Genomic DNA, 51,824 nt, shown 5'->3' with positions numbered 1-51,824 from the left:
TTGTGAAGTTGTCACAGTTCATCATCGCAGGAGCAGCCAAGTTCTTCTTCTGATACTTCTATTGTGTTCGTTTGCGCCATTGGTTTTATTGTCCCCTCAAAGATGCCGAGTAGGGGTTTATTTTCAACGTAGCGAAGGCCACACAAACAGGGCCAATCAATTGTTTCTCCACAAGTTTATACGCTTATAAAAAGGATAGGTCGCGAGGTGGCTCTGCTATGCATTTCCTAAATTATCGATAATTTCGATATGTATATTGCACGAAATGCCACGTTTTGTGTTGAGCACCTAATAAAGACTTTGGCCCCTATTATGAGTTGCATTCGATTTTCGATCTTCGCTGGCTATCGAAGATCGAAGATCGAAAGTGAAATTCGTATTATTATTTTCGTTGAGTATCGAATTTTCTGTCGAACAGAATTTTGCTTTCGTTGGTGTAGCGAAATGTTAAAAAATTTTAAAAATGTATGATTTTGCATTTGTTTTCTTACTTTTTGGCGGCTAGATACTAATTTAAGCAATTTATATTAATTTCAAGCAGTTCTAACGTCGTGAATAGTAAACACAAGCTCGAAAGTCTGGTTTTACATATGAAAGAAAATCCCTATACGCTGTTGGCACGATCTCTGGAAACAAAATCATGGAGCTGTTTACAGTTTTAATATATTTTAAATAGATTTGGATCACAAAATTTCTTAAATATATTGTATGTCAAAATATATTCGAAAGACCAAACTTAAACTCTCACGTTTTCTGCTCTTCACCAGTTTTTTAAGCCCTCGTCCTCTGACGAATCGTTCAACCAAAACTCCGTTGTGCTAATTAAATTTTTTTTACCACGCTTTTATAAACTCACTTTTTTTATTTCATTTTAATTAAATTTAAAATTTTAATTTAATTAAAGTACAAAACCGCGTAACGTCATTCTGCAAAACCGCGTAACCGACGTTGGCTGCCAAAAATTGGATTTGCTCACACAAACTATTGGCTTAATCCTTATCCATTCGTCCTGAAATATACTAGCCAGAAATGCGATTGCTTGATAAAAAAGAGAACCATTTTGAAATATGAATGTTTTTACCCTCTAGAAAATAATTTATGCAACCTCACATACGCGGTTTTGCATTATCTTGATACGCGGTTTTGCATTTTGTTGATACGCGGTTTTGTACTTTAAACGACGATATGTACACATGTATAAGCACTCTATTTAGTTTGCTCGATCTGTAAACAAAGCTTCTCAGCGGTGAAAAATATACTATTGTGAACAACCTAAACAAGCGAAATTCACGATAGCGCTATTCTTCATCGAATGAGCGCCATAATACCAAATGAAAATTCGTTCGATTAGCACTTTCGACCACAGCCGAAGATCGAATGCAACTGCCTTAATGATTTATATTTTTTTACAAAAACCCAACAATTATTTAAGCGTTCGCACTCATTTTCACCTCTGGACATCAACGAAGGCTTTACCCGGAGTATTTGAATTTCACGAAATATTAATGAATGGGCATAAAGGGACGTGTAAGAATTATACTTTAGACATCCTCAACATCAACTTTCCCCTATGAAAGTGGCGAAAATCTCAATTTAAAAAACTGATACTCGTACGAGTCCCACACGCGTGCCCCGTACAAACAGTTTCATTATTGAAACTTTTGTTGTTAATTAGAGGGACTCCAAACCACCATATTAAAAGCATTTGTTAATGTCAGAAAACAATTTCATTTACGTATTTTTTCCTTTATTTGGGCACAAAGCTTCCAAAAATATAACTTTTATTAAACTTTTAAAACGGTACAAAACATTTAGCCAATTTAATTAATTTTAACCAAAAAGGAGGTCTTAAATAGCTCATGATATTTAAAATTCCTGTTTAAATTAGATTACGCGTTCAACAAGTAAACTCAATTTCCATTAGTAAAATATTAAAAAGTCTACTAAGCTAAATCAGTTAATAAATACAATTGGGGTATTCACAACGGTGTCGTAAGTGTCGTATTGTTGTATGTCGTAAACTTTAAACGCCGAAAAAATATATTAAGGGGGTTCGTAAAGTACCATAAAAGTCATATTATGCATTTGTGCATATGTGTTAAAAAATAGTTGGTTATGGTTTCAAGTTCTCTAAACATTTATTTAAGCTTTTAAAGTTTACGACATACAACAATACGACACTTACGACACCGTTGTGAATCCCTCAAATGCAATTAGTGTGGGTTAATCACTTTGGAATGCGAATACAATGACGTATTCAATACACAATAGGACATTGCATTGTTTTGCTCTTATTTTAAGTGTCTAAGCAAATTTATTCAAAGGGATCAATTTCTAAATTGATTGTAGTTTGGAACTGCCGAACTCAATTGTGAGGGTATGTTCTACGTCTATTTAAAACTACATTTTAATTGAAACGAACATATTATAAGCTCACACGAATATCTACAAACATACATATCTCCTTAAATAAGTAACAATTTTACTTATGTACATATATATGTGTTTTTATATACAATTGGGTCTGTGTACATTAAGGCACAAGCCACATTCCTGAAAAGTTGTGCACAAATTTTGTTTCAATATATAATGTTTAATGTCCTAATACAGCATAAATTATATTTAACAATCTAAATATATGCATACATATGCAGCTTTTGCTTTAATTTGTGTACATTATCATTTCTAATAAGCATGATAGTATACATCCATACATCCGCAACGTGTTCTGTGATAAAGAACAAATTAAGTAAATTTTAGTGTAGCCCATGGTGACTTTCACAATCGTTTAAAACTAAGTCACCTTAAGTAGATATACACTTATACATTAAACCAATCAAATAGATGTCATTGAGAGAAACTCAATAAATGTATAAAGATATTTTGTAAATTTTTTGCGTTTTATAACAAATTTCAGTAAAATTCTTCACGAAATTCGCGATTTGCGCCACGACATAGCCAAGGTACTTATATAGATCATGAGAGCTCGCCGATTGGTGCATTTTGCAACCACAAATCGTGTATGAAATTGTACAAGTTGTCACTAACAGCAACCTGGAATGAAATTAAAAAAAAAAAAAATATTTACTTATTGTATAAAATTATACTTGTTGGGAGATTAAGTTGCAAACCAAGCTTAATTTTAAATTACCAACTTTAGGTCACAGAGCAATTACTCTGTGTTCGAATGGGCGACACTTTTTTCGCTATGCGTACAATGGTTTTCTAATTATTTTAATTTTAGCGATATATATATCGTTTTAAGTACAAAACCGCGTACCAACAAAATGTAGAACCGCGTATCAAGATAATGCAAAACCGCGTATGTGAGGTTGCTGAAATTATTTTCTAGAGAGTAAAAACACTCATATTTCAAAATGGTTCTCTTTTTTCTAAAGCAATCATATTTCTGGCTAGTATATTTCAGGACGAATTGATAAGGATTGAGTCACGAGCTTGTGTGAGAAAATCCAATTTTTGGCAAAAATTGTCAGTTACGCGGTTTTGCAGAAGTACGATATATATCGTCGTTTAAAGTACAAAACCGCGTATCGTCATTCTGCGAATCCGCGTAACTGACATTGGCTGCCAAAACTTGGATATGCTCACACAAACTCTTGGCTGAATCCTTATCCATTCGTCCTGAAATATACCAGCCAGAAATGCGATTGCTTTATAAAAAAGAGGACCATTTTGAAATATGAGTGTTTTTACTCTCTATAAAATAATTTATGCAACCTCACATACGCGGTTTTACATTATCTTGATACGCGGTTTTGCATTTTGTTGATACGCGGTTTTGCATTTTGTTGATACGCGGTATTGTACTTTAAACGACGATATACAAAATTTATATTTAGGCGCAGTACTTATGACAACAGTTATGCGATGAATTTCGCCATTGCGTGGGTACAGAACTAGTAATCTCCCTTCAAATGGTTTCTTTGCATATTTGGTGAAACGAAGTTCATGTGATATATCTTGTTCGATTCAAGATCATAATATGAGTAAAGCAATGTCTTCTTGCAGTCTTCAAGCCAACAGATTTCAATTTTAAATATCTCGAAATCCATAGCTGACCTAAAGAATATGATTTGCACCACTAGTTTCGGGGTAATCGAAGTAGGTTTTCCCGTCCGGTAGCCAGAGTTGGGGGTAGGTAGTGCACTAAATTTTGAATGCAAAAAACTAGTGCTAGTGCTATTTTATTTCACTGTAACTAAATTTGTTGGTAGTGAATAAATTCGCATTACACTCGAATAGTGCTACATATATTTAAACAGTCACTGCATACATATAAGCTGCAGATAAAAATATTTTCACTAAACTTTCAAAATCATCAAGCAAAAAGCCCCACAATAAACTTTTTTCAAAAGTTTACCATATTGTTCTAGATTTTAGTGCATATGCTATATATCTAGTTAAATTCGCAATTATTTTAAATCTTACCTTGTAGGGCGTTGGATTTAGTGTGCGTTTGTGATCATTCCGCAATGTTTTAAGAGAAATTTGTACCTTCTCCCGAACTTGTTCCAGCGTAGGCAGCTGTTGCGTTATTTTACCGTCCTTCCAAAAGACTTTGTACAATAACTCAACATGTGAGGGAATTACGTAGGCACGCTTCGATTCTTGAAACGGATGGCGGCATAAAACCTTTTGACCAATACTTGGGGGTGGTTCCGTAACCTTTTGCAACAAATCTATCAAAGCATGGCCATCGGCGCTGTACAGTCTGTAAAAGAAAAAATATTTTAATAGTCTCGTCAAGAAGTTATAAACTTTTTTTGCAGAATTTGACGTGGTACAATAAAGGTTCTTCTTCTTGATGTATTGTGGAACGATTTTTCGTCATCCATTGTCAAATTTGATTTGGAAACAAACCGGTTTAGGCGGCCGCCGCTGTGGTATAGTGGTAGGCAGTGCGCGCTTCCACTCCGAAGGGCCTGGGTTCAAACCCTGGTCAAAGCAACATCGCAAAAAATATAGGAAAAGGGTTTTTTCTTAACAGCAATGGCAGGCAATGGCAAACATGTTCAATAAATGACTATAAATCATATTACGGTCAAGCTGCAGGGATGGTATTTTTAGCGATTGTAGTCAAAAGTTCAAGCCATAATTTAAGCTTAAGTAGAAGGCTCTATAAAGACTGAATAAGAAGAAATATACGGTCCTGTTTTGTTTTCCACCTTAAATAATTAAAAAAAAAGTATTATGTTCGAAATGCAACCGTGGACGCCAGCTGGCTATGAAGCTTGCGAATTTCTGCAAATTCCTGTTCGCGCACTTTGAAAGTTTGATACCTTATTCTCTGAATTTTGTTACTGGCAATTATTACTGGCTTTTCCAAACGAACACAACTACTATCAGCTCATTGTCAAAAAATTTGGCATTTCCTCTTATCTATTACTAGCCAATGCCCGCTTGCTCCGCGGCGCCTAATAAGATCTTTTGCGTTGGCCAATACAAAACTAGCGTTTAAAAGCAAAAGCGGTCTATAAAGTAAACATTTTTAGTTTAAATTGAAACGAATAAAGAGCAGAATCCTCCTCACACATAGGCCAATAATAGTAGCGCTGTGATACCATACTAATCCCTTTCGATGTCATGATGTCTTATTTCCACCTGTGAGATCTCTGCCAAGCGTGCGTAATATTCTTCAATGATCTTGCAGCTTCAACATTGGTCTGATGTACCATGTAAGCCAATAAAAGTCCTTATAAGGAAACTAAAGAACACAGATGAGCGTTTTCAGTTATAGAAGGGCCAAGAATCCTCGCCCCCCACAGGATGAAAAGTTTTCCCGTACATTGACTAAATGAGTCGTGTGATCTCTTAAATATCGTTCAAATAGAGCCATTGATATACCTACCGTGTTCCTTTTTTTACGAACGTGGTCGAATCTTTCCTTGTCAATTGCCATTTTTACAATTTACCTTAATATTTATGAACTGGTTTATTTGAGTCTTACTGCTGTACTAAAGCCGCCCCGAGCATTTTCCTCAATCGGAGGTAGGTGCAAGATCGCATTTAGGGTGTATGAGGTCGTCAGGCAAAGGTGCACTTACACAATGTTGCGGTCTTTACATGCATACTTAAACGAACCCTCCCTTTAGCCATATGAAGAGTAAATTCGTCTAAGATGAATATAGGGCCAAAGCAGACAAAACCCCGTGTGGGTTTTTATATATTTCGGCTGCAGCGCAATCCATTAGGTCCCTTTCCTGCAAAACCACTGCCTGTCATGAAATGAATACGCATTATGAATTTCAATCAGATTTTATAAAATATAGCTGGTCGTTTTTAGGAAACGAATTTTTCATCATACAGGTAGCTCACTTTGCGAATTTGAACGAAATCGGTTAATAAATACGACTTTTATAAGTAACTCTACTCCATCACCACCAGCGCATTGTCTAGTAGGCTATAATAGGACCATATATGCAAGGTATAACCTCCGACAATTTGACTCGAATTAACATTAACAAAATCGGTTCATAATAGGGCTTTTATCGGGTCCGTTTTTCGCAAATGCGCTTTTCATCATGCAGGTAGCTTATACTTTGAATTTGAACGAAATCGGTTCATAAATACGACTTTTATAAATAACTCTACTCCCGCGCCACCTAGCGGCTCTAATTTTGGTAAACATATTTTGGAGTTAAGGAATCTCTTTTGGATTAAATCAGACTACTTCGGACTTTTTCTGACTATTTCTACATTTTGTACATATCGTTAGCTTAATATAGAATATAGAAAGGCCCTATCTGAAATTTTTGTTTCTTTACGGAGTGGTGAAAAAACTTCCTACAAAATCAAGTCGTTTTGCTGTGAGTTTCTTTAAAAAGCTGCTTTTATTTAAGAATGTAACTAATTTTATGCTATAGTAAGTATTTTTAAAATCCAGTAGGTGCTTGGTGGGTTATCGGCAGACTTTTGTACAATACTGGATTTGAAAAGAAAATTAGTAAGGGTCTTTCTATATTAAGGTAACGATATACATACTGTAATAATCCATTCTTGATAAAAAATGTGAGAATTTTGAAATATGCTGGATTTCTCACCAGGCCCGGACTTTCAAAGGGGCCCACATTTTTCCGAAAATAAAAAATTATAATTCTTTCCAAATGTATAATTTGATTGTTTAATATTCACACACAGTTATTAGAAATTCTAACAAATGTTAAAGCGTATTTGTACCCCCGGACCCGTTGTAAGTTAAGAATATTAACGAAAACGGAGATGGAGAAGATGAAAATAAAAGAGGAGGGGTGAAATAACTTTTATCAGACAACGTAAAAATAAACGTTGAGAAATAACTCTTTTTGGTGACGGAAAACATATTTCTCCTGCATAACAGTTATAAGGCAACGTTAAAAGTCTGTGGTTATGGAACAACGTTTTACCGATAAAACTTATAACTGTTATGTCCCTGTTTCAAATAACAGGAAGCTTTTAATTGCACCTTTTACATATAGAGTAAATACATAAATACTCTCAAACCTATGTATGTATGTTGGCATGTACCTGAAAGCATTTTTGTGTCCCGGCATGGTCACCTTTTCGACATCTTGACTTAATTTCATACGCGGCTGTCCATTTATTTCTACTAGCTTGTAAACACAACCCAGGGCTGGCTGGCGTTGACAAGTCACTAAAAATTAAATAATATTTTTTTTGTTTCATTACTTTAAGTTCTCCTATATTTTCATATAATAACAACTTACCTAAATGTGTACCGATTCCGAAACAATCGATTTTATGGCCCTGCTCATTCAAGCTAAGAATTGTATCTTCATTAATATCATTCGACGCTACAATTGTCAATTTATTGAACCATGGCACTTTGAAACGTTCAGCAACCTTTTCGAATGTTTCACGCGCCAAACAGGATAAATAGGCCAAATCGCCGGAATCGATACGAATACCAACCGCATGATAGCCTAAATCGTTGAGTGCTAATGCAACAGCAGAGAAATTCAAAAGTCCGCTTCTGTAGTTGGCAATCAGATTTCGTAAAGAGAAAATATAAAATTACGAATATAAAAGCTCAAGTTAAGTGCAATATAGAAGCAAACGCTTTTACTGTTTAAAAAATAAAATTATAAGTGCCTACATACAGTGTGTATCCAGTTTATAAGACCGTTAAAAAACTAGCCAAAATGTTTAATGGGGTTAACGCACACAAAGATTTGATAGAAAACAGACGATCATATTCAGATAATCAATTTAAATACAGATTTATGATTATTTTAGAAAATTAACTTGCATTCAAGTTTTTATATATATTTACATAAGTAGTCAATGCTGGCCATTTGAATAGAGAAAATGCAATCCAAATTTCAAATTCGAATTCATAATGTCATTTAGTTTTGTGTCTATTCAGTTATAATTTCTAATAAATAATTTTTATTAATTACTAAATAATCATATCTAGATATTTTTATTGATACCGCTATAGATATTAAAATCGATCGTTGGCGCTACGATGGGATATCTTTGGAGTTGCCATACAAATTTTAAATTTATATTCATATGTACATGGAATTAATATTTATTTGTGGCTTCTCACTGCATCATATAGTAAAAGGCTGAACTTTCATTGCCATTTACAAATGTTACCCTTCTACAAAGCAAAATGCTTCATGTTAAGAAAACTATGTTTCTATTTTGAAAATCTTAATGATCTAAAAAATCGATTTGAGAACATCTTAACGGTCTAAAAACTATAAATTTCGTTTTTATGTATATCTAACCTTAAATAACTTCAATAAATGTGCTTCTAACTAAAATGTATCAATTAAATAGTCGAAAATCTAAGTATGTATGTATAAGCGAATGTGCTTCAACATATAAATTTTGCTGCTTCTAATTGTAAATCGTTGATAATAAACGATGCTACATACATTTCTGTATTCCTATTGCGATTATCGAATTTATTTGCACTTAATCTGATTTGTATGTATGTAAGTATGTGCGTTTCGGGTAGAAGAAATTATGTTTTAGTATGAAGTTCTGATAAAAGAAAACAGCAAAATTCGAACACAACAAATTAATAATACAAAGTTTCGAAGTTAATAAAATGCACAGAAACACACAAGCCATGCAGTGTCCTCTCTCGGAAACAATTTTTTTCTATTGTGAATAGGACTAGTGCAAATATTAGAGTTACATACATAAAAACAGTTGAATGAAAACAATAAATGTATTATTTCTATGAAATAGACATGTATTTTTGATGTTATATAGGTATGTACCTTTCTAGTCCATAATTATGTAAGTTCCACATATTTTTTTAATGTGTGTATATATAAATGTATATAATTGGATTTTTTAAGTACACTTAATATTATAAACAATATTTCATTACATTGATAAACAATATCATCCACATAACTACTACATACATCCCTTATGAACACACATGTAAATGTCCACAGACAACACGTATGTATGTAGTACATGTATACTTAATATACATAAATATTGAAAACCCATTTGTACGTTTAGTGAATTTTTTGTATGGGGAATGTATATGAGAAATGAAGAAATTGTTTTTTTTTCAAATTATACTACACAAATTTGTGGATTTCGTTTTACATACCTCTGCCAAAATAGTGCCGGGAAGTCATTTTTATTGAGGCTCGGGTTTTCGCCTTTTAGTAAATATATTTCATTCATATAAAGTAAAATATTAGGTTTTTACGATCACGTCTGATGCAGGTTAGCTATGCATGCGCCAAAAATGAATTACAAATGTTGAAATGTTATTGACGATATACTTGAAATGAAAACTTAAAATTAAAAAAGCGAGATGTCAGTGCTTGTACAATAGAATGGTCGAAAAATGCATGAAAAAAATCAGCTTATTAGAATCTACCTGCTGTCCCCTGCCAGAATTATGTAAAATGATAAACAAAAAGCCCGTATTTTTTCAATTAGAAATCTGTTAATATTTGATGGTGCCGCTGGCGCGTTGAAGTTTCCGTTGTATTTTTTTGTACAATTGCTATGAAACGTTGAAAGCCGATATTTTTTTGATCGAATAAAAATATTTGCTTTCAGAAATCTTCAAAACACAAAATTATGATGCATATTTAACATCTAAATTGTACTTTTTTTTCATAACCGATAATCTTGTCTCTGATATACAAAATTGAATTATTTTATGCGTTCGTAGTCACATCACTCACGAACAGCTCAAAGGATTTGTTAATTTTTTTTTATTATTTCTGTTGCTTGAAAAAGCACTTTGCTTTTGCTTTAAAATCTCTTGGAGAAATAACGAGCATTTTTTTCTGGAGTGCTGCAAACTGATTTAAGAAATTTTGATAGAAGAAAATTTATTTTCCATTTCTTGTGCGTTATTTTATATGAATTTTTCATTTTTTTAAGAGCTGGAAACAGCCCTTTAAAATACACAGTGCAACAAATTTGAAAAAGTTGGAGGTGATGGGAGTCGGACCAAAAGCATTTGACTAAGCTGGTCAATGAATGGTCAAATGAAGAAGTACCAAAGGATTTGCAAAATTGGTTACCATTTCTTTTTTATCTCAATTTGTAATTTCGTGTTTTCAGGTATAATTTCTTGAAAAAAAGTAATAAAAACACATTTTCCAAAGATAAAGGAGAAGGGATGGGAGGAATTTATTAGTTTTATTATATAGGTATGTACGTATGTATATATGTACATATGTATATGTTTGTAGGTATGAAATTTGTGAGCAAACCAAAAAAATCATTGTACTTGTTTATTTTTGAACCCTGAATTCACGAATTTAAATCGATGTAAAAAGCAAATTGGGACCAACTTTTTAAAATGCTTTGGATGGTATTTATTCATATTTTAATTTCTATTAATGAATGCAATTGGGCTCATTCCCATCACTTTTTGAGTGATCAAAATAAAAAAAATATGTTCTTTAGTTCTGGGGGTTGGCTGAAAAAAAAAGTTTGGACCACCATAATGTACATACATATGTAGATACTATGAATGTGTGAATGTGTACGATAGCAAAAAAATATGCGAGCCTATTATAATAGCTATAAAATTTTCCATTTAAGTTAGACGATTCGTTTCAAGGACAATTAATCGGTTAAATTTATTTAAAAGAAAAAAATATATAATAAGAGGGAGAAGAAAATAAAGGGCGTTTCGAAGAGCGAAAAGCAAATCATTCGGATGCGAATACTTGGCTCTATGAACTTTCATTAATCCGTGTCGCGTTTCGAATCGCATTGAGTTTCCAATCGCAATACAGATTAGAACCCTGGTTAATTTTATTTAAAAAAATATCAATATCTAGGCGACAGAAGAAAGCAGTTTAACGAAAATGGGGTAAGAAATAATCGGGTTATACAAGTATCATAAAATTTGCATTCAGAAACATTTTTAAATTGTTTAAAAAATGTATCATTTTAAAAACATTGGGTTAATTTTTATTTGATTTTAGCATACATATGTATGTACCCACGGACACCTGAAATTTACATTTGTCTTATTTAATACTATACACTTCTCTATCGCTATTCCACGGTACATGTGTATGCTTTTTTAACATAAATGAGCAAAAATAAGAATGCATATGAGATATTATAACGAATGCATACACATGAATCTGAGTATTTATGTACATACATATATTTATGTGTAAATTTGCCTTGCAGTGTTGAATATAAAAAAAAAAATTTAAATTTAATGATACTGATATGGCATGAGAAAGATTAAAAAAAAAAATCCTTCGGTAACATTTCTAAATTCAATCAAGTGTTAGAGCTAATGTATGTTCATATCTATGTATACGCAGCAAAGCACATACAGTGAAACCCGCTTAAGCACCCCCCCCCGCATTAGTACCTAACCCGCTTAAGTAACCAACATTTTTGGGCAATGTGAAATTTGAATGTAATCGGAAGAAAATACCTCTCTTAAAACCTCCCCGCTTATTTACACAGCCCGCCTAAGTACCTAAATTTTTCATACCCCGTTTACCATTTTACTTATAGTTTTCCCCTCTTAAGTACTCTTTTAAGATTTCTTAAAATATTTACACATTCTGAAATTCAGTGACAGCGCTACTCACCTTCGACAAAAAATCAAAAAAATAAACGGTAATTTTTAGTCAGTTGAAACTTGCCATTATTACACTAAAATTTAGTTTGAAATTTTGATGAATTTTTGTGTTTTTCAAAATCTTAAGCTTCGGTTTATATGATAAGGGAATTAACTGTATTTAATTGAACAATCTTAAAATTTATTAAAAAATAAACTGAAAGGGCAAACAATATTATTCTGAATTCGGTCCAAAATTAGATGTCCAACACTGTTTGTAAGAATATATAAATATATATAATCAATGAAATTTAAAAAAAATTTAATTCCTGTAACAATTACATACTTTGCTTTATCATTTTTTCTAATAAAGTTTTTTTTGTTTGTTTATCTGTTTAAATAATGCTACGATCTTGGTTTTAAGTTTCGTATTCTTGATTAAACGTTCATGTTCTAATCAAAGATTTACATATCAATACAAGTTAAAAAGAAGGTGTAACTACATCAATAATTATGTTCGCTTAAGTACCTGCATCGAGGTACTTAAGCGGGTTCTTTTAAGTACCCAACCTGCTGACATTTTTCGTGAGGTACTTAAGCAGGTTTTACTGTAATTAGAAACATTTACGTCTCTGGCATACAAAAAATGCACCAGAATACATCGCACGTTTAATAATATAACGAAGTATATAAAAATTTCAATTTTGTGGGAAAACGCAATCAAAGTTTTATCATTCATACAGTTAGTATACAAAATGACAGATGGAGACACATATCTTCACCATATTTGGGAAATTTGGTTATCTGTTAGACTGAACATATTCTACTTATTTATATTACATTTTGAGTTACATGTCTATATTATTAAACATGCGGCATATACATACCTATTTCGCTGGCTTAAAGTGAAAAGTTGCTAAGTACATACATATGTAGATGTGTATGTATCTTTTTTAAAATTTTAGAGAAGAGAAAAAACTTTCCAGTAGAGATGTGCCGTATAGAAATTATAAATCACTTCCCATTTAGAAACCAGTTGAATCATATAAAAAATACTAAACTCTAGGGAAAGCTTTTGGCAATGCGTTGAGGAAACAGCCAACGACAATGGTTCCAATTTTCGCAGTGATGTGATAGGCAGCGATTATTCAAGAAAAAGTCAGAAAAAGCAATGGAAGAGAAGAAGTTATCATCTAAAATGTGTATTTTCAAAACTACAACGAAACAATTTAGAATTTTTACCATACAAATTATAAAGCTTCGAAGTATTCAGCCAACAAAGCAAAATGAAACATTTTTAAAATAAAATCGAAAACTTTAACTCGCAAAGTGTAAATGGAAAACTTTAAAAAACAAGTGTACTGGCATTTCTATTCAAAAAAATATTTATTTCCAAAATAGAAATTAAAATGGAGCAACTATTAAAAAATTCAAGCTAGAGCACCTGCTCCCTCAGCTTATAGGTAAGTGCTATTAATAAGACTTATGTATAACTATGTAGTTAATAAGTTAGTTATTTACAGAAGCTGGAATTGAATATCGGCATCTCATCTTTTTAAATGAAAGGGACATTGCTGATGCAATAAAAAATATAGGGGACCGAGCCGAATTTCGAGTTAAACTGCTCGAATGGAAGAAATCTTTGGTAAGAGTTTCTTATACAAAAAATTATACATATGTACATATGTATGTTCGTTAATTTTGAGCTCCAGGCCGGTTGTTAAATAAAACATATATTTTGGCGGTTTTATTTATTACATTTATTGCTGTCGATATTTCGCCTTCAATCTGAAGGCATCTTCAGGACTGAAAAACACCAAATGCATACATATTTACGTCAAATTACAAAAAACTTACATCAAAAACGCAACTTACATTATTGAGTTTTTCCAATCGACTAATTCTATGTGCAGAAAAATATTAACAAACAAGCTCAAAGAACACTTAAACATAAACAAGAGAATTTAAGCAAGTCGAAATACCGTAAATGTAAACAAAAAATATACAAACAACAATACATGAAGTGGTGGACAGTAGGACGGAGAGAATCTGTATGTAGAAAAGCACGGCATAGCATTGTTATTGTCGGACGAAGTACTGGTGGTCAAAAAAAACTAATTATTTTATAATATTCATATTTGGTTTTGTATTTAATTATAGAATCTAACCAGCGAGACGCAGAAGGAACAGGATATCTTTGGAGGAAAGGTGAGTAAACAGGATTTACAAAAATGTATCCTCTGGTTTTTGAAAGTTTGTTTTGGTCATGCATTTCTTATATTTTTAGACGCTATCTGAACTGTTGGCCCAAACGGATACTGGTTGTTCCATACAAAGTTATTATAGAGAGCATAAATGTCTCACAAATATTAAACGAGACAAAATTGTACAAATTATTTTGGAACATACGTTTGTCAACTGTAAGCAGCTGACACCAAACGATTTTGATTGCATTTTAAAAGAAATTTTAAACGTTTTCCCAGAGGAAAGAAAAGTGTCCGTAAGTGCAACTTATATGTATATGTACAGTCAGTCAATAAAGTTTAGGTACAGCGAATTTTTTGCAATATGGGCAACTATTTTTTAAATATTTTATTTTTCGCTAATTTTGTATAAAAATATAGTTAATTCTACAACGAAAACCCCGAAAATCAGAGCTCCAAACCTTGCTCCAAATTAACTAAAATTCTTGAAATTTTCATTCAAATATTGCACTTTTTTATTTACACTCTTTGGTGAATCTAATAAAGTGCAAGTCTGATGTAGCTAGGAATTACCATTGATTTTTGGCATTTTTTTTTGTTGACGGTGTCGCTCATTTTCTCCATATAAAATAATTTTCGAAAATTTTGTTTATTTGGAAAAAATGAGCGACACCTTCAACAAAAAAATTTACCAAAAATCAATGGTAAGTCCCAGCTTCCTGACTTGCACTTTGTTAAACTAAAATTTAATGGGCTAAAAACTGCATACTCAACGTTTTTCTAAAAAGTGTAAATAAAAAGTGCAATATTTGAATGAAAATTTCCATAATTTTCTTTAATTTGGCACAAGGTTTGGAGCTCTGGTTTTTGGGGTTTTTGTTGTAGAATTAACCATATTTTTATACAAAATTTGCGAAAAATAAAATATTTAATAAACAGTTGCCCGTATTGTAAAAAACTCTCTGTACCTAAACTTTATTGATTGGCTGTATATGCATTAAAAATTTAAATTATTTGAGTACTATACAGGATTTTTATTATATACCTCGGCGTGGTAAAAAATCTCCAAGTGGTCGACTGTTTACCAAGTATACTAATACAAAGTACCGAAAAAGAAAATTAGATGAAACGCAAAGTCTTGAAATAGCTTCTCAAAGAGAAAGATCCCCGGAACTTCCAGAAAATATAACAAATTTAAAATCCGAACTTTACTGGCCGCTTGCTGCTTGGGATACCGTTTGCGATAGATGGTCTCGCACATATCAGTTGCGTCAAAAGGATTTGGAGAAATTCGATAACTATGCGTTCTTGGCAGAGTGGCCCCTTCTGAAAGATGCACGGGCACCAGACTTGGTAATGTTTTTAAAATAATGGTTAATTCTACAACATAACTCCATAAATCAGAGCTCTAAACCTTGTGCAAAATAAAGGAAAAGTCTCACTCTTTAGTAAAAGTTTAGCACGCAGTTTTTAGCCCCCTCAATTTTAGTTTAGCAAAAAATAAAATATTTAATAAACAGTTTCCTGTATTGCAAGAAACTCTCTGCACTTAAACTTTATTAATTGACTGTGCATGAATTATAAGTTATCTTTCTTCTTCAGATCAACATAGATTTTGAAATTAAACATCCGGGCAAACAAAATAAGCTAAAAGAAAAGTGGGAATCTTTCAAAGATGTCTTGACAAGATATTACTATACAAAATCTATCAATCCCCTTTCTAAAGAATTACTAAAAGAAGCAGAAGAGTCTGGAAATATTGGTAGGTATATAAATTCATATCTATGTGCACTTCAGAGTAAAACAATTCAAAAGTCTAATTATTTTTCTTCTTTTTCATCAGATCAACAAAATTATGTCTTGCTACAGCTATTAAACACTGTGATTCCATTAAAAGGTTTTGGTGGTAAATCTTTTTCAATACTGGATGCGAACCAATTCTTTGTCGTTCCAATAGCTAACATCAGCAATATCTATGTAAAAATCGAAGAGTTAGAAGCGAAATGCTTAAGCCTCAAGACATCTTTGCAGCCGTTGATCATAGCCTAAGGGTTCGACAGTGAGAAACGTTTTTATGTTTACTTTGACAAAGTGTTTTTAAAGTTTGAATCATTTCTTAGCGCTTTTGATTGTACGTTCAAGCTTTTCCAAAGTCTTAATTTAAAATATCCAGATCCTTGCGTTTTGGCTTGGACATTTGTACAAATATTTATTTATGATATAATTACTCCTAATGACGCCCGATCAGCGTCTCTAAGCTTACTTTTGAACTACTTTTCCGATAAGCTTTAAATATAGAAAATGTTTTTGTGTTTTAAGTGTGACAATACTTTTGTCACGACAGATTTGTATATAACACATCTAAAAAACGTTCATATTCTTAATAACGCGGATGCATATTGCATGCGTCCAAAACAAGTGTAATAAGTTATTCTCTCGGTTTGCTACATTTAAGCGTCATCTGGAAAGTCATGATATTAATAGTTTAATTCCAAAACGCTCAAAAGTAATTAACATCTTGCAAAACAAAAAAACGTAAACATTGATTAGGGGCATAGACATAGAATATGTGAGACAGTTTATGCTCCAAACTCTGAAGAAAGTAGCTTTTGCATAGACATAAAAGACGCATTACTTGAATTTTAAACTACTTTGTATGCAAAAAATAGTATTTCCAGAAAAGACGCAGCTTTTGTATTGCAAAAGCTATTAGCAATTCTTAAAATTATTTATAATTGTTTAACTAATATTAGCAGTGTACAACCTGAACTAATGTCATTATTGAACTGCTTGGATAGCGCTTTTAAAGACATTGAAACTGAGCCTAAGTTAGTAAAAAATTTAGAAAAAAAATTTCTTTTTAAACATTCACATGAACTTGTGATAAACAACGAAATAACTGAACAAATCATTCGAGGAAATCCCACCTTGCATGCTAAAAAAAGAAAAGTGTATGTCATGCCACTTTTATTTCAGTTGAGGAGGTTTTTTGAGCTTCCTAATGTATTACAAGAAACCGAAGCAAATACAATCTCTTTGTTAGAAAACACAAAAATTTCGAATGTGATTAATGGTGAAACTATGCAGAAAACTTTAACCAACAAACAAAATTTCGACATAATTATACCTTTTAATGTTTACTTCGACGATTTTCAAATAAATAACCCTCTAGGAACCCACCCATATTCTATTTGTGCTTGTTACTACAGTTTTCCAACAATTCCTCAATTTCTACAGTCAAAGTTAAATTTTATTTTTCCTGCTGGATTTTTTTCGTCGAAATTTTTTAAATCTTATGGCTACGAAATTTGTTTAAGAAATTTAGTTGAACAGTTCAAAATTCTAGAAGCTGGTATTGTTATTAATTCAAAGAAGGTTTCATTTGTCTTAGGCTTAGTAGTCGGTGATAATCTTGCTGTCAATTCTGTCTTGGGTTATGGTACAATCCTTTAGCTCAAATAGATTTTGTAGATGTTGTAGGCAGACTAAACATGAAACCAAGAAAAGTAAAATAGAAAGGAAAGGAATATACGCACTGTCGATAATTATGATCGAGATTGTAAAGAAATTAGTATTTTGACTGGCATAAAATCAAAATGTATGTTAATTCGCTGCAATCCTTTCATTTCGTTGAAAATATTTCTTTCGACATAATGCACGACTTGTTTGAGGGCGTCTGTTCATACGATATATGCCAAGTTCTGTTGTCCCTAATCAAAGAAAAGGTATTAACCCTAGAAACAATCAATTCCAAAAAACGACTTTTCCCTTATGGAGAAATGGAATTATCCAATATGTCAGCTAATATCACAATCGGATGTCTTCAAAAAAATAAATTAAAAATTACGGCCAGTGAAATGATTTGCTTCGCCACGTATTTACCACTAATGATTGGTGACCTCATTCCACCAGGAAATAGATTTTGGGATCTCGTCATTGTGCTGTCAAAAATAGTTGATCTCTTATTAGTTGATCAGGGCATGAATCACGTATGACGACAATCGTCTGAACGATATCGTGTCGAGATTGTGTTGCTTCACGAAAACCAAAAATTGTTTGATCGTTTGTGCGATATTGTCAACTCGATTCTAGTTTTGCTTCACGTAACAGTGACAGTGACAGTTTTGTCAGTATCGTTTGGACGACTATCGTTTTAAAGTTACGTGATTCATGCCCAGTTTGAAGAAGAAGACATACACACTTTGACCACCTTAATAGAAAGCCATCATACAATATATATTGATTTGTACGGGGACTTAAAACCTAAGCATCATTTTATGGTGCATTATCCAAGAGCTATTAGACAATGTGGCCCGTTGAAATTTATGTGGGCAATGCGTTATGAGGCTAAGCATAAGGAAATGAAAATATATACTCACTCTATTACGTCGCGCCTAAATATAGAAAAAACAATTTCTATTAAAAGTGCATATAAATTTGCGTCATGTCTAGTTCAGCATTCTAAGGGTTTACCCAAACCTTTTGATCCAGACGAGTTCAAAATAACGGATATAACCAACCATTTTCTGCATCGAATTTTAGCCCATGTTTTATATAACCTTAATTTAAAAACCGTGGTATTGGCTCATACTATAGTTTATAAAAATACGAAATACAAACAAAAAAACTACTTAGGAATCTTAGAAAAACATGTTATTACCTTTTTTAAAATAATTTTTTTCATACTGTGCGAAAATGAAGTTTTAGTCATATGTAGTAAACTGAGAGAGAGCTCGTTCGATGAACATTTTGTATCTTACGAATTAAAACATATAAAAGAAGATACATTGGAGGTGTTTAATATAAATAAATTCACTTCAAAACCAATGGAAATTTTTTACATTAACAATGGAAAATCTTATCTTAAATATAAACCTATTTAATTTGTGTTAATTGTTTAGTATTTAATGTTAAATGCATATGTACATACATCTTTGAAAAAATAAAATTATAAATTATAAACTAATATCTGTTTTCAACTTTTTTACAAAAAAAAAGTAGTACATACTTACATCGAAAACATACCTGATAATTGTATACTTCCATGTATTAAAGAACTTTTAGGATTTAATTTCAAAAAGCGAGTTTTGTAAAAGTTATCAAAATAACATAAAAAAAAAATACTTATTTTTAAACTTCAAACGAACATGTTAGAATCTCACTTGAATATGTTTATTGTCATAAAACAATCTAGCGTTTTAAAAATCATTTTAAAAATTCACATTTTAAAATATCAAACGATTATTTTGGAATTCAATTTGAGTACGCTCACTGTGAAATATCAAACGAAGGTTTTAGAAAGTGTCCCGAAAATGTGCGTGTCGAAAACTAAAATAAAAAGTTTGAAACCTGATATCAAAAATTTCCATTCTCATAACTAAAACAAATATTGTAGGTGCAAAACCTGGGTCAAAACGTTTTTAAAAGTAAAACGTTCTATACAAATTTCAAAACGAAAATTTCTCTGTGTGGGATTCTCAGGGCATGTGAAGAGGTGCCGGGAGTCATGTGGCGACTCTCCACATGCCCGGCATTGGTTGGGCACATCCTCGTTGATTCTGCTCAGGTAGCTGTTGAGCCTGCTGCAATAGCCAGAGCGAAGTTGGGCTATTGTTGTGCGGGTCTCCCGAGGCAGACAAAGTTCTGTCCCGTCCACGTCCGGTGGTTGTGTGCCTAGAACGGCATTCACAGGGCGGGAGTCTACATAACTTGAGACTGATTCCCTGTGAATGCCGTTGAGGGCCTGTCGGTAGGTTGTCGGGTCCAGAGGTTGTTTAATATACCTCTGGACTTCGTCTGTCAGTTCGTAAAGATGCCTCCTGACGTGCCGTGGCGCGGGCTCTTCCGCGAGCAGTTGCCCGCTGGGATGGCCACGTCTGTAGCTCCCAGCGAGGAACTGCTTGCAAAGCATTAAGTTATGCTCCTTTACCGGGAGCATCTGGGCCTCGTCATGAAGGTGATGTAGAGGCGTCATCAGGAGGCATCCTGTCGCGGTACGTAATGCCGTGTTTTGGCAGGTCTGCAGCTTCATCCACTGCGTCTTGCTAGTCCCCGGCGACCATACGGGCGCTGCGTAGTTCAGAACCGGTCGGCCAATTGCCTTGTATGTTGCCAACAACGTTTCTTTATCTTTGCCCCAAGTGCTGCCGGCCAGCGACTTGAGGACATTGTTGCGGCTCTGTACTTTGTTGACAATTGCGGTTGTATGCGCCGAGAAGGAGAGCAGACTGTCGAAGGTAACTCCGAGAATTTTCGGGTTATTCACCGTCGGTATTGTTACGTCATCGACGTGAATACCCAGTGGCAGTCTGACCTCCTTCGTCCAGGTGGTGAAAAGGGTTGCCGAGGATTTCGCAGGGGATAGGGCTAGGCTCCTTGCAGTGAAGAAGCGAGAAAGTTCGGAGAGGTAACCGTTTACTTTTGAGCACAAGTCATCAATTCCATTCCCAGACGCCATGATCGAACAATCGTCAGCATATGACACTATATTAACACCCTCTGGTGGCTGAGGAAGCTTTGATATGTAATAATTAAACAGTAGCGGGAACAGGACACCACCCTGTGGTACCCCCTGTTTAATTTTACGTGGCTTGCTGGTTTTGTCTCTGAAGATTACTGACGAGTGTCGACCACTCAGGTAATTCGCCGACCACCGTTTGAGTCCCTGTGGGAGTGAGGAGGCCTCTATACCTTCTAGTAGCGTTGAATGACTGACAGTGTCGAACGCCTTGGACAGGTCCAACGCTACTAGAATAGTTCTCTCACAGGGGCGGTTTCGGTTTAGGCCACGAGTTATCTGAGTGTTTATGGCGTTAAGTGCTGTTGTTGTACTATGCACTTTACGGAACCCATGTTGATGCTTCGCTGGGGTCAGGTGGTTCGTGAAGTACGGGAGCAGCAGGGCCTCAAGTGTCTTCGCTATCGGGCGATAAGACTCTCCTTTGTTGTCTGGTTTCCCCGGTTTGAGCAGTGGGACCACTCTCCCCATTTTCCAGATATCTGGAATGACGAGAGTGGCCATTGACAGGTTGAGGACCTCCGTTAGGTACGCTACTCCCGCAGGACCCAAATTTTTCAGCATCAACATGCATATTCCGTCGGGTCCAATGGCTTTGGAGGCTTTCGCATCCCGATGGCTACCCTTACCTCACCGTTGGTGAAAACAAGAGGCGCACTAGGTTTTGGCATTTTGTGCAACCTTCTGGTCACTCGACGTTTGGCTTTATCCACCGGAGGATGCAGAATGAGCTGCCGGCTGAAATAGCCCGCGCATCTCTCCGGGTCCGACGAAGCGTGGTCACCAAAGTCTATCTCGACTCTGTCGTCGCGCTTCGTCGGGTTGGACAACGACCTCACGGTTGACCAAAGCTTGCTCACACCAGAGGCGAGGTTGCAGGTCTTCAGATGCTCATCCCAGCGGGAGTTGTCGTAAATGGTGGTTTAATATTGGCAAATTTTCGATATGCCACAACAAAATCGATAACAATAAAAAGTGTTGCCACATCGAAATTAAAGCTCTAATTCCATAACTTAATTATCACGCGCTTGGACGAATTTAAATGAAGCGCACAAAAAAATTTACTTGAAGGGGGAAAAATCGCAAACACGATTTCCTAAATTTTTACGCGCAAATATCCAAAATAAGACCGCCGAATTGGTGCCAAATCGCGCAATCTGGACACTCTGCCCGGCTTTTCCCGGAGTCAGTTTTTCAAGTATTTGTCAAAACTTTACCTTTCCAAGTGTATTTTTTTAGGGCCGTTTTCTCAAGTAGGTTTTAAATTGTTTTTGTCTGCCCTTTATACGCAAATTTTGTTCTGAAAAAATTTGTTTGATGGGCAGATAAATTTTAAAACCTACATGAGAAAACAACACTTAGACATTTGCTTGAACAATAATTATCTGGATGTCCCAAAGTTACGTCAAAATAAAACTCCATACGAATCGGAATGGACTACTTTAATGACGAGTCTGTATATATTTCTTTGAGTTACCTAATTTTTTTTTCTACATGGAACTTAGTAAATTAGTTTCTTTCAGGAAACGATGCATTTTAACTTGTTTCCTACATTAAGAAGTTTTTTTTTCATATGTGGGCATAGCAACTTTTCACTCTTAGCTACATACATTTATGTATCTTGTTTCCTACATTAATATGTATATTTTTTTTCATAAGTGGGCATAGCAACTTTTCACTCTTAGCTACATATGTATGTACATTTTTAAAAAATCTTGTAGTGTTTAATAAACCTAAAATGATTTACCTGAATGACTTCTCGACATATTTTGACAGATACGCGTTTGGAGGTGATGAAGATAAAGATTGGTTCAACATAGAAATATGACACTCAATCGGTGGTTGTTGGGAAGTTTTGTTTCGAATGGTGACGTTAGCTTTACGGCTTGAACTCAATGGTGAACTTGCCTCAGCAAATGATCTTCGAATCGTAGTAGTATTTTGACTTTCTTTTTTGACTTGAAAGTTCTTAGAAGCACCATATCCATTAGCCGCCGCCTGAAGATTTTGGCCATTTAATTTAGTTAATTTGTTTGGCGTTTTGTAATCTTTTGCGCTGTCTTCACTATTTGATTTCGTAGGTTGAACTTTGCTGTTAAATACATTTGGTTATATTTGCATTCGTTTGTTGCAAACTAATTAAGCTACACACAGAAATACATACATAGCGGGACAAAACAAAATTACGTCAAACACATATGAAAGTATGTATGTATGTACATAGCCATGTACATATACATACATGCATACGTATGTATGAAGTGTTTTAAGAGTGCATATATGAATGCACGCGTGCAACTTATAATGAATGAACTGCTGTTTTTTTTTTGAGTGAGTATATGTGACACACTCGAGATAGTATCTTACAAAACTAAAGTACAAAATATTATCAATTAAATATAGATAAACAACAAAATTAGGAAAAAATTGTCGTTCCGAGAGAATCTGCCTAGAAGCGAAATACCTCTTAACATCATACGTATCGACTAGCGCCATAAATCCATCGGGAAACGCTATTGCATAGGACACCATGGCGGCCAACTCGCCTTCGCTCGACTCTTCTTGTGACACATCGAGTACATTTGCCAACGCCTGACGATGTCGCACTGCATGATCCAGTAGGTCACCGGTAATGCCTGTGTGTTCAAACATATTTGCCCATATTTTAAAAACTGGCCGTGTTTACTAATTACAAACTCGGCACTTAAACATACCTGTCGTCTTATGCCGTAACAAACGTGTCTTTAACTCGCCAATACCAGAAAATGAAGTTATGTAAGCGTGCGCATGAGTGCCCTTGACTGGTATGTTGAAAAGTTTTCCTGCCAGCACATTGGAGGTACCATCGAAACCACCTTGATTACAAATATTAACATTTATTGAGAAAGCATAAAAAAAGTTTAAATATTCTCAGTCTGATAAAGTCCCAGCATATTTTATTATTATTATTTTTGAAAAACAGGATAACATACAAGTGTGTATATTAATAATAAACCACCAACTCTTTTTTATTTTTGTTTGCTTTTGCGAACCTAATGCTCGTATCTATACTATGTTTTGCAGTATTATCCTTTTTTTCGGTTCCCAAAATGGAAACTGCTGTTTTTGTTTCGAAATACTGCACTTTTACGATTTTTTTTTTTCATTTTTCAATGCACAGAAGGAGTATAAATTTATAAGTCGTTGATACAGAACGATATCTAAAGTGCATATACATACATACAGTAACGTGAAAAAATAGCGACACAACATTTTCACCAATTTTGACAATCTTTCTTTTCTTTTAGTAATGTTTATTATTTTTTTTATTATGTATTGTTAACTATATAATACCATATAAATCCACTTTTCGAACTTTGTAGAAAAAATTAAAAAATTTCACAACAATAACAAACTTTTTATTAATAATTTTTAGAATTTGTACCCCATTAATTTCTAGTACAATAAAGTGCAAATTTCGGCATGATCTACACCTTTGTGATAAACTTTAAAGTTTGGCTGAAAAATTCAAAAAAAACCAATTTGACATTGAATAAATTGTTTTTCAGTTATGGGATCGATGGTGACTTTCCACCAGTGTTGGGAAAATGTTAATCTGATTAACGATTAAAACGTTAATCGGGATTGACGATTAAAATTAATTAATCGTAATCAACTGTGCGATTAATGATTAAATTTTTTTAATCGTTAATCCAATTAATGGAAAATACGAATTTCAAACCAAAAACCAGTTATAGTAATTATTTTTTGTTTTACGCTTATAAAAAGCACATAATATAAAAAAATATAATTATTGTTATTAGTAATATATGAACTGGGAACTTTTACAACCCAGCACAGATGTGCAGAAGGATATTAAAACCTAGTTTGTTAAACGTCTCTTGGAATAGATCTTAATGAAAATGCACACCATATTGTTTAGGAAAACCGACTTTGCCATACCCGATTAACTGGCCTTGTGTGCACAGGAAAATTCCATCATAAATTAATTAAACACCAAACCGACTTAATCAAATTAAGGGTTAATGATTAAAAATTTATTTTTTTAATCGCGGTTACGATTAACTATTTAATCAGATTAAAATTGATCATGATTAACTGTAATCGGATTGAATTTAATCGAATTAACTAATTGATTAAAAAATGTATCGATTAGTGCCAACACTGTTTGAAGACGTAGATTTAGATCAGTTACGAAAGCAAACGATTTCGAAAAAGGTTAAGGTTTGACTTTACAAAGGCGCATATTATACGAACTATGAAATCCTGGAAAATATTTATAGCAGAAAAGGTTAGCTTCAAGTACACTTAATTTCTTCGATTCCGTTCATATTCATTTTGTTTTTCTGGATTATGTTCTTTGGACGAAAACTATGAAATTAAGATACGATGAGGCGCACAATTTAAATACAGGCAAGGCCTATTTCATGGTATGGAAATCCAGTTACATCCATCAATTCAGGGTTGGTTTCTTATTTTAGGCAGAAGAAGTATAGTACTTCCTTTTAGACTTTCCTTACCGTTATTTTGGACACTTTAATGTTCCCAACAGCTGTCAATGATCTGAAAATTTATGTTTAATTTGTTCACCATTTACTGCTATAAATTCAACGTTCTGGTAAAAAAAAAGGGTTTTTCTAATAGCGGTTGCCCCTCGGCAGGCAAAGGCAACCCTCCGAGTGTATTTCAGCTATGAAAAACAGCTTCTCATAAAAATACAATCGCCGTTTGGAGTCGGCGTAAAACTGTAGGACCTGCCCTTTTGTGTGACAACATTCAGGCGCACGCCACAAACCGGAGGAAAAGCTCGGTCAAACACTAACGTATGGTGTAAGCGCCAATCTATTATAATTAATTCTACGCATTCAAACTACCTTGCGCATTCTTATCAAAAATATTAGTTTCAGCACAAAAACGCTTAACTTTTCACTTAAAGTACATAAGTAAAGGAATATACATACATACATATGTGCACCGCATTTCTTCATTAAGGAATGTGTGTTTTTGTGTGAAAATTTTCGCTTCAAAATTAACAGTTGCCTCAGCGTAAAAGTGTTGCAATAGCATTTGAATTTCTGGTATTATTGTGCAAGCTAATCCTTCTCGGCTTGTTTACGTCAGGCCTAAAAGAATGGGTTGGCACGGAATGGTACATGAATACACCTAACAACCTTACCTTAACAAATACCATTTCCACGCGCATACATAAATGTTTTTGAAGGAAATCCCCAGACACTTTTCGCTTTTTATTGCCTTGAGCATTGTTCTAAAACAATAATTGTTCACACACACTCCGTTCTTACATGCATATGTATGCATGCATGTATATGCATATGTATATACTATACATAAAATTACATCCTTATGTATGCATGAAATCATGATACCTCTGTATAAATGTATATGAAAGTATATATGTACGTACAATATGTATAACTATCCTTTGTATAGTGTATGCATAAGAAAGTGTTACTTCATGTCTGACTCATGCCCTGTCAAAGAGTAACACATTAAAGTGATTGCATGCAAACACATCATAAAGTAGCTGGCAAAAAAACTTTTACACAGAGCAAATGGTTTGAGCATTTAAATCAATGAGGCACTCGCATAGATGGCGAATCCACAGAATAGTATTTTTAATTGATTATAAGCAATAAGCATGCGATGCTTTAATATGTAAAAAGTTGCCAACAAATTTTCACTTTCGAACCATTTCGATGCAAAACATTTGGAGGCAAAAATAAATCCTAAACACTATCCGTGGTCTATGTATTAACCTTCGATCTCATATTTGTTTATTACATTTCTACGAAATTACCTGTGTAGGAATATTTTGAAGCTGATAGCCCACCATCGGGTCCTTGAGCGCGTCGTAAGCCGAATTCCAACAGTTTAACATGTTTGCCTGCCACCATGCGATAACGTGCCGCATTCGTTGCCATTAAACTGAAATTAAATAGCGCACGATTAAATATATTTGTACAGTATGTAACTTGTAAGGCAAATATATAAATAAATACAATACCTGGCATAATTTACCAACGTCAACAAAGTTGTCTCTAGTAACTGCACAATTATCAACGGGCCTTCCACTTTGATAATAGGTACTCTATGTCATAAAATACAAAACATCAACAAACATATGTAAATGCATACATACATATGTCGATAAAAATATAAAATACATGGTATGGCAAATACTTATATGCTGTTACTAAAATTTCCGCACTTGTATAAGCCCATAAATATGAATTTACGTATACTTGTTATTTGCAAGTACATACGTCTTATTCAGCGTTTAAAAGATAAGCGCCTTTAAGGCTGATGACATCGTCACCATCAACGCGAAAGATCTTTTTGACTAGATTGAAATTTTAAGGAGACACAAAAAGCTGTTTAAATTTGCATAGAAAATGCTTACAGAACTGATCTAATAATGTTAACAAATCTCGTAATTTTAGAGATATAGCTTTGACTTTTTGTACAGAGGTGTATCCTCCAGCATATATATATTTAAAAGCCGCATTTTCGAGAAAAAGTTTCAAAATCTCTTGGGTCTGTTATATGTACAGAAAATTAATATTATATATGTACGCATATTTATGTCCCATTAGTTTTTGGAATACTTTTACAATTATAATAATTTTAGCAGCAAAAATTTAATTTCGTTAGCAAAAGCTTTGTTTTTGTGTGTAGTGGAAAATTCCATCTATGAATATTGCTTAGAAGAAGATGAAAAAGTAAACCTATGAACTTGAAATTGATTCGTAACTATAACCATAAAGGCTATGACCACAGGTTTCGATCAGATCGCAAATGTGATGAAGAAGACTTAATCTGAATTATATCAGCTAAAATGTACCGTAAAATAAAAATCTTAAAATACTAGTCATAGTTTAGGACAGCTCTCAAGAAAAACGAAATGTATATAAAATGACGCACAAGAAATGGAAAAGAAATTTTCTTCTAGCACAATTTGTTTAACCAGTTTGCAGCTCCCAAGAAAAATACTCGTATTTTTATATCATGACAATTTACAGCAAAAGCAAAGTACTTTTTGGATTATTGGTCCATTATTGTAAACAAAGTAAAAGTCGATTTTGATCATTAAAATCATATTTCGAAATAAACGACACTTCAACTTTGTGAATGTTAAGAGCAAGGCGAATTTATATAAGGTGGTGTTGCTAGAACAGCTGATTTGATTCGCCTCAGTAAACAAATGATGAGTGAGTGAGAAATTGAGGGTTTGGAAATTTTCTGTCCCTTTCCTTGAGTGAAGAATAGCTGCAATTTGACCTTTATTTACCGAAAGCAAAACCAAAATAAATGTAAGTTTTTGTTTTGGAACTACCGCTTTTATGAACTCGCCTTGGTAAGGAGTGAGTATGCTTTTAAAATTTTATAATCAAATTTGGCTTTTTAGTCAATCTTTGCATATTTATAAGTTAATCACTTCTTAAAATGGCCTCTATATACATACATACATACATATGTGATTTGAATTCAAAATTACCTTTTAACAAATCTTGCTTTATCTTACGACTCTACATTTTCATTCCACACTTAATTTATATCAGCTGCAGTCAGATAAAAATGCTAATTAAAAAATATTTTACCTGGGGAATGCTACTGTGCCCTCATCAATGGCATATAAAGTAACATCTTTTGCTGTTAAACTAGCTAAGTAGTTAAAAAAGTCATTCTCTACTCCCTCGGGTAATGTTTGCCTGAGGTATTCAATATCTGAGAGAGAAATAATACGGAAAATAATTTCTCATTTATGCAATAGCAAAGAAAATACATATCGTTACCTTAATATAGAAGGGCCCTATCTAATATTTTTATTTCTTCACATAGTAGTTTTAAAAGCTAATCAAAAGTACACTTTTTTAGTTGCGAATTTATTTCAAACGCTTTTTTTATTAAAGGTTGTATGTAATTTAATTTTGATAGAATTGTTTTTAATTCTATTAGAAGGTTAAGAAGTAATCAGCCGACTTCTAAATAAAGCTGGATTCCGAAAGAAAATGAGTTAGGGCCTTTCTATATTAAGGTAACGATATATACATTGTCTACAACTTACCGCTATCTGAATAGTGAAAGCTGTCTAAAAATTTTAGGCATTCCTCCAATCCAGCAAAAATGGTAAACTCTCCATGAAACGGATTCGTGCGAAAAAACAAATCAAATACAGCTTGGTCCTCAGTTTTACCAGACTTCCAGTAAGCATATGCCATTGTTATTTGGTACAAATCTGAAAAAGTGTATAACATTATATTTACATACATACATACATATGTATGTAAATATACATACATATACTAGACTGTCCCAAGAATATATGGGAAAAATTTTTGCAAATTGTGATATGCATACTCTCCGTATTTGTGCTTTTTAGCCGTAGGGAGGAGGATAGTCTAATATATACTATATTGTAAGTAGTATGTTAGTAATCGTGCATATCTAAATATTATGAAATTCAGAATTATATATTAGTTTTGATTATACTACATGGACCATTTCCACACAAACTGCTTACCCATTAGTAGTCCTCCCGTTTTAAATCATTTTAGGATTAAAAACAGTATTATACGATCCAAACAATAAAGCCGTTTTTTTTTGCTTTTGCGAACGGTATTTTAAGATGTACTAAACCAACTGCCAACAAAACTACTTGTCCCTGCTCAGGTTATTTGATAACACGGTGTTTTTTTTGCTCCACGAATGCCCCTATCCAATTCCTATGTATTATTATTGTTTTTTCTATTAGGGTGCTCACAGTTCTATATTATCTACTGTGTTAATTTTGCCACCTGGTAACTTTAAAACATTTTACCATGTGGTAACTTTGTTTGTTGTTGGTTCCCATACTAATTTGAGATAACACTTTTGGGTAAAATTACTCGACTTTGTCTCATGTTTATGTTTTGTGTTAAACTGGCATCTATCGCTGCTTGTACATACATACGTGAATTTCGCTTTGGGCGCAGCGCTGCTTGTACATAAGTCTCGCTTTGCGCCTGCCTGAAGCTGGCAAAGGTTCTTTTTTTTTTTGCGCTGTGCTAGCTGAGTATAAAAAAGAGAAGAGAGAATAGAGGGAAATATGTATGTGGTTTGTTGATGCTCTCTAAACACAAACGCGTGAAAGGCAAACGGTCTAGCAATGCGTGGTATTGTTGATCAACTTAATACTTTATTTAAACGTAAGGGTTGCTCACAGTTCGAGTGTGTTATCTTGTTAAAGTTACCACCTTTTAACTTTAGAAGTAAACTGTGAATACCCTATATGTATAAGTTTTCGAGATATTTGCAATTTACCGTTATTCAGCTAAAAGAAACAAAGTGGTTCCACTTAATCTTGAGTGGTATATCTTGAGTGGTCAAATGAAAATGCGCAAAGATTTTTTGTATGAAAAATTAGCAGGAAATAATGTTACTCATACGTAATGGTACCAACTATTTCATAGCTCAAAGAAGTACAGGTTAGGTTGGGTTAAGATAACGCCGCGAGCCGATTACGAAATTTCGAATGTTCAGTGTTTGCAGGGTTGCGTGATATTAAATCCTTATTGATTTAAAATCCGCTATCAATTAAGAAATATATTTGATTTGTGATTTGGTTTGTTGACCAAATAAAAAATAAAATTTATTAGTGATTTGATCTGTCAACCAAATAAGAAATAGAAATTTTTGATTTGATTTGTAGAGCGAATCAATTTCATTTATAATTTTTCATCTAAGTAATACTTTTGTTATGCAACGCAAATAAGATATGCAAGTATCTTCCAACTTCCAGTTCTACGCAAATATTCGGGATTTTTGGGAATAATTAATATTTGGGAATCTTCGGGACTACTTTGGAATTTTTGGACTATTTCGGGGGTTTCGAGACTACTTTGAGATTTTCGGGATCCTTGCGACTAATTCGGAATTTTCGAGACTTCTTCGGGATTTTCGGAATCTTCGTGACTATTACGGAATTTTCGGGAATTTTGGACTATTTCGGGGTTTTCGAGACTACTTTGGGATTTTCGGTATGCTGGGGACTAAATCGGAATTTTCAAGAATTTTTCGGGATTATTTTCAGTGTATCATATTATTAATGTGCACGCTCTCTTCTTTGTCATAAATGTTCGCACATGTATGTGTACGTATATGTCGTGTAAAGAAATGCCTAACGCTTTGCTTCCACTTATGTACGCCCACTTAGGGCCGTTTGCACCATGTCTAGTTAATTCTAACTCCCAGTTAAACATCTTTATCGACGTTATCGACACCCATCATATAACATGTGATCGATAAAGCAGTTAACGTGCTTAACTGAAGGATGTACCTCCAGTTAGCGTTAACTAGACATGGTGCAAACGGCCCTTATTCTTTTTCAGTCTTACAACAACCCACAAATTAAGACACTTAAAAATAAAGGTCCCTGCCAAAGTGTATTTGCCTAAGGGAAGTTTTAGCAGTTGATAAATAACCCACAACGGAGAGAAACACTCTTTGCTTGAGAGATGAGTGTTTGTGTCAGTGGTAAACACCATACAAGACACTTGGTGACGGTTATTTTCGATCTCTGATCAGTACACACACCACAAATTGGAGGAGAAACTCGACCAAACACTTAGCAAAAGTTTAAGTGTCAAAATAATTTCATTATTATTATTAATTTTTACTTTGCGCGTAACCTCTACGGTGATCAATTTTTGAAACAACATTTTTTAATCCTGAAATTATTAAAGAAAAAATTTAAACCTCAGATTATAGCCCGGTCAAGTTAGACATTCAGTGTTGCTGTTTAGGCGCGACTGCTAATACCGGGCGCCTGAATGTATGCTATGTATGCCTTTACAGCAGTGCTAGCCAAAAAGGGAAAAAAAGTCTTAAAATGAGAATGTTTAGTTATGTTACACAAAAATGAGAATGTGTTGATGGTGATGCACGATACTTTTAGAGCTAAACAGCATAGAAACATAAATCATAGAAAAAAAGTTGATGGCCCTAAGAAAGAGAAAAGTTGGTAAAATATTTTATGTATTTAAATATATTTTTTTTTATAATTTAAATGCATGATACAAAAAGAAGGTAGTTTCATTCCAAAATATTTGACAAAAAATAAGTTTTTGAAGTTTCATAAATTGTACAAAATTATGAGCTACCTTGCCACATTGACAGGAATCAAACAATACATCAGAGGATTTAATTGTTGTGCGTGGGAAATGTTCAGTTATTTGTGCAATGATATTTCGGAGGAAGCGGAGGGGGAAGTGTGGCACCTAAAACTCCAGTCATTAGAAAGAGCGCAGTATAAACTTGCAGATAAGTCATTCTTCGCCTCCCTGCCTTTTCTACAGACACTCGGGGCCCATTTCGAAATAGAGTAAAATTATCATTTTCACAATCCACAGTATTTTTGCGTAAAATCCATCTCCAAATTTACAAAAAAATGCAAACCGAAATCTTTGTTTTAAATTAAAGCTTAATCCTCTGACTAGCGGCATATGTCAAAATTTTTTGATTCGGGTCACGCGTTTGGACACGATAACCCAAAATCATTTCACAAATAACCGAACTGTCCTCGAATTGTCTTTTACTATGCATTTTTCTATAAATAAAAATTTTAGAAAATGAAACTGCAGTACTTTTCATCTTATGTGCATGCATATATACATATTTTTAAGCAGCACCACATCTTTATCAGAAAATTCCGAGAATCCAAAAAGTTACAAGTTGCATGGCATCATTTTAACTCAACCCCCTGTCTCTTCCACGGATAACGGTACCTCGTTTAGAGGTTTAAAAATATTTTGCATCAAAAATTTGTCATCAAACTGCATTAGCAAAAGACTTTCCCCCTTATTCTAGAACCCGAATTTTCGTATTTCGTAATTCTTAGCTACGCTACGAAAAATGAAAAATCCACATGCTGCAACCATTGCGGAAACATGTGCAGCATTGCCAGCTATCAGTTGTTTTTCGAAGATAGCTAAATGAAGGAAAACAAAGTGGAAAGGAATTAAAAAAAAACACTCATGAAGTGCTGTCAAGCATAGTAACCATGGGCGCATCTATGTCCCTGTCATCTACAAGCCAGAACTACTTCTATGCCTGAAGAACTGGTTCTCAATCCAGTTAATGCAATAACAGCTTCTTCCAAGTCATTGAAAACATGCACTTTGTTAGGTCCACCACCTGTTGCATTTGCTTCGGCCTTCAGCCGCGCTTAGGGATTATAACTCTTACTAAGTAGGATTCTCCTTTCTGTGTTGCCGGAGAAGAGGCGCTCCGCATGTCAAAGGTATACAACACTTCTACGCCATCCACAGTATTTTTGCGCAGAACCCACGTCGAAATTTGCAAAAAAGTGCATAGTTCAAACCGAATTTATTAATAAGCTAGTACTCGGAAATTGGAAACATTTATTTTAAATAAAATTTTAGTCCTTTGATTAAACGTGATGTTAAAGTTTTTGGATTCGGGTTATACGCTTGGACACAACAACCGAATATCATTGTACAAATAACTAAACCGGACCCAAGTTTCTCGATAAGGGGCAACAAAGATTCTTTTTTGCTCCTTTATATAAAGCAGTGGATAAAATTGTACGTATATGGGAAACGCAAATTTATCTGTTTAAATGAACACCGCTAGTATTTCCTGCAAACACACCTCCGACACAGAATTGTTTTCGTACAAAATTACACAAAAGACGTACTTGTTCGTTTTTAGGCATGCCATTGTAACGAATTTCGAAAGTTCGAAAATACGATTCGGATTGCAGCATACTCTTTCTACGATTCGTAGCAAAATCCGAATACGAAAGAGTTGCAGAATAGGGGTGTTTATTTTCGAACTTTTCAACGTACTTCAAACGTTTTTTTATCCTTTTTCAAGAAACAAAAATGTTGCTGCTAGTGAATCTGGTAGCATGGTTTTAGTTAAATGTCACAAACTTGTTAAAAGTCACGTGGTCGGCAACAACAACGAATGTCAATAAATGAAACTACCTTCTATTTTTGTATCATGATTTAAATGTGGATTTCTGAGCAAAAAAAGCTAACGTGTTTCGAAACTCTGAATATTAAATGAAAATTTCATTAGTGTCAAGTAGAAATTAAATAAAAATATATTTTTATTTTAAAATTATGTAAAACTTGACATTTAAGAACAATTTAAAATAACGATTAAAGAGCTGTGTCCTGCTCTCAAGAAAAACGAAAAATTCATACATACATACATACATACATATAAATTGACGCACAAGAAATGGAAATGAAATTTTCTTCTATCAAAATTTCTTAAATCAGTTTGCAGCTCTCAAGGCGCATCTATTCAAGGTGGTGTTACTTGAACAGCTGATAAGATACTTTTATACCCGAGCGCACTTGTGCACAAGGGTATATTAACTTTGTTCACATAACGGTTGTTTGTAACAGGCAAAACGAATCGAGATAGATATGTATAGACAAATGTATACATACATAAATGATCAGAATGAAAAGAGAAATCGATTAAGCGGTGACTGTCTGTCCGTCCGTCCGTCTGTGCACACGATAAATCGAGTAAAAATTTAGATATCGTAACGAAACTTGGTACGTGCACTTCTTTTTGGACGGATGGTATTGAAAATGGGCAAAATCGGACAATAACCACGCCTACCTCCCATATAACGGTAATTTTCAGAAATACGAAAACTGCGATATTTTAGTAAATACTGAAGATTATTCACTCAAAACTGATATTCACAATAAGTTTTAGACTTAAAATAAGAATATTGTAAATTTTTGGAAAATGGGCGTAGCCACGCCCACTTATGGTTACATGTGTATATCTTGGTAACCGCTGCACCAATTTCTTCCAAACTTGGCACAGTTGTTGGCCTGGGTATAACATATGAAATGGCCGAAAATCGGATAATAACCACGCCCACTTCCCATATAACGGTAATTTAGAGAAATACGAAATCTTCGATAAATCAGTAAATATTAAAGCTAATTTATTCAAAATTGATGCTTGCAACAATTCTTTACCAAGAAATACGTTTATGATAAAATTTCGGAAAATGGGCGTGGCACCGCCCACCTATGATCACATATATGTATCTCGGTAACCGTTCTACAAATTTGTACCAAACCCGGGTGTGGTTATTATGCTTGCCACATAGAAGCAAAACGTTGAAAATTATTGAAATCGGACTAAAATTACGGAGGCTTTTCATATAAAAGTAAATTTCAGAAATGCTTGAAACTTCAATATTTCAAAATTTAAGGACGCTAGTTTACTCAAAATTGATACACCGGCTTACCATGTAGCGGTAGCTTTCGGAAAGGCGAAACACATATATTTAATACTTGCGCCGGGTATTTAATGTTCGGCTTCGCCAGAACTTAGATTTTCTTACTTATTGTCTCTACACTAGTACAGCGGAATGTCATCGAAGACGCAATGGTTTAACTACAGGATGTAAACAAAACGAAATGGTGAAAATTTTCTCCTATTTTCTTTCATTTTGACATCCTAATGTACCAAAAATCAATAACAAAATACATGGGACTTTTACTTATATGGATGCGCCTTGGCGGCTCTCAAGAAAAAATTCACGTCTTGGCGTTGCTAGACCGTTGCTTTTTTGTGGCGCAAAGACATTCGTTCAGCTCTATTTTGAATTGAACAAGAACATATGTATATATTTTAACGTAATAATATTGCCGGTATTATTGCTCCTGCTCTTCTCACTTTTGTTTCGTTGACACTTCATTTTATCTTATCGGTGGGATATTCGCTGGCAACTCATTGTGCTGAATTGATTGTTTTTCCAATGGTGTACCACAATATCTCCAAAATCAAAATTCCGAATTAAAATCCCCAAATCAAAATCCCCAAACACAAAATTTCTGTGTGACATTCGACATTATTTCTCAAATTAAAATTGAAAACAAATTGTATGATGAATTCACAAATACATACATATCTATTAGGTAAATGAAAATTAAGGAAAATGGAATACATCGTAATAACTTAGGAACCTATTTTGCATGAGTTTACATAAACACAAACTTCATTGTTCAAGACATTAACATAAACCATAAATGGAAAATTACAATATTTCTTCATCAAAATAGTTTAAAGCAAAAGATGAAAGGACAAATACAAATTTTAATTGCAAACAGTAATATTGTAGGATAAAGATCTCAAATATATTATAAGAGCAAATAGCGAAATAATTAGTGATAACGTAACGATGCAAGTTCTATGTGCATTGTATATATGAGGCTGACATTTCAAAAAAAGTTGGGGTGCATCTTAAATGCATTACTAGAATCGAAACGGTAATAGCCAGAGGCGCGCCCTTTTAGTTTTCTATTACTATAAAATGTAGCATCACGTATGTGCATTGAACTTTTTTAGTAAACTAAATGCGGTCTTAGTTTTTATAGATCCTTCTTTCTCATATAACTCATTTTTTTTTTAGATAGGCTCCTCTGGCATTTATGGCCTCATATGTATGTACATATGTACATAAATATATATAAATATTGCCATAAATTTAAAATATGTATGATTTACACGGTTCCTGTTATGGTGAAATTACCTCTGATCCAGTACTCCATGAACTTACAGAATTTTACACGAACTTGCAGGAAGTTGCAGGAAAAATGTTCCCGTACTCCAAAATCCTCCAAAATCCTGTAAATTAGGGCGACTTTTGGAGAGTTGTGTAGAGAATGAAGTTGCAAGATTTTACCCGAACTTTTTCTTCTGGTAAAATCATGAAAAGTGTCAAGCAATCACTGGTTTTTACAGGAAAAATGGTTTTTTGTTCCCGGACTTTTTGTTGTTACACACTTTTTACTCTCACTTCAGAGAGTAATTTTGCTGTTTGACAGTTTTACAGGATTTTTCACGAAAAGTATTGGATCAGAGCTATTGTACCAGGCGAAGTAATAAGAACGAAAACAAGGATTTACATATATTGATTTTACACTATCTGATTTGAAAATTTGCCTTTAAAATGTTTTATAAGATAGCCAATTGACAGGAAATAAATCGAGATTAATTCTGCTTGCCAGTGGAAGAAAGAAAAGGGAAGAGTACACATTCTTCTGTACCGTCAAGGCGTTTCAAGCATGATAAAAACATAGCAAGGTATAACCGTTCTCTCAATTTGTCGGCCATGATTTTTTTTTTTTTAGTTTGCCAACATTTTAAAATCATATAAAAGTGAAAATAAAAAATTGAAATTGTACGAAATTGTTGTTGCTTGAGATTAAAAATGAAAATGTGTGTGTGAGTTTGTGAGTAAATTTAAAGATTAAATTGTTTGGAAACATCAAGAATTTTAAAAGTGACTCTCAGCGGTTCTACCTTACTATATTTTTATCATCGATTCAAGTTTCTTGATTTGCCTTCGACATTTTCGTCGTTTCCCATGTAGAGAACGAAAAACTTGAATTCAAACAAAATTGAACCATATAAAAGCAAATAGAAAACTCAAAATATAGTGAACAAGAATTGCCTTCAAATACTTGAATCTTGTAAACGGGGTTATGTAAGTACGAATCATAGCAAAGGTAAGAGTCGGCTTGCGCTATTTTTTATATGATCGGTAATATCATTTTTTCGAAACTTTGGGGATTTTGTATTTTGGGGATTTTGTAACCACCAAGAAATTGTGGGCAGAGCTGTGTAATGATTGAATCAATTGAGTGTGCATTCTCATTTTTTTCGTTTCATCGTTGTTTGATTTAAAAAATTTAACAACCACTCTTGAGATTGGTTACAAATTGTAAACACAAAATATGTAGTGTGTTATGGAATGGTTGACACCCATTCACATAGAGAATGTGAATGCAAAAAAAGAACTCAATCATGTATGATTGGACGTTTATGGGAATGCAATCTGTCAATATCATTCAGTACTAATACTATTTGTTGTATCAGGGTTGAAATTTTTGTACTCAAAATGTGAAACCAGAAGATTGCCATCTCCCTCAAAATAAGTAAACAAATAAATATTTGGTGCTAAAATATTTTTCTAAGTGTTTGGCCGAACTTCTGCTCAAACTTGAGGCATGAGTTCTGATTTTATAAGAAGAGTTTTCAAGGCAGAAATATACTCGAAGGTTTGCCATTGCGTGCCGAAGGACGACTGCTATTTTGGGTTATGATCTGACCAGGTATTTAACCATGGTCCTATGGAGTGGAAGTACGCACATGTAATCACTCTGCTACGGCGGCCGCCGTAAGTACATGCTATACATATCGTCGTTTAAAGTACAAAACCGCGTATCAAGAAAATGCAAAACCGCGTAATTGCATAAATTATTTTCTAGAGAGTAAAGTCACCCATATTTCAAAATGGTTATCTTTTTTATAAAGCAAACGTATTTCTGGCTAGTATATTTCAGGACGAATGGATAAGAATTGAGCCAAGAGCTTTTGTGAGCAAATCCAATTTTTGGCAGCCAATGTCAGTCACACGGTTTTGCAGAATGACGATACGCGGTTTTGTACTTTAAACGACGATATATATGTACACATATTAGATTATTTATTCTCAAAATGCATGAAAACTATAGTATGCTTGCAAACAATTAATAACATTTTGTGATAAACAGTTTTACAAATGTATTTGCACTTCAAATTTGTATTTTAATAAAGTATTAATTAAATAAATTATTATTGTAAATTATTATTTTAATAAATAGATATAAAGATATTTATACTTGGCAACTCTTGGACTTTTCTTCATTTGTAACAAATGACAGATGTATACAAAATAAAAAAATAATTGTATTTTTCAAATTTAAAGCAAACGGGCGTTCTTTACAAAAAAATGTAGTTAGGGATCGAATTGCGCATATTTTTTTTACAATATCAAGTGCCCACAAGAAGTGTTAAACCCATAAATAGCTTAAAAAACGCTTTCGAAAATTCGAAATGAAAGTGAAGTGCAGTGTTCAATTGTGATCGAAATTGCAGGCAAAATTTGTGCGTATGTAATTAATGTTTTACTTATTTGAAGAAATGTTGCCCCTTGTCATTAAAAATAAGCAAACCAAGACCCCCGCGTCCCACTGGTTACATAATACTTGAATAGCCCCTTAATTAACATGTGTTTGTTTTGAGAACGCACGGCCAGTTAAACAGGCATGTCTGAATCGATTTCCTTCATCATTCTTAGCTATTTGATGTGCATTTTTATTGTTATGTGTTGCAAACAGACATTTTAGGAACTAAATGGGTTCTAATCTATGTACTCAAGCGCACTTATTTTTAACAGTTTCCAGTTTATGTAATATTAATCAAAACAGCTTTTATTTATTTTATGTATTATGTGATTTCTGGAAGCGTTGAGTACAAAAAAGGGCTGTGACTGGGTTTATGTAATTTGAAATTGTGTTGATGATTACTAATAATAATAGAAAGGCGCTTACATATCGACACAACTAAAAATTTCATATATTTCAGTAGAGCCAATTAAAGATTTTTTGTTTCGTAATTTAGCAATAATATGTCTTGGAACGTAATTATTCCGGATTATATGCAGTCATACTGTAAGCTTTCAAATTATGTATTTTTCTAAACCTGAAATTTTGAATTGCGCCGTTATTGCCGACCACTATTACAAAAAACATTTTCTTTTTTTTGTTGGCCGGAAATGGGCTCGGACGCTCACCCTGCGGAATGGTAGTGCGCACTTCTAACCACTACACCACAGCGATCGCCTAATTAATTTTAATCATTAATCGCGATTAAACATTTATTCGTTAATTTTTAGTCATTCATAGACTAACATTTTGTCGACAATACTCGCATAAGATAGTCACAAATTTTCACAAAAGAGAAAAGTGATTTTCTTCAAAACTTTTGAATGACGTCTTGACTGAACTTACTAATTCGGAATTTCTACTATTACTTATAGAGTAGGCTATTCATAAAGTCTGGGTAACGAAATACAAATTTTTCTATTTTAAGTTCCATAAATATAAGGAGACTTTTATTGTTTAATTTATTTTTTGCACATAAACTTGTATCTTGAACTTCTTTTTCCAAAAAGTGAGGATGTCAAAATTTCAATAGATATCGGATGTACGGTAATTTTCCAAAGAGATCTCCTAATAGATAAGTTCATGAAAATTGTTCCAAACGAAAACTTAAAATTTATAAAAAAAAAATAATAACTAAATTTAACTAATTTATATTAGAGGTTTGAAGTTTATCCCACTGTAAGTATGAAATCTTCAGCTATGTGTTTCCATTGTCACTTTTTCGTAGCCATATCAACAGCCTGACAATTAAGAAGATTGTGACGTTTCATGCTACCATACGCAATATCTTAAATCCTTCAAATTTTATTATTAACCTTTTGTTTGTTAAAAACATTTTCTTCTTAGATTCGAAACTTGATCAAGCAAAATTGCCTTTGTTTTTGACTAAGAGATGCTCAATAAGCTCAGAATTGTAGTTCTCATTTGCATACATAACAATAAATTATTAATTTTTGTTTCACACGAACTCCAATATTGAAAAGTAAAATATATTTTAATCTTACCCAAATAAACAACGATTTAGTTCAATCGTCAACCACATATAGAGTATAGGGTGGTAATGTGTTAAAGTTTTAAAGTTTTTAAACGTAAAATGACGGCTAATACCTTTTTAAGCGTTTTGTAATTTAACCAAAACTCATTAGCATCCACTCAAGCAAGGAATTATTTACTTTTCAACATGCATTAGCAGAGTGCACTTCTATTTTGTTTACAATTTGGTTGTCAAACACACTACATCGGATCTTTTGACACATTTACCAGAATTTACCACCAGGTAGCTTCTGACAAAGAGATGACCTTACTTACTCTCTTATTTGTCCTCTCAGTTGCCAGAAAACCATGTACGATTTCCGGTAAAATCTGGAAATTCTGCTAAAAAATGTTAATTTCGGACTCATGCGGGTTTACAACTAAATAATATTGGGAATACTTTTGAGGTGTTTGAAGAGGGTTGCGACCTGTTTGAAACTAAATTTATTTATAATAATCATATTTTGGCCTTGACACTTTTGCTAAGTTTTGGCCGAGCTTCTCCTCCGATTTGTAGCGTGCGCCTTTGCTGTCACACAAATGGGAGGGACCTACAAACTTACGCCGACACCGAACGGCGATACAATTTTTATGATGAGCTATTTTTTTATTAAAGACACTAAGATTTTTAAAATATTTTCACTAAAATTTTATCAACCTAAATGTAAAGCTTATGCGAAGTAGTTATCTAATTTAATGTAAATTTTAAACATTTTCAAGATAAAACATGAATTATATTTAAAACGTAAATGTTAATACAACTGTTTTATATATAATCCCAAACATATGATATAAAATCCCCTCTACCAAAAAACTTAAATTGGGAAACGCCGGTTTGAATTTTTACAATTGAGCAATTGTCAAAAATCTTCATTTTTATCAAAAAGTTATTTACCAGGGTGGCTTTGAACGAATGATTGGTACTGAGTTAAAGAATGCACACACATAAAAGATTGCAGCCTTTTCAATACTCATTCAGTGTTAAACCTTTTTTTGATTGGGCATTGGTTTTTTCAATCTTGCTATGAATATGTTGATGTGTGAATTCATAACTGCTTTGAGAGAATGGAAAATTCAAAAATTTTAAACCTCAATCCTAAGCGAAGAATAAGTAATGAAAACTGGATAGAAAAAAATTGTTGATTTAAAATTGAAAATGATTTCACACTTACACAGCTCTGATTGTGGGGATTTCAATATTGGGGATAATGTATTTGGGATTTTTTTTTTTAACTGGGGATATTGTGTTTGGGGATTTTGTTTACGGGTATTTCGTGGCTCTCCCTTTTTCCAATTCAGGAACTGCATGCGCCCATAAATATTCCCAAATGCTTTTTGATAGCTTGTAATCATCTGTTTTGAAATGATTAGAGCAAACTCGGAAATTTGTTGCATTTATGTACGCAATATTGCAAATTCAACCACAATTCTTAGAAATTTGTCTGTCATTGAAAAGTCATGACTTTTTTATGTGACTTTTGAAATAATCATATAAAGGGTGAACACACCAAAACTGCGACACTTTGGGAAGCTTATAACTTACCCAAAACGAATTCAATATTTTGAAATTCAAATACCATAAGTTGACCATGACCTTAGTTGAACGTAGAAGAAATTTCATTTGAATTTGATTCCTAGTTGAGTTAAAAATGGCAACCGAGCTAGAAACGAGACAAACTATTTTGCACGAGTTTATAAATGATCCGGCCTTAAGTACACGTAAAATTGCTAAAAAATTAAAGAGTACACTATTCGACAGTTTGCAGGGTTTTAATCGGTACAAATAAGCCCTGACAGTTACGAGAAAACCAGGGAGCGTGGGTTAGCATGGTCAAAGTGATAAAGACAGTGCTCGGAAGGTCCTCAGTGCGTTTTCGCGAGATCCGAAGATTTTGTCGCGTTATGTTGCAAAATCCGTACGGGGATCGCAGTTTTACGTACAAACGGTAAAGCGGAAAGCTTCATTGAGATGTTCTACAGCTCAAACAGCGCCAGACCGAGGTGCAAAGTAGAATGTTACAGCGAAATCTCGCATTCGGAAGTTGTATGAATTCTAAATTAAAAAATACAACTGCATTGTTATGGACTGCGAATCCTACTGCTATAAAAATTCAAAATATATTGCAGGTCAAGATTTTTATACTGCTGCAAGTCGTCAAGATGCCCCTGAAAGTTGTAAGCTGAAAATGAAGTCCAAATTTCCAAAAACCACATGGTTTGGCAAGCTATTTGTTCCTGCGGCCGTAAGAGCAGCCCTTTTTCCCATCCGGGACAATGAATGATCAAGTTTATCGGGATGAGTGCCTCAAAAGGCGTCTTCTGTCATTTATCACCAGATAAGGAGTAGGCCATCGTTCTAGGCGGACATGGCAACCTGCCACTATGCCAAGGACACATTGCCGTGGTATAATGCAAATAACATCAATTTTGTACCTCACGACTGCAATCCACCCAATAGCCCAGAGCCACGTCCTATTGGGGAGCATTGGTCAATTGTCAAAGGAATCTTGAAGAAAACAGGTGAAAGAGTGAAAATTATTGAAGAGTGCAAAACAAAGTAGTGGTGCGCATCGCGTAATGTCGATGATGCAGTCGTGCAGAACATGACGGCGCGTGTGCGATGAAAATACCGATCACTTGCATATGGAGCTAATAATAACTAATATTTTAACATTTTAATAACATCTAGACTTCCAAGTTATATAATACAAAAAATAATAATTTCAAAGCCTTCTAGTTTGTTTCTGGTAGTAATTTCTAAGTGTCGCAGTTTTGGTTGTTACCCTTTAAGCCTGCCTCGCTCTTAAAACAATATATCTTGACTGTAATGTTTTCAAACGGTACTAGCCGTTACTGCCAATATAGGCGTATTACATATGTGCAGTGAAACTCGGCATTTTTACGCTGTAAATCTAAGCCGAAACGCTCCATTCTAAAAAGAAAATCGACTGTAATGTTTTGCATGTTACACGCAACTACAAATAAAACGCATAACTAACTATTCTGACCTCCTTTGCTGAAGACAGGTCTAAGGCCTTCGTCCTGTTGTAGACAGATCGATGGGAGCTTTTCACATTTTAGGAGTGTTCGCTATGCAAGTGCCAGTAAGAATTAGCCAGTAACAAAATTCAGAGAACAAGGTACCTTACTCCCCCAAAGAGAGAAACTTACTAAGTTTTTCGCGAACAGGAATTAGCAAACATTAGCAAGCTTCACTGCCAGTTGGCGTCCACGGTTGCATTTCGGGCATACAAAATTTTTTAAATTATTTCAGGTGGAAACCAAAACAGGACCTATACGTATATTTCTTCTTATTCTGACTTTTTCAACATACGCTTCAATTTCATTGTGGAAGTCACTGTCGGATTTCCTATATCGACAGTGGTGTCGAGTGCGTTCCGATTACGAATACAGCTTTTTCAGCCGAGTACCTTTCAAATGTTTGGAATTAACTAAATTAATTGAATAAACGAATATTTACATACTTCTTTCATTGGTGAATCGCAACAAGATTGTTCATTTTTAAATTTAACGAACCCGTTGATTCAAATTAATGTTGACAAAAACGCAACCGTGTGCTACAATCCTGCTTGCAAATTCTTACTGGCAAAAATTTTGCCAGCACCAATTTGCAACTTCCCCTCCAAATGAAATGTCAAAATTGTGCTCTCTCCTTGCAAGTTTTACTGGGTTTTTGGCTAAACAATTGGTACCAACTTGTACAAATGTTCTGCATAGCGAACATTCCTTTTATTTATAACTAGCAGACCCGGCGAACTTCGTCCCGCCCAAAATTTTTATATATTTTATTGAAACTTTTTGGTCCAACATTTTCACCAACAATTCACGTTTACGATTTTCATTGGCACATTTGTCTGCTAAGATTACGGTTTGGTGGTCATTTGCCTCTTTAAATAACCTAAGGAAAGTGTTATATCCGTTCTTGAAATTCTCCAGTTGTGCGGCATTTCATAGCACGGTTATTCGCAAAACGAAATAAATTTTTTCCTCTTCACTCCCTGGTAGTTGTCCGCAGGGATGGCCACGTCTGTGGCTCCCAGCAAGGAACTGCTTGCAGAGCAATATGTTATGCTCCTTTACTGGGAGCATCTGGGCCAGGTCATGTAGATGGTGTTGGGGCGTCATCAGGAGGCATCCTGTGGCTGTTCGTAATGCCGTGTTTTGGCAGGTCTGTAGCTTCATCCACTGTGTCCTGCTAGTCCCCGGCGACCATACGGGCGCTGCATAGTTTACAACCGGTCGGCCAATTGCCTTGTATGTTGCCAACAACGTTTCTTTATCTTTGCCCCAAGTGCTGCCGGCCAGCGACTTGAGGACATTGTTGCGGCTCTGTACTTTGTTGACAATTGCGGTTGTATGCGCCGAGAAGGAGAGCAGACTGTCGAAGGTAACTCCGAGGATTTTCGGGTTATTCACCGTCAGTATTGTTACGCCATCGACGTGAATACCCAGTTGCAGTCTGACCTCCTTCGTCCAGGTGGTGAAAAGGGTTGCCGAGGATTTCGCAGGGGATAGGGCAAGGCTCCCTACAGTAAAGAAGCGAGAATGTTCGGCGAGATAACCGTTTACTTTCGAGCACAAGTCATCGATTCCATTCCCAGACGTCATGATCGAACAATTGTCAGCATAGCAGACAATATTAACACCCTCTGGTGGTTGCGGTAGCTTTGAGATGTAATAATTAAACAGTAGCGGGGACGGGACACCACCCTGTGGTACCCCCTGTTTAATTTTACGTGGCTTGCTAGTTTTGTCTCTGAAAATTATTGACGAGTGTCGACCACTCATGTAATTCGCCGACCACCGTTTGAGTCCCTGTGGGAGTGAGGAGGCCTCTATATCTTCTAGTAGCGTTGAATGACTGACAGTGTCGAACGCCTTGGACAGGTCCAACACTACTCGAATAGTTCTCTGACAGGGGCGGTTTCGGTTTAGGCCACCAGTTATCTGAGTGTTTATGGCGTTAAGTGCTGTTGTTGTGCTATGCACTTTACGGAACCCATGCTGATGGGGTCAGGTAGTTCGTAAAATACGGGAGCAGCAGGGCCTCGAGTGTCTTCGCTACCGGGGAAAGGAGGGTTATTGGGCGAGAAGACTCTCCTTTGTTGGCTGGTTTCCCCGACCAGTGAAATGCATTTTTTTTATTTTTCCTTACACACGCTCATTTCTATTTTTACTCTCCCGAAAACTTTGACTTTTGTAGGTTTGACGTCAAATTGGCTTCTACCTGTTTTTATTGTACCAAGGGTTTTAATCACGATTCAATAATAGAAAGGTTTTGTAACTAGTAATTTTTAGCAAAAAAAAAAACCGACTTCAACTCCCAGATAAAAAAAAAATATATATATATATCTCATGATCCGCTGATCGGATCTTAACCAGATTAGTATGGGACCACCTCTGAGACACTAACTTTCCGATGCAAAAAGAATTATCGACGTCGGTTGACGTGGTCCAAAGTTATGCGGTAACATACATAAAAAAAAAAAAAAAAAAATATTCCGACGAACTGATAACCTCCTCCATTTTTGGAAGTCGGTTAATAAAACAGTCTTCTCGCTCCCACACATAAAATCGGCTCCTTTACTTGTGCAGAATATTGCTCACTCTACAGTTTCTAGTTATATTAGTAGTAAAACCAACAATTCTTCATACTAAATATTCGTTGTTTATTTATATTTTTTATTATCACTTATATTTTTATTATCACCTATATTTCACTACCGGTGATTTTATCACTGTGATTTAAAAATCGCGTATAGTGACTGCTACTGCCAGGCCACAATATCAATGATTGGTGATTTTTCTACTTGCATGATATCTCGCTGTGAATGAAAATCACATCTGACAAATAGCTAGTCAACAGAAGTTGGGAATGGTGATTTTTTTTTTATCATGGTAGAAAGGGCGATTTTACAACTTTTAATTATCATTGTAAATAGGCTCGTATGTATATTACGTTTTTTCATTACCTTTCCACGGTTGATTTAAATGGACATTTTCAAGTAAGGAGTTTGATTTGCTTGATCGTGTTATTTGCGTTTCAGTTTTTTATTTCAAAATTTGTATCAACGAGTAAAGATGGCTGCAAATATTAATAAAAAACGAAGTGAAATATGGCAGTTTTTGAGCGAATAAATGAAGCTTTTCCCTCTTTTTCCTACACTCATATTTTCCACTGAAATACCTACGGGTAGGGAATTATCTCTACATGTACGAACACTGATTTGTCATTATTTATTAGATCTAACTATTAACATTTATGTGTTATTAAAAGAACTAGCCATCGCAATAGCCATAAAAAATCACTGTGATTTAAAAATCGCAATCACTCTTTTCACTGATACTGAAAAATCGCTATTTTGCCCATCACTATGCGATATTGATTAACTACGTATTACAAAGAGAGTAAAAAAATAAATACATAAATGTTTAAATTTATCTATGTCTTTCAGTATTTCAATGATATGTTCGAGACCAATTGGTGAATCACGTTGGAGTTCAAGTTGAGAACTAGCATTTTCTCAGCTTGAGAAACAGTCATATGTCGATACAAAGAAAACTACCCTTTTTGTTGAGAACGTTATGATCCTCCACTTGAGGTACTGTTGAGAAACAACGTTACAGATTTGAGAATTACCTTATACCATGTCCCCACCAAAAAGTTAACCATCTCAAATCGAACTTAACCACATCACTAACTATTGCTGTCCACACTGCGGTTTGAGGTTTATAAAACAGTACAAATGTAAAGAACAGTGTTCGGACCTAAAAATCGATTCAGAACTAAATTACTGCAAAAATCTGAGCAAAAACAAATTTTCTGTACTAGATTGAATTTTTTATTTTTGTTTCTGACATTAATTGTTTGACTAAAATATTTTCTATTCATGCAAAATAAGAACGCGGGGCAATGTAAGGATAATATGTTACATATTTAGGTAATTTTTAGCATTTTCTATATAGTAGAACGTATCTAACACTTAATTTTTTAAAAAGCAAACCTTTTCTACTTTATATAAATTTCATTCTACATATATTTTTTAACAAGTTAAGTAAAGTTCTGCATCCGCCAATTTGTACAGACATACATCAAAAAATAACGAAGTTACTTTATTGACGCATTGCTATGAAAGAGTTACTTTTTAACAGTGAGATTTGGCTAACTTTCAATTTTTTTACTGAAACCGGTGGTGAACACTCAAAAAACGGTCCCAGGAGGGGCATAACATGAATGAAAAAAACGGAATAGATTTGAAGTCAAGCGGAGTAGAGGAGTAGATTTCAAATTTTTTCAAAAACCGGAGTAAGTCTAATCTGATCTTAGTTGAGTCCAAACACTAGTACGGAACGAATTCTTTACATTTTAACGCTAATGACCCACAGATGGCGGGAAAACACAGGGTTGTATCAGACTTTCGACGTGGTTTCGAGTGGGTTAGCTTTTAACCATCTCAGTGAAATGGTTAAGTGCTGTCATTTTTATATGGCGAAACTACGCTAAATCAAGTGGGTTATCGGGAGAACCAACTCAATAGCCATAACTACGTGGTTAGCTCCGGTGGGGACATGATATTAGTTCTCAACTTAACCTCAAGTTGAGCTCAAACCTAAATGTTTGTTGGGTTATTATAAAAAGTGGCAGTGTACAGTGACAGGAAATAATTTTGAAAAAATGACAAAATATAAAAAACAACTTTTTTAAGGCCTAAGAGCACTATCGTAATTTCCTCAAGTCTTCACATACATAAGTAAACGATTTTACAATTTGCTTGGAAATTACCCACATGAGTAAGAGATAAGTACATATCGCACACCGTCACAACTCAAAATTTGGCATTTTTGAGATTATGCGCTAAAAATGTACACAGAGCTTTTATTTACCTTTTAGCAAAAGCTGGAGCAAATTTTTGTTATAATTTGTCAAAAAAAAACCTAAGGTAAAGTCGCACTTGTCCATATGACTATCATGTGCTAAGAAATAGTTTTTCGCATTTTCTGACAAACGTATTATTTTGAGTTGTGACTCTTTTGAAGACGGTGTGCGATATGTATGTATGTACGTGCCTGCGTATGTATTTATTTTAATTCTTGTAAAGTGTCCATTGACTTAATCATTATGTAAAACAAAATCTTTAATATATGTATATACATACATTTGAACATACATACATACTCCAAAATATTCCATTTAATAGCAGATGACGCAATTTCATAAAATTTCAAGAGATAATCGTTGCTTTCACCGTCAATCGCTTGCGATAAGCGGTCATTATTCAGCAAATAAAAATTAAGGATATTTCCCCTTTTTACAAGCTTTTATTTAACTTCTTTAATTTGAATTTCTCCTAATATAGACAATGCTATAGATTTATATCTAGCTCACAAACACTAAATGAAAAAAGATAGAGGCCTAGTCAGGCTCTTACATTTGCGGTTCACCATAATATATGTATGTTAATGTATGGTTGTATGTACATACATGTGCTTTTAAATTCAAGTTATCATTGGAATAGTAAATATTTTAATCAATCATTTTGCTAACGTACCCGTTAAAAGAGGTTGTACAACACCATTTTGATTCATACGCCCACGATCCATAAATTGTCCACCCGAGTTACAACTTTGTAGTTCTCGATCACTCATCTTTATTTTGTATTGCTTTTATTCCTTTAGTAACAAATAGGACCCTATGAACATATGTATGTATGTGCGTTGTGTTGATGAATTATTTGAATAGTGTGTATTTTTAATTAAATTTAATACAAGTCGTCGATCGAAACAATGCTGATGAATCTGAAAAAGAATTAAACAAACATTTGTTTTAGAGGATATATCGCTCATTTACTAAAAGGCTGAATATGAGGTGCCACTTGGTCTAGTGAGAATGGGCTGTCCGCTAACCTATCCAAAACTAGTGTTGTGCTCTTCACTAGGAGAGGGTTGGGTGGGCTTTTCCCCGTGCCCTTAAAGGAGTCACTTTGCAGATAACTTCCAAGGTAAAGTTTTGTTGGTTGGTTGGTTTAAGTGGATTCCCACCCTGCTGACAAACAATTTGCAAGTTTTACCATTTTTATTCTACAACTCATGCTATTTGACGGCTTTTGTGAATTTCAGTACGTCATACAGAGAGAGCCAGCTGCACTCTGAAAGGTTCTGCAGGAATGGTTGCCCAGTGTCTCATCCTTGCGAGTTCGTCCGCTGTCTCGTTTCCGTAAATGGTCCTATATCTCGGCACTTTTTAGGACGGATTACAAAGATTAAGGTCTTAAAATGATCACATAAATCTGATCTGAAGTCAGATAGGAAAAATTCAAAATGGCGGATCCAATATGGCGACAAAAAATTTATATCGATTATAGTCTCTAATTACAAATTACAAATTGGAACTACCATTTATTATGGAAAAAACTTAAATCGCTCGTACGTGCCTGGCGTATGAGTAACATGTTAGTAAAAATCTGATCTGATTTTAGATTTGTGATCAGAGCCCTTGATTGTAAAGTTTTAAGAGCATCTAATCGATTTCAATTTTTGTTTTTCGTCGTATTGGGCCCGCCATTTTGTATTTTTCAAACCTCACCTCTGATTCGTAATATACGGCCCCAAGAACCCCAGAAGCAAACGTTTCAAGCGGACCGAATTAATTTTAATTTTTTCGCCGCCATATTGGATTCGCTATTATGAATTTTTAAAACCATGCTCTAGGTTCGTAATCAGCAACCTCAAACATATAAGAACCTGCTGTTACTTTTTCTTTTTTAATGTTGGGTTCTCCAGCGGCACAAAAGTTGTAAAGCAAACTCTAATTTACAGTTAGTTTAGACGCCATGTTGAATTTTTCGAAAGGCCACACTTTTTTCAATTGAGGGCATCTGCATACACGATCATTTCAAGACATTAATCTTCGTACTGTACCGATTGACGTGATGTTGAAATGAATTTTACGCCGCTTCTTTTACATCGCTATGTTTGGCAGTTCCCGGTCGTGATTTAAGCGTCGTACAAAAATAATGTTCGTATAAAATTGGTGGAGAATAACGGCTCTTTTCACAAAAATGAGGGTCGCACCGCCAACTTATATCATAAATGTGTATCTCAAAAACTACTTCACCGATCTCGACTAAATTTGGTATACACATTCCGCTTAGACTCCTTAGCGCCACCAATGTAACGATAATTTTAAAAAACTCAAAGCTAGCTATATTTTAGGGGGACTAGGTTTTGTCCGATGTCAAAATTATTCAAGACGGTGCTTAATGAGGCTAAACACAATGTGTATACCAAATTTGGTCGAGATCGGTCAAGTAGTTTTTGAGATACGCATATATCATATAAGTGCGCGGTGCTAATCCCATTTTCCTAAAATTTCTTGAACATCACTTTTTTGCTAAAGAAGAATGATGAATTCCTCCCTACGGCACCAGCCGAGGCAGGTGTTGCACTTGACTGATGTCACATTACGAAATATCCTGGTCTGACATACCGTGCAGATTGTAGGAGCAACCAAGCCGTGGAGGCTGCTCTGTTAGAGCAGCAGGGGGCCACAAAAGACGTGGTCCACTGCCGATGTGTCCGTAGTCCTGAGCAGACTCTGAGGTGACTCCACCCCTGGAGTTGTGGTGTAGTCGTCTCTGGCAGTCCTGAGTAGAAGAAAACGTAGCGAATGTAGCCCTATTGACGAACAACTTCTGAGATACTTCGCCGACCTAAACGGGATCAGATCGCCGAAACAACAGCCCTTGGTCGGGTAAAACCCGAGTCATACCGGTACGTAGAGCCGGCTGTCGTGGGAATGAAAGTCATCTCAACTGGTGCAGTGTCAATCGAAATGAATTTACAATTTTGTCAAGCTTCAAGTTTGATTTACGACCCTTTAAAAAGTTTTTATTAAATACAATGTTCCAATTTTTAAATTCAAGTACTAAAAAAAAACATTTAGTCTTATCATGAGTTTCAACTTTCCCGAACCGGTTCACTTTTCACTTTTGGTTTTCATGTATTTACTATGGGCAGAATACAAATTTTCGGGCGAAACTCAGGATAAGGCAGATTATTAAAAATAACTAACCTTCCCATTTTTATTTAACTAAGTCACCTAATTTACCCACATAAATTATTTCTTAAAAATACATGACATCCGGATTCGCATCCGCATCCGCGGATGTTACCTTTTAAACATCCGCATCCTCATTCGCATCCGCGGATGTCTAAAATTCCACATTCGCATTTATGTATGTACAGCAGTTTTAAAAAGTAAATTCTAAATCGAATATATTTTCGTGTACGCTAAACGGATAGGTTTCTATTTATTTCCGCAAAATTAAAGCGACAAAAATAAATTTGAATTGTGAATTCTCCAAGACCAATGTATGTAGCATTGGGCACCGAAGGCATCAATTTAACTCACCGTTTTGTGCTTCACATTTCAATATATTCGGGACACTAAT

At 34.4% G+C, this 51,824-nt stretch overlaps 1 protein-coding gene across 4 annotated transcripts; it reads right to left on the bottom strand.

The window, feature by feature from the left end:
- Positions 1-2,133: 2,133 nt before the first annotated feature.
- LOC118751954 (nicotinate phosphoribosyltransferase-like) lies at positions 2,134-49,170 on the bottom strand (the record flags this gene model as incomplete). Of its 4 annotated transcripts, XM_036486779.1 has the most annotated exon segments (12): positions 2,134-3,054; positions 4,450-4,732; positions 7,525-7,651; positions 7,725-7,990; positions 22,518-22,862; positions 23,235-23,406; positions 23,485-23,625; positions 26,589-26,716; positions 26,796-26,879; positions 28,390-28,516; positions 28,857-29,027; positions 48,924-49,170. In XM_036486779.1, coding segments are annotated over 12 exon segments (2,019 nt in total). In that variant the 3' UTR covers positions 2,134-2,976.
- Positions 49,171-51,824: the final 2,654 nt, after the last annotated feature.

Source organism: Rhagoletis pomonella, unplaced genomic scaffold, assembly GCF_013731165.1.
Source record: "Rhagoletis pomonella isolate Grant_MI unplaced genomic scaffold, Rhpom_1.0 Rhpom_scaffold_01110, whole genome shotgun sequence".
Lineage (NCBI taxonomy): Eukaryota > Metazoa > Arthropoda > Insecta > Diptera > Tephritidae > Rhagoletis > Rhagoletis pomonella.
Note: the sequence above shows the minus strand (reverse complement) of the source record. Positions and strands in the feature narration are given on the sequence as shown.